Genomic DNA, 72,089 nt, shown 5'->3' with positions numbered 1-72,089 from the left:
TAACATATTGTAGAGGATTAATAATCTGCATTTCTCATGGCTCTGTCCTGTCACATCTTCCAAATATTTTATAAAAACAGAAGCAGGAACTAGTCCCGTAGAAAAAGCAATGATATGGAGCACAGTTTAGTACAGGGGTCGGCAACCTACGGCATGCGTGCCAAAGGTGGCACGTGACCCGATTTTTGATGGCATGCGGCGCGGGCTGAGCTGCTCAGCCTGCTGCCACTCTGGGGTTTCCACCGCCGGCTCCTGCCAGCCAGGGTCCCACAGCCGGTCCCACTCAGCACCCGCTGCTGGCCTGGGTGAAGGAACCCCAGGCTGGCAGTGGGCTGAGGCCCCGGCTGGCAGGAGCCAGCGGCCGAATCCCCAGAGCGGGGTGGGCTGAGCCGCTCAGTCGCTGCTCTGGGGTTCTGGCTGCTGGCCCCTTGTCAGTCGGGGTCCCCCCCCCCACCGCAGCCCCACTCACTTTGCTTCCAGTTGGAGTTCCAGCGCAGGCCCCCTGCCAGACAGGGTCCAGGCCTCTGGCCCTGCTCAGCCCTACCAGCCGCCAGCTCCACTCACCTCAGCTGCCGATCTGGGGTTCCAGCCGCTGACCTGCTGCCAGCCGGGTCGGGATCTCCAGCCTTGCTCAGATTGCTTTCCGGCCTGGAGTTCCAGCAGGCCACCCTGGGCTCTGCTCCTGGCCTTGGATCAGTGCTCTGCAGCCTCCCCGCTGTGACCCACTGTCCCCAGCCTGGGACAGTGAGGGTTGCACACAAGGCAACAGGGGGTGCAGCTCAGCACCCCCATCTTAAAATTGCTTATATCAGACCACACTGCGTTTGACCTTGTGCCTGCCTTCTATCGCCATTTTTTCCCCCACTGAGAATTGAAGAGAATATTTGACAAAATGGCTGCTCCTAAGAAAGCGAAACTAGATGTCCGATCATTTCAGCCTGCTTGGACAGACGCATTTGGATTTATTGAAGAGAAGGACCGTGCTATTTGTGCTTTCTGTTATGAAAGTGTTGTTTGTCGCACATCAAGTGTTCAACGACATTTTGAAACGAAGCACGAGAAAACCTTTCTTGATGAAGCAGACAAGACTGAATCAATCAAAAAGGCAGTAGCAGCCTATGAGAAGCAAAGCAGTGTTTTTAAAAGCTTAAGTGTAAGTAAAAATCAAGCTACAGAAGGAAGTTACAAGACTGCACAGTGCATTGCAAAAAACGGAAAGCCGTTTACAGATGGGGAATATATAAAAGAAGTTTTTCTCAGCAGTTCGGAGATTTTGTTCAATGATTTGCCAAATAAAGATACAATCATATCTAGAATAAAAGAACTGCTCATCTCTGCCAGAACAGTTGAGAGACGCATAAGTGAAATGGCAGAAAACATTAAGGAAAAGCAGACGACTGCATTGAAAGACACATCAGTGTTTAGTGTTGCAGTTGATGAGAGCATGGATATAAATGACGTTCCACGTTTGGCAGCTGTTGCAAGATATTGTGCTTCCGATGAAATCCAAGAAGAACTATGTTGCCTAAAACCCCTGCATGGCACAACAAAGGGGGAAGATATACTGGAAAGTTTTGTAAACCATTTTGAAGAATGAGGAGTTGACATCAGAAAAATATTTTGTGTGACAACAGATGGTGCTTCTGCCATGGTCGGAAAACAGAAGGGATTTGTAAAGTTACTTGAAGATCAAATTGGCCGGCTGACAGTTTCATCCATCAAGAAAACCTGTGTGCTAAAATTTCTAATTCAGAGCTTAATAATGTGATGAATACAGTGGTGCGAATTGTGAATTTCCTTGTTGCTCGATCTGCTTTGACTCACAGACAATTTCAAGCACTGCTAGAAGAGATGGACAGTGCTTATAATGACATCCCACTTCACAGCAACATTTGGTGGCTAAGTCGTGGCAAGGTTTTGGTGCGCTTTGTGAAGTGTTTTGATGCAATCAAGGCCTTTTTGTCCGAAAAAGAACAAAGCTACCCCGAACTGGATGATGACAAATGGCTGTGTAAGCTCATGTTTCTAACTGCTCACCTATACGAACTCAACCTCTGTCTCCCGGGTGCAGGGCAAACAGTTCTGAATCTTTATGAAGCCTGGAAAGCATTTGTTGTGAAACTAGCAGTTTTTTCCAGGGAAATTCAAACTTCTACTTTCCGCTACTTCCAACTCATAAAAGAGCTATCGACACGTTGCACTGTCGATGTCGATGAGATTGGAAAATACATGCAAGAACTGGAATCAGAATTTTCTGACAGATTTCAAGATTTCCAGCCATTTGGCCCAATGCTTTCTTTTCTAATTAAACCTGAAAAGTTCAATAAAAGCGACTTGGATTTGTCTGTATTTCAGTGGATGGGTGTTGAAGATTTCGAAATGCAACTCATTCAGTTAAAAAGCTCAGAATTGTGGACATCAAAGTTTGTGGATCTGCGGAGCGCACTTGAAGCTACCGAGAGAGATCATGGGGCCTCTATTCTGACCTGCTGGACGTCCCTGCCAGTGAAATTTAACTGTTTGAAGAAAATTGTGTTTGCAATGCTTTCAGCATTTGGATCCACATACCTGTGTGAACAGGTATTTTCACACATTAAATCTGTCCTCTGTCCCTCTCTGAGCCGGTTAACAAGTGATCACTCAGAAGCCCCTGTGCAGCTTAAAGTATCCAAATACATGCCAGACATTGGTAAACTCAGCAAGGAAAAGCAAGGGCAAGGATCACACTAAACTGATAAGATCTGCATTTTAATTTAATTTTAAATAAAGCTTCTGAAACATTTTGAAAACCTTGTTTACTTTACATATAACAGTAGTTTGGTTATATATTATAGACATATAGAGAGACCTTCTAAAAAATGTTAAAATGTATTACCGGCACGCGAAGCCTTAAATTAGAGTGTATAAATGAAGACTCGGCACACCACTTCTGAAAGGTTGCCAACCCTTGGTTTAGTATATGTTTACCTGTCCTATTTTGATTGAGTACCAGTAGAACAAGAGTACCTGTTTCCTTAAGGTTGCAAGCTTCAAAGTAATATTGATCAAATCATCTTCTGAGTAACAGCAACTTTTACTATATTATTAGCTACGCCTTCATTGACAGCAGTACTAGCATTTCCTAAATGGAAATATTATAAGTTCAAAATATATCTTATGCTATGGCTTCAGGACACATATCCATCATTTAATAAAAACATACCACTTTTAACCTGTTTTCCCCAAGTCTCATAAAGAAAAGGAAAAATCCCAAAAGCAGTCTCTTCCAACCCCAGCCATCACATCCTCTAGCAAACCCTTGAGAAAAGATTTGACTTGTATTATGTTTTAGAGGCCAATAGTTGCTTGCTCTATCAGAGCAGCAAAAGAAGCAAATTCCAGTCTGCTATTGAAAACACCATCCAACAGCATCCAGATGTTTTAAATTAGGGCTTGTTAACTTGGGCAACCTTGCTGATCCCAACTGCCCCTCATTTAGAGAGAGAGATGGTCTCAAGTAGTTAGGCCCCAATTCATACAGTTTTAAAAACAATCAAAGTTAACAACCTTAAACTGCACCCTGAAGGAAAGAGCAAGCCAATACTGTTAGAAATTAGAGCACTACACAATGTACTAACATTTGTTTCAATGAAGAGGGAGTGATAAGGGTTTCTTTGGGCCATTTATGTACAAGCAGGGGTGCTGGAACAATTTTTATAGTGGGGGTGCTGAGAACCACTGAACCAAACTGTAATATGCTCTATATCACAGAAAGAGCAGGAGGACCCCTATTTCCAGCCCCTATGTGCACAACACCATATTGCGGATGGGGCAGAAGTTGTCTAAATTGGAAAAGCTCTGGGAAGACTTCTTACTCTTCCAAGCCCCAAACATAGGGCAATGTCTCCATGGCACAACAGAACCCTTTATTAGTATCTGCAATCAGAACTTGTCACACTTCAAAAAATTTGCATACTTACTTTCAATGGTAAAAAACACAGGGAGGTCTAACACAGGAGGGAGCACAGGTTCTGAAATTTCAGCAGAGTCTTTCAATGGAGAGTTACTATTCTCTGGTGATAGATGTATATCGTCTGAAAAAGTATCTGACCCAGAATCCACATTGATTAAAATGCACTGGTCAACATTCAAATCAGAATGTCTAGTTTTGTTCCTTAGTGTGTCAGTTTCCATTCTCCCTGTATTGTGAAACAAAATGAACCTTATAATTATCAGATGTACCACTTGCCTAGGAATTAATAAGATAATGCAAATGAAAACAGCAGAAACCAATTAGTTTATAATTCTGTTTAAAATTAAATGATTTTAACATATCTATTTCAATTGACATACATATGTAAGGGGAGATGGGATCCCTTGTTATATATTAAATACATTTTTCCTTGAAATAAATATATTTTAAAAAATGGTATTCTTTTAACTGATCCTTATGATTTTCTTTTCAGTAAAAGTAGTTTTTTGCCTTGTCTTTTTGTTCCTTCAATACTGCTTCAAAACTAGATGACTGTAGCTGCTCTTTTATAGTAAATTACCACCCACTGTATACTTTATACTGAAACTCCAGTAACTTTATTGTGCACATTGAGTTGATCCTGCAGTCGTAATTGAGGCAAAATACCAATTTAAGAGCCCAATCCTGCAATTTGTTCTTCACAGGTGGATTCATGCATCTGCATGGAGCAAGAGGCTCCACAGAGATCCAAGCAACACAGGTGGCAGAATCAGGGTCTAAGTAAATTGGTGTTTTGTCTAAATAAGGATCACAAGATCAAACTCGCGGGTTTCAATTAAGAACAATATTGTGTCTTTTTATCTTCTGCATTTCAATTTCTCTACACATCTCTTTGAAAAATATTATAAAAACTACCATAGGACTCAAGCCTGGAAACACTAATGAGAGTAGTGCTTACTGACATGACTTGTCTCAAATGCTACTCATGGCTGTAAGGGTGGGATGCATAAAGGTTCTTAGGTGCCTAAATCCTAGATTTAGGCCTATGTCTTGAGTTTAGGTGCCTAAAACCCAGATTTGGCTCTACTGTGATCCACAAAACTCTTGCTGAACCCTGTAGGCTCCTAAACTCACTTGGTGCCTATCTTTTCAGAGTAAAAGTCTCTAGCCACTTAGGACTATGAGCACTATAGTGGAACTCAGAAGTATTCTTCTGTTGACCTAGCTGCATCTACGCTGGGGTTAAGTCAGATTAATAACTACACTGCTCCAGACTGTGAATTTTTCACACCAATGAGCACCCTATGTTGACCTAGCTTTTAAGTGTAGATCAGGCCTAAGTTTCTGCATCTGGGCATGTCCACTGCTGCCTCTCTCTAAGTGTCCTGACACCAATCTCTAACCTAAACCCCAGAGCAATGCACAGGTAAAGACAGGCATTTGTCCACTTAAGCTGTACACAGAAGCTGCCAGCTGGATTGGGCCCCATTCAGAATCTGGCCAGAGGACGAGGTGGTGGTGCTGGTTCCCACCCTATAATCTTTAGCCCAGTGGCTAGTTGCTCTGTGGCCCAAAGAGAGAAAGAAAAAGTCTGAGAATGATCCTGTAGTCCAGGTGTTAGAGCACCCACCTAGGAGGTGGGAGACCACAGGTCCAGCACCCTGCTCCAACCACTCTTTCATCGTTTATCCAGAATGCAACAGCTTCAACAGGAGGGACTGAGGGAGCCTCATATCAGAATAACCCATAGCACATATCCTGTAGCCAGGACTTAGCTGCAGGGCTGGCCTTAGGGAAAATGGCACCCTTGGCAAACTTGTATTTTGGCATCCCAGGCCTCCATGCCTCTCCCCCCTCCCCCCAGACCCTGTTATGTTTTCTTGGTTGATGTTTCCTTTTAAAAATATTTCAGTCAGGGTGGATAAAAATCAATGTTTTTTTTTTTAAAATCAGATTTTTTTTTATTTAAATCAGTTTTTATTTAAATCAGGTTTTTCCTCAAAAAGCATTTTATCAAAAAAAAAACTACCTAAAGATAGTTTTAATTAAGATACATTAAAGCTCAAAGATATCTCACCATGGAATAGGGATTATAAATTCTAATTCTATAGTATGAGACAATATATTCATGTAATGTTTAAGAAAAGTTTTGTAAATGAGTTCCAATAATTCAGGGATTAGGGACCCAATTTTATGGGGTTCCACAGGCTTCTGTATAGATTATTTAGGTTAATCTTTCTATCTACCCAATAGGACTCAGTGCTCAGTGTAGAAGATACCATCAGAGATGCCTAGTTTTGCAGTTCTCAAATTGTGGATTTGTGTCTCCAGAAATAACATGCTTGCTAATAGCAAAAATGTTTCTAAATAAATAAATAAATAAATTATAGAGGTGAGAAATAGCAGACCTCAACCCTATTGTCCCTCTGCAAATTTGTGTACCCAGAGTCAATCCCTTACTTCTCTCTAGAAGTGCAAAGTTTCAAAAAGTTCAATGAATAGAAAATTGTTAGGGGCGGAATAGATCTGGACAAGGAGAAGAAATCTGGAGATAAATTTGAGAAGGGAGGGACAGGCAGTAGACACAAAAGTGAAACTTTGAGCAGCATATTCCAGAAATCTTGAGGTCTTTCTGAGTGTAGCCTTCATTGATTTGAGATCTACCATACCATTCTCTCACCAGAAGTGAAAACCTATAATGGCAGCAGGCCGTAAAAGGGACCCAGTTTGGGAATATTTTAATGAAGTTCCTCTACCTGTGGGTAAGACAGGCATGCGTCCAAAATGCAAACAGTGCAACAAAGCAATGCAAGGCCTGGTTGCCTGAATGAAACAACATCATGAGAAGTGTTCCTTCTCAGGAGGAAGCTGCGTTGAAGATGATGAAAGGAACATGTCTGAACATGCAGGATCTTCAGGTTGGTAAACTTTTTAAATTTCATACTTCTTTCTTAAGGACTTCCTGTCTTCCTTCTGGACTATTCTTGAATTCTCATGTTTGAGCAAAAAATATAGTTGTTACTCTATGGTACTATCATCTTAGATGCAATTGTGATAAAAAATAAATAGCTGAAATAGGCAGATCTTCCTTTTACAATTTCACCTTTAAAGTAGTACTGAGTGTAAGTGAATGCAATGAGTAATACTAAATGAGCCATATGGTAATAATAATAATTAAATAACTGCATTGACTTATTTTGATTAGGAGAATCCATCCTCAGCATACAGGATTCAGAAGACTATCCACCTTCAAGATCACCATCATTTTCTATAGTTTCAGAGTTATCTGCCTATGACAGTGTTTCAGTCACATCATGTATGTCACATAGCCACAGTATATCACCTGTAACAAAAAGAAAAAAGAATCCCCATCATCCAGAAACAACCATAGATAAATTTGTGATAAGCACCAGCAGATTACAAAAAGAGGTAATTGAAAAAATTGCCCGGTTTGTTTATGCAACAAACTCTCCTTTACGTACAATTGAGAACCCACACTTCATTAACATGGTTCAGTCGTTAAGACCAGGATACAGCCCACCCAACAGAGCAGATGTCGCAGGCAAATTGCTGGATAAAGTGTATGAAATAGAAATTGAGCAGTGTGCAAAAGGTAGAGGGTGAAATTGTTAACCTGAGTCTTGATGGGTGGAGCAATGTCCAGAACGATCCTGTTGTATGTGCTCGTGTGACAACAGAAGAAGGGAATGTCTTCCTTACAGAAACAATTGATATATCAGGAAATGCACACACAACAGAATACTTACAAGAAGTAGCAGTAAGAGCTATAACAAACTGTGGGGAAAAAATCTAATGTCTAGAATGCAGCTTGGTCACAGACAATGCTGCAAATGTATCCAAGATGAGAAGAAATTTAGAAGAGAGTGAAGAGAGTCCGAAGCTAATAACATACGGTTGCAGTGCTCATTTGATGCACCTCCTAGCCAAAGACTTCAGTGTTCCAGAAATAAAGGCTAATGTTGTTGAAATTGCAAAATACTTCCGTAACAACCACTTTGCAGCAGCTGCTCTGAAAAAAGTGGGAGGAACCAAGCTAACTCTCCCACAAGACGTGCCATGGAACTCAGTAGTGGACTGTTTTGAGCACTATATCAAGAACTGGCCTAATCTGATGACAGTTTGTGAGCAAAATCATGAAAAAATAGATGGCATTGTCACAGCCAAAGTTCTCAACATTGGGTTTAAGAGAAATGTTGAACACATGCTGAGTACCCTGAACCCTATTTCTGTAGCCTTGAACAAAATGCAGGGAAATAGCTGTTTTATTGTTGATGTTGTTGAAATTTGGAAGGAACTGAGTGAGATCTTAAAAAGAGAAATATGCAATGACAGAGTTAAATTACAAGCATTAAAAAAAGAATGGGACAAGCACGATCTCCAGCTCATTTTCTTGCAAATATTCTCAATACTCGGTATCAGGGTCAAACCTTAACTGCTGAAGAAGAGGAATTGGCTATGACATGGACATCCAGCAATCATCCCTCCATAATGCCAACTATAATAAACTTCAGAGCTAAGGGTGAACCATTCAAGAAATATATGTTTGCTGATGATGTTTTAAAGAAAGTCACACCAGTGAACTGGTGGAAGTCACTTAAGCACTTGGATTCAGAGACTGTTGAAGTGATAATCTCACTTTTAACAGCAGTAGCTTCTTCTGTCGGTGTAGAAAGAATATTTTCTTCCTTTGGACTAATTCATTCCAAATTGAGAAATCGTTTGGGACCTGAAAAAGCAGGAAAGCTTGTTTTTCTTTTCCAGATTATGAACAAACAGGAAAATGAAGGTGAAGACGACTGAGTTAGCTGCAAAAGCCAATTTTTAAGTTTCTCATGTTGACCTGGCTGACATAGTTGATTTACTTTTTGGTTGTTTTTTTAAAATATTTCATTTAACTAATTTAGTTAAAAACAATTTTAACAAAAACAAACCTGATTTTAAAAAACTTGAATGTTTAACTAAATTCAAAAATTCACATGCTTGTTTTGTTAAAATATTATGTTTGCTGTTGAAGAAAAAAATCCAGAATACATAACATTGTTGTTTTAGTTATATAAAACAATTTAAATGTCTGTCTGGTGATGTTCTCCTCCTAATACAGCATGGCAAGAAAATCCTCCAAATATTAATGATTAACCTGTTGAATTGGAGATAGTTCACCTCCCAATGACTTCATAAATATCTGCTTCAATTACCTTTGGTAAATGAAATAACTAATCATTCATTTTCTGATATAGCTGTAAAACTAATCTGAAAAGTTTTCAAAATAAATCACTTAAAAAATGTATAGTGTGTACCTTCTAAAAATGAAACCTACATCTATCTCTGAGTTGTGAAAATATGTATTTAAGGTTATAACAACCAACAAGAATGCACTTTTATGTAGAAATCCATGATTAAATCCGGTCTTCCTGACTAGTGATTTAAATCATGATTAAAATCAATTTGATTTAAATCAAATCCACCCTGATTTCAGTTACATGTTCCATATACTACTTTTAATAAATGTGATAATTTCCTTGACTTGTGTGTGGACCCTCCTTCCTAAAGATGTTTTCAGATTTGGTATTGTACCATGTAACTCACAGAACATGGATTGGAATGATGTAGCTGACTAGTGCCATCATACTGCAAACACTTTTCTGTCCATCCCACACCCACAATCCCTGCCTCAGTTTAAGAAATATCCAAAATCCTAAGGATACATGGGAGGAATGGGGAAAATACATTATCCGCTCACAGAAAGCACTGGGAGTTTTAAAAGCAGCAGAATCACATCACAGAAAATGGGTAGATAAACATTTTTATAGCTTGGTTCATATACAGAACAATGAAACACAATTTAAAAAGCCATGCAGGCCTCTGCCATTACTGGCAGTGATGAGCTCCCAAAATTCTAAGAACCGGTTCCCTACCGGGTCCTTGGCGGCACTTCGGCAGCGGGGGTGTCTTCACTCGCTCCGGGTTTTCGGTGGCATTTCGGCGGCAGGTACTTCACCCGGAGCGAGTGAAGACCTCCCTCCCCCGCCACCAAAGACCTGGTAGGGAACCGCGCAGTGAGTACAAGCCCCACGTGCCTGTCTCCCCCCCCACATCTGACCCCAACCCACGTCCTGCCCCCGACTGCCCCCCTCAGAACCCGCAACCCATCAACCCCCCCGCTCCTTGTCCCCTGACCACCCAGCCCGAGACCCCCCACCCTAACTGCCCCCCAGGACCTCACCCCGTACCCAACTCACCCCACTCCCTGTCCCCTGACTGCCCCGACCCCATCCACCACCACCCCGACAGACCCCCGGAACTCTCACGCCTACCCAACCCCCCCCCATTCCCCATCCCCTGACCGCCCCGCCCGAGCCTCTGCCCCCTCCAACCGCTCCCTGCCCCATATCCAACCCCTCCTCCCAGCCCCCTTACCATGCTGCTGTGTAAGGATGCCGCGCGGCCGCTGGAGCTCGCAGCCCCACCCCCTTACCATGCCGCTTTGAGCAGGAGCTGCAGAGCTGCCCAGAGCGCTGGCACCGGCAGCGCAGCACGCTGGGGCTCTGTGAGGGGGGAGGGGAAACGGGGGAGGGGCTGGGCAGCACAGTCCCGCGGGCCGGATGTAGCCCGCGGACCGGAGTTTGCTCACCCGCCCACCCCTTTAGGAACCGGTTCTACACCGGGAAGGGAGGAAGATTATTGGCCAGGTGAAGATGTGACTGTTGTAGCCTTTTCTGAGTATTTTGTCATGGTGCCTTTGGCTAAAATCCACCTGAAATGGAAGGGATTTAAGGGCACCATGGTTGTGGGAGTAAAAGACACAATCCCTAAGGATATTATGATTGGAAATTATATTAAAGCTATGGTCAGTCAAGTTAACACAAACCAGGCACAGGAGAGGATTGATCCTAAGGTTGTGCCTATGGAGGGTTTCTCCAAAAGTTTGTCTTTGGAAAGTAGCTGTTTGGCTGTGAATGAAGTTTCTGAATGTCTATCTAATGTCTCAGAAATAAATCTGGAATTAGATCAAGCGAAGGGAGAGGAGAACAAGGAGATTTTGGATGAGCCTAGGCAGCCTTGTGAGCTGATGGCTTTATCTAGTCAGCAGTTTGGGAAGGCAAGGAGAGTGGAAGATGAATGTCCCTATCCCTTACCTGTTTCCTGTGTGAAGAATAGTGACAGTGAAGGAAATGTGCCTGTGTCTGTCAGGGGTATTGACTTGCCTATGGAGGAAGCTACCCCAGTCTCCAAGCAGTTGTCTGTGAACAGCCCTGTGTGCTGGGACAAGGGAAATGAAATCCCATACTGTATGTATAGTAAAGGAAAATGTGTCTCCAACTCTTTTTGTCTGTGGAGCAGACAGAGGGTGCCTTTCAGCCTGTGATGGTTGAGAATAGTGCAGTTGTCTCAGATTTGGTTCTGGATTCAACTAAAGCCCAGGAAGGAAATGGTCCCAAGTTTGTGTCTGCTGGGGAGAATGGCACTGTAACTAGGTTGCATCCACTTAGTGTCTTAGCAAAATCCCAGAGACCAGACAATTCTGGTGCTTGTATTTTGCCTGTTGCTCATGTGTGGTTGGAGAAGGGTGTAACAGCTCTGTCTAATCAGGGTGATACCCTAGCCAGGCCACGAGGAGAGCAGAAAGGTAATTTGGTTGTGGTACCTACGGACAGTTTAACAACTTGTAGCAAAAAGGACAAAATTCCTAAGCTTGTGTGTGGCAAAGGAAAGGAGAATGCTTCTGACCTTTCATCTAGTGAGTCTATGGGTTTGCCTGAAAGGGGATTGTGTAGAAATCTGCCTGATGGGCCAAAGGTGATCCTGAATGTAAGTAAGACCCAGACAGAGTCTGTTGTTGCTCAGGGAAGTGTTCCTTTAGAGCAAGCCCTAGGTGAAGAGGGTAAGGGCAGAATTTCTGTGAGGGGTGAATTGCTGCTTAGAAAAGCTCCTGGGGAAAGGAATCCTCATGGAAATCTGTGCAAGCAGTTCACTGCAACTGAAGGGTGTGAGAGTGATTTAATCAAGGAAGTTTCAGTTCCTAACAGCCAGAAATTGTCTGTTGTGAATGGATCCACTGACTTTCCTTTTGAAAGATCCAGTGTGGGTAGCTTTGAAAAGGTCTCAGAGGAAGTAAAAGTTGTTAAGGAATTGAGGCAGCCCTATGACCAAGTGGCTGTGTGGGGCCAACTTGTTGGGGAGACAATGTTGTTGGAACAGGAATGTCTCCATTCTGATTCTTTAAAGGAGCAGTTTGTGCTTCAGGGTCTGAGGACAGATTTGGTTACTGGTGTTTCAAAGCAGAACAGTGTTATGGCTAAATGCTTGAGGATGCAGGGGAGAGCAAGCAAACTCTCACCCTCAGACTGTTTAGATTTGTGTGGTATCTCTTTAAGACAGAGTCCAGCCTTGAAAATGATGGCAGTTACGAATATGAAAACTGGTGGACTGGTTCTGGTCTGGGCTAGTGCAAATTACTTGCCTGGCTGGGAGAGGAAGGACTTGCTAATAGCTGTTAGCACAGAGAGCCCACCCCATCAGCCAGTGAATTCTGTTAAGCAAGAGAAATCAGGGTTTGATCCTGCAGGACAAGGAGGAAAAGAAAACTGAATTTTGCAAAGGGAAGCCACAGGTTAACCCTAAAGTGCCCAAACTCCAATGGTATTGAGCCAAAGGTGGGGCATGACAAACATGATTGTAGATGGACACTTGCAATGAACTTGTTGTTAGTGCTAATGGTAAATTCTGTAATGAATGTGTTGCTATTGCCACAAACTGTAAAAATGTACAATGTGCCTAATCTTTTGGAGAATCCCTTGAACATGTTAAAAGGACTACATGAGAACACACGTTATGTTAAAAGGCCTTGTTATACTGATGTTTCACAGTTAATGCCTGTAAACAGTATTGGAACTTTTCACAAAGAAAAAGACATTCCAGACCTAATGTGCTGCGTGAAAAGGAAGACTGAGGCACACTACCATATTGCTTTCATGGCTAAATGCCAAGATTCCTGTACTATGAAGAACATTAATATCTGCAGTTATTTGATGTTAATTGGGTTCCAAACATTTGCCCGAGCTTGTATGGATAAAGTAGCTGTTTGCTTTAGCTCTTGGCAAGATCACATGAGACATACAGGAACCATGCTGCAAGAGCAGATCCAATCCACTATTGTTCTAACTAAGTTTTACCTTGAGTTTGTAAAGAGGTTCAATCATGTTGTTGAACATGACTTTGATAAACCATTTCTGTTGTACACTGGTATGGCTTCTAACCCAATACTAGCTGTAGCGAGACAGACCCAAGGATGGGGGGCTCTTGGGATGCAGTCAGTGATGTTTGTGTCATCCCTTCCTGCATCAATTTTGCATTGGGGGTGTGACGTTATTGACATAAACTGGGACCATATAGATCATTGTTGCAACCAAGGTCCTGTAGTGGCACCCAAATCTTGTATAAAGGGGGTCAAATGGGGTGTCTAAGACAAGGTTATGGTTTACTGGTTATGATTATGCTGTCTATATGTGTGTATCAGTTTTGTAGTTGAAGTTATGAATATTGGCTCTATACTGTCTGTATGGCAAACTTATGCTATGCTTCTGGGTGACATCCCAGACAAGCTGGGATTAGCTCTGCCTAGCCTGCTTGATGGCCCATTAAGGACCATCAGCTATACAATGGACCCATTGAGAGAAGGCCAATATGCCTTCAGACTCAGCAAAGTATGCAGGGACTGGCCCATGTGACTCCAGGCTCCATTTTGCTGTAATTTTCCACAGTGAGAACAAAGAGGTGTTCTTACACCTGGAAAAGACTAAGGCTGATGCCTCATCTCCATTGGGTCTTCAATCCTGCTTCATACCTCTGGAGGAACTTTGCTACAAGCTGAAGCTTTGAACAAAGGACTGAGGACCCATCCCAGCGGGGGATGTATTCCAGAGACTTGATTTGAACCTGCAGTTTATTCTATCGCTGCTGCAAGCCTGAACCAAGAACTTTGCCATTACTGTATGTAATTGATTCCATTTAACCAATTCTAACTCTCATCTCTATCTTTTTCCTTTTATGAATAAACCTTTAGATTTTAGGTTCTAAAGGATTGGCAACAGCGTGATTTGTGGGTAAGATCTGATTTGTATATTGACCTGGGTCTGGGGCTTGGTCCTTTGGGATCAGGAGAACCTTTTTCTTTTACTGGGGTCTTGGTTTTCATAACCATTTGTCCCCATAACGAGTGGCACTGGTAGTGATACTGGGAAACTGGAGCGTCTAAGGAGATTGCTTGTGAGACTTGCGGTTAGCCAGTGGGGTGAGACCGAAGTCCTCCTAGTCTGGCTGGTTTGGTTTGCCTTAGAGGTGGAAAAAACCCCAGCCTTGGGCTGTAACTGCCCTATTTGAGCAATTTGTCCTGAGTTGGCACTCTCAGTTGGGTTCTGCCAGAACCGCATCGTCACCCCCCCACACACACACCCAATTCTCTGGGATGATCACTTCACCCCTCCCCCGCACCACGTGGCTAACAGCGGGGAACATTTCTGTTCAGCAGAGCAGGAACGGGCACCTCTGAAATGTCCCCTTAATAAAATCACCCCATTTCAACCAGGTGACCGTGAATGATATCATTCTCCTGAGGATAACAAAGAGAGATAAGGAATGGATGTTGTCTGCATGCCAGCAAACACCGGGACCATACGCTGCCATGCTTTGTTATGCAATGATTCCAGACAACGTGCCACTGGCCTGGCGTGGTAAAGTGTCCTACCATGGCGGATGGGATAAGGCAGCCCTCCCCAGAAACCTTTTGCAAAGGCTTTGGGAGTACATGAAGGAGAGCTTTCTGGAGATGTCCCTGGAGGATTTCCGCTCCATCCCCATACACGTTAACAGACTTTTCCAGTAGCTGTACTGGCCGCGATTGCCAGGGCAAATTAATCATTAATCATTAAACACGCTTGCTTTTAAACCATGTGTAATATTTACAAAGGTCCCTTGTGTGCCCTCAGGGTCTGGGAGCACGCCTTGGGTGAGTTCGGGGGTTATTGGTTCCAGGTCTAGGGTGATAAACATATCCTGGCTGTTGGGGAAACCGATTTCTCCGCTTCCTTGCTGTGAGCTATCTTCATTGTCTTCATCATCATCATCATCTTCCGCGTACCCCGAACCCGCTTCCCTGTTGCGTGTTTCTCCATTGACGGAGTCAACGCACACGGTTGGGGTAGTGGTGGCTGCAACCCCTAGAATGGCATGCAGCTCCGCGTAGAAGCGGCATGTTTGCGGCTCTGCCCCAGACCTTCCGTTTGCTTCTCTGGCTTTGTGGTAGACTTGCCTTAGCTCCTTAATTTTCACGAGGCACTGCTGTGCGTCCCTGTTATGGCCTCTGTCCTTCATGGCCTTTGAGACCTTTTCTAATATTTTGCCATTTCGTTTATTGCTACGGAGTTCAGCTAGCACTGATTCGTCTCCCCACATGGCCAGCAGATCCCGTACCTCCCATTCTGTCCATGCTGGAGCTCTTTTGCAATCCTGGGACTCAATCATAGTTACCTGTGCTGATGAGCTCTGCGTGGTAACCTGTGCTCTCCACACTGGGCAAACAGGAAATGAAATTCAAAAGTTCGCGGGGCTTTTTCTGTCTACCTGGTCAGTGCATCTGAGTTGAGAGTGCTGTCCAGAGCGGTCACAATGAAGCACTGTGGGATAGCTCCCGGAGGCCAATAACGTCAAATTCCGTCCACACTACCCCAAATCCGACCTGCAAAGGCCGATATTAGCGCTAATCCCCTCGTCGGAGGGGGAGTAAAGAAACCGGTTTAAAGTGCCCTTTAAGTCGAAAGAAAGGGCTTCGTCGTGTGGACGTGTCCAGGCTTAATTCGATTTAACGCTGCTAAAGTCAACCTAAACTCGTAGTGTAGACCAGGCCTCAGACGCAGGTTAGACAGGCGAAAAAAGAGCTTTGGCTGGTTTGTCTTACGCCGCTTGCCTGAGGGAAATAAGCGATACCAGCAACGGACTTTTGTCACTACAACTGAATCGACACCAAGGGCACTTCCCGGTAGCGACATGCCCGGAAAGATACGAATTACCCCCAACCACACTAACGTTACCGCCCGGGCACAAATTTCCACCGGAGACCGGGCCTGGCACGATTTGGTGCTCAGTGGTGGCGGAGACTGACACCGTTTCCCACACGGCGGCCTGCCCCTGTCCACGGCGCCAAGCCAGTCTGCTGCCCACGATGCCGTTTCCCACCGCGGCCAGGCCCGTCGAGGGGCCAGGGGGCGACACCCCATTAGCGTGGCCTCCCCTCGAGCTGGCGCTGCTCGGCACGAGGCGGCTCGGACACGCGTGGGCTGCTCGCGAGGAAATGGCGGGCGCGCCGGGACGGGGGTTAAGGGGGGCTTCGCGGCTGGGGGAGGGGCGGTGTTTCAGTGTCACCGGGTTGGGCTGGCTGCGGCCCCGGGGCTGGGGGGCGGGGTCTCGGGGGAGGCGGGCTGAAGTTGGGCCGTTTTCGCCGGAGCCCTTCCGGGGTCAAAGGGCGTGTTTGTGACGGGGGTTGGGTGCGCGGGGCGACGGGAGCCGAGCGAGGCGGAGGCTGCCGGCCGCCCCGGAGTTCGCAGCGGCGGAGCAGCAGCACCGGCACCAGGCTGAAGCGGTCCGGCTGGGGCCAGCGCCAGCAGCACCATGTCGCGCGGCTCGATCGAGATCCCCCTCCGGGACACTGACGAGGTGAGGGGGACGCGGCGGCGGCCCCGGGCCTGGTTCCTTCCTCCTCCCGTCCCCTGGCACTGGGCGGGGGGCCCCAGGAGTGAGTGAGTGTGTGGTGGCCTCATAACTCTGACCCCCCCATACACACACCCACGGGCCTTGTGAGCCGTCCTCACTCCGCTGAACTGCCCCCCGCCCCCCCCCGGCCTGTCGCGCCCCCCTTGGGGTCCAGCGGAATTGTGCCTGGCCGGTTTTCATGGGGAGGAATAGCAGCTGTTAGGAAATGCAGCCCTGGGGCCTCGGCCGGCCGCACGTTGTGGTGGTTGTTTTCACACACGCACCACAAGGAAGAGAATGATGGCCTAGTTCCCCCAAGATAACCTTAAATAATAAAAGTGTAAGCCTCTTACAAAAACACTAAGGTGCTTAGTTCGAACTCCTTTGATGACTAGTAACTTTCATTTGCCCATGTGTTGTCCAGCTGTAGCATGGAATGGTTAAACTTTATGTTGTCTATGTACAAAGTCACACCAGCTTAGCTAAAAGTGTATTTTAAAGTCAGCTTAGTTAAATCGGTGGAAAACCTTGCGTGGACACTCCTAATTCAGTTTAAAGCTGATTTATATCAAGTTAAGTTACGGGGGTTCCTCGCCAACATAAACTAAACTGACAATAGGGATATATAGATTTAAGAGTGCCACACAGGTGTTTACACGAGTATAATTAAATCAATTTAAAACTGATATTGGTTCAAAACTTGTATGAAGATGAGTTATTAAACTGGTGAAGCAGTTATATTCTGTTACTAGATACCTCTTACACATACTTGTTTAAAAAAATCTTTCACTGCAATTAGCTGTTACTATGTTTGAAACTTCCCATCTTATCCACTGGACCAACCTTCCTTTCATATGTCTGTATTCTGGATCATAACCTCTTTGAGAGAGACTCATTTTATGTCTTCTACATTGCTGAGCACATTGTCAGTGTTGTATAAATAATAGGACAGATTTATTCTTTTCTCCCTTTCCCCATAGACTGCAAAAAAAGGATTATATTCTGCTCTCTGAAATATGTTCAGTTTCTGTTGACCGCCGTGGCCATTAGTGCTCTGAGGGCAGTATTTGCTCCCAACCCCATAGATATTTACTTTCTATGTTGTTCGGGGGTAGGGTGACCAGATGTCCCGATTTTATAGGGTCAGTCCTGATTTTTGGGTCTTTTTCTTATAGAGGCTCCTATTACCCCCCCATCCCCTGTCCCGATTTTTCACACTTGCTGTCTGGTCACCCTATTCGGATGGTGGTGGTGGGGAAAACCTCTTCAAGTGGACAATCCAGACTCTTGTAGGTTGTCTAATCTAATTTCTGGCATGCTGGAGAGAGTGAGGATTAGGGTTTCTGTTGAGTTTCTATTATAAATATTGTAAATATAGACTTTAAATGGAACTTTAAAAGAGTAGATAACATGAGTTAACACTTAACATGAATATTATTGTTGCTTTTAGGTCATTGAGCTTGACTTCGATCAGTTACCGGAGGGGGATGAAGTTATAAGTATCCTGAAACAGGAACATACTCAGCTGCACATATGGATTGCTTTAGCGGTCAGTATTTATGCAAATAAATTAATTTCTACTATATTGCATTTGTTAGCAGAAGAAATTAAATTCTTCTTCTAGGTCACTAATTCTGGGCTTGATATTTCTTACATCAATTTTGATATTGCAGATATCATTAGAGGTTCTACAACTTGAGGTTTGTAATTAAATGATACCATTTTTGGCTGCTTCTATTACTATATTTAAAAATTGCACACTTCATTCATTTTGTTTTAACTTCGGTATTTCAAAATAAAAAACATTGTCCTGATAAAAGGGTGTTCAAATATAGTGGGAAAAATACATTGGTGACTTGAGAAAAATAAAATTGTCTCTTCGATTGTGCTTATTAAAAAATCCCTCTCAATTTAGTAACACAGAAGTTACTACCTAGGTTATGCATCATAATGAGACAAGATCAGTGCTAGCAATATTCACGTAACTACCATATCAAGTTTATGCTGTCCGGAAGGGAGATCTGAACAGTTCCCAGGGAAGTGCTTTGATAAATAAGAAAAGAGTGAATGGAGGGCAAAATGGCCATAAAAGACTATGAATGTGAAAAGAATCAACAACATAGAATTTTAGGATTGAATGGTCTGAACTCTTTCCTTGTAAAGTTCAACTTCTGTATGCTTTGGCTAAATTTCCAAAGGTGTTTTCCAAAAGTATGTAGTGTGTTTTAGAACACTGTAAATGTCAGATGTTATATCGCATCTGGCAATCCAGTTTAGATATAGCTTTTTCCATGGTTGCATAACCAAATATGTCTCTATTCCATTTTAATAGAAGAAACCTTATTGCTTCCTAGAATAATTATTTCACTTCCTTCTCATAAATAAAATTAACCCTCCCCTTTTATGTGCTATTTCAATTTTGAATGTGTAAAACTCTTGTCTGATGTTTATACTGTCTTGGTGTACTGATATTTAGCAGTGTAAGTATAGTTGAAATTTGGTATCCTGGACATTTTCTGTGTAAACTAAAATTCCATTTTGATTAAAAGACCTTACTTGCTGTAACTGACATGAATGTTTGGTTACTGTATTCTTCCTAATGTATAACCTGTTTGAGAGAGAGAGAGAGAGAATGAGAGAATGAATGACTGAAATTGGAATGATTACAACCTGACTGGTAGGATGCTCACTTCTGTACCAGAAGGTTGTGGGGTTGAAGTCCTACATGACTTCACCCTCTTCTGACTACTATACACTACTAGTAGGTTCTGTAGTCTCAGACGTGTTGCATTGCAGGCAGGCTTCAAACTGACTTTTTTTGTTTTGCTTAGTCTCTGGTTGTCCAGTTGAACACTTAAGGATCCCAGAGCTATTTTGGACAGGAGTAGCAGATCACTTGTGTACTGTCCAACAATTTCATCCTTGAATCATTTTTCATGTGTGTGTCTGAATGAATGAATGAATTATTGTGGGCAGCAGAGCACCTGCTCTAACAACCGCGGTACTTGTGTGTGTAATTAATCAGTGGAAAGATTTTGTACTAAGAAAAAGTACTCAAGGAGCTATATTGAAACATGTTACATTAGTACACCTCTACCTCGATATAATGCTGTCCTCGGGAGCCAAAAAATCTTACCGCATTATAGGTGAAACTGCGCTATATTGAACTTGCTTTGATCCACTGGAGTGCGCAGCCCTGACCCCCCGGAGCACTGCTTTACCGCATTATATCAGAATTCGTGTTATATCGGGTCGCGTTATATTGGGGTAGAGGTGTATGTAAGTGAATATCTGCAGTTTAACTGGAAAAAAATATCATGGTGGAATAGCTATAAATGTAGTATTTAAAATGTTGTTTGCTTTTATAGTTGGAATATTACAAACAAGGAAAAACAGAAGATTTTGTGAAACTGTTGGAAGCTGCACGAATAGATGGTAACTTGGATTATAGAGACCATGAAAAAGATCAGATGACATGCTTGGATACTCTGGCAGCATACTATGTACAGCAGGCACGGAAGGAAAAGAATAAAGACAACAAGAAGGAGCTTATTACGCAAGCTACCCTGCTGTATACTATGGCTGACAAAATTATCATGTATGATCAGGTAAAAAAGATTGTGTCCATTTATACAAAGAATCATCGCTATAAACTGTGTCATTAAACTTAGTTTGTAACTTTGTTATTGTATCCATATTCCAACTCTGGATTCAAAGTACATTTTTTGAAAGGAAGCAGATACTTAATTATTGTACCCTAAAGGGAAGGTAGCCACTGATGGGCAAGCCCTTACAACCTCATTAGTATGTGTTACACTACTGATTTCACAAACGTTTGGATTAAATTGGCACTTGTGTAGCACTGCCTAGAATAAAAGTGGTTCTAGCTCAAGCGTCTTGATGTAACTATGCCTGTGTGTTCCTTTTTTGTTGTTGGCCTAAACATTTTGCTCAATATACCTTCCTACTTTGGTGGTATGTGATTTGTAGAAATTAATTGTGGGAACCTATAGTCTCACCATTGGTATTTCCACAGGCCTTGATGCATGAGAATCAAATTCATCATAAAATACCAAAATGAGGTTTAAAGTAGTACATTAGCAGTCTTTCCTTTAGTTTAATTTTTATAACTTTTTAAAGAAAGACCCAAATACAAAATCGTAGTATTTGTATAAAAATGCAAAGAATAATATCTTAGAAATCTGTTTCTCATCTAGAATCACTTGTTGGGAAGAGCCTGCTTCTGTCTGCTGGAGGGTGATAAAATGGACCAGGCTGACGCCCAGTTTCATTTTGTGCTCAACCAGTCTCCAAATAATATTCCAGCCCTCCTTGGTAAGAATTTTGTGAATATCTCTGCAAAAACCCAGTCTCTCCATCTCCGTTTAGGACTTGTAGAAAATGCATGTTCTCAGTCTGTCCCAATTCTCGTAAGTAGAGACATATGTGGGCCTTGCAATAAAGAAGGGAGATCTCTGTCTTGGGGTAATACACATTTAAGATTCTGAGATGGATTCAGGAAGTGCCTGCAGAAAGGAAAGCTGTGGTGGTGGGGGCATTATCAACAACTGTATGCTAATGCCTGTGTGGTTATGTACATGTCCACCCTTGTTGTATGGCTTGATTCTGCAGATGTGCTACCTCTTCTTCCCCCTTTGTCTGGCTCTTATATGAAGCAACTCCCAGGTCAAAATATTTTAAATTGAGATTCCTCTGTGAGGGGTCATGTATGTTGAATATGTCTCTTATAGTGTATCAATTTAGTTTTTATCCCCTGAAATCAAGTCCTTGTTCCCCTTGATTCAGGGTTCCTACAGCCCTCCTTCTAGGCTTCTGTATGAGTGTCCCCATAAGCTACCCCTCCATACGTCAGGAGTCTCACAGCCCTCCTAGGGTCTGTGCTGATAATTCAGGCTGGCTGCACCACTCAGCTTTTGAGCTGGCCTCTTTAATCCTGTCCTTTCTCCCAGTGCTGTGAAAGGTCAGTAGGCTGAAGGGCCAACAGGCAGGTGCACAGTTCTACTTTCACTAGGCAAGTATGCCTCCTTCAAGTTGTCTGCTCACTCTCTCCTCCTTTGGCTCTCTGGAGGCTTCTCTTTTATTCCTAGGCCTGTGACTGATTTAGACTGATGTCACATGACCTACCCGATTTAGTCACATTTTGGGGAGGAGAGCTGAGTGAGGCACAGGTGGGGCAGACCTTTTACTCTAAAAGGGGCCAGTCACCTGGGACAGTCCACCTTACTTACTAGTCTTTTCTTGCTGACACTAGCGGTGCTGTGTACTCTTATTGTGGTCAGAACACTTTCAGTAGTGAAGAGTCAGCAAGTAGTAACCCCTTCAGTCAGTATTCTAGAATGAAGCTTAGGGCAATTTTCATCTAAACTTCCTAACCAAGAAAGGAAAATGAAAGTTTATTTAAAAATTATTTTAAAACCTTACTTTTGTTTCCTGTTGCCCTTTATTAATTTTATTTTCTGAGATACTTGACACTTGTAGGCTCGGCATCAAGACCCACAAAGTAGTTATAATCAAATGAATGTTCCTGACCGCATCCAAGCCTTCACTAATTCCATTTATTCTGGCACTAACTAAAAAGGTCAAAATAGCAAACCTCTAGCAACTTCTGTAACTTGTTTGTTATAACAGGTAAAGCATGCATTTCGTTCAACAAGAAAGATTATAGAGGAGCCCTTGCCTACTACAAGAAAGCACTGCGAACCAACCCAGGTTGTCCAGGTAAGGCATAGAAAATCTTTGCTACTGAAGCGATCTTACTAAGTTGTTTAAACCTAAAACTGGTCCTTATAATTCCTGCAGTTAGAAAATGGGCTTTATTATAATTCCTTTTCTCCAATCCACGCTGTCACAAATTAAATTCTTATTCTTGTAGGACAGATCTGCTTTCTGCTGGCTCTGTAATAGCTGCTAACTGAGTAAATGACTAAGAGTATGTCTGCCGTATTGTTGTAGCCATGTTGGTCCCAGGATATTAGAGAGACAAGGTGGGTCAGTGGTAATTTTGTTTTATTGGACAAGCTTTTGAGTTACACAGAGCTCTTCTTCAGGTCTGGAAAAGGTACTCAGTGTTACAGCTAAATATAATGCAGAACAGATTGTTTAGCATAGGTAGTTAACACATTATTGGGGCATTTAGTGCACTGGATGAGGTACGCACGTGGTGATGGGCATGTGTCTGAGTCATCTATCTGCCGCCCCGACCGGGAAAACCAAGAGGTCTGCTGCTTGCCAGGAGCTAGGATACACGATGTGACGGAGAGACTGCCGAGACTCATCAAGCCCTCGGATCACTACCCCTTCCTGCTTCTCCACGTGGGCACCAATGATACTGCCAAGAATGACCTTGAGCGGATCACTGCAGACTACGTGGCTCTGGGAAGAAGGATAAAGGAGTTTGAGGCACAAGTGGTGTTCTCGTCCATCCTCCCTGTGCAAGGAAAAGGCCTGGGTAGAGACCGTCGAATCGTGGAAGTCAACGAATGGCTACGCAGGTGGTGTCGGAGAGAAGGCTTTGGATTCTTCGACCATGGGATGGTGTTCCAAGAAGGAGGAGTGCTGGGCAGGGACGGGCTCCACCTAACGAAGAGAGGGAAGAGCATCTTCGCCAGCAGGCTGGCTAACCTAGTGAGGAGGGCTTTAAACTAGGTTCACCGGGGGAAGGAGACCAAAGCCCTGAGGTAAGTGGGGAAATGGGATCCTGGGAGGAAGCACAAGCAGGAGAGCGCAAGAGGGGAGGACTCCTGTCTCATACTGAGAAAGAGGGACGATCAGTGAGTTATCTTAAGTGCCTATACACAAATGCAAGAAGCCTGGGAAACAAGCAGGGAGAACTGGAAGTCCTGGCACAGTCAGGGAACTATGATGCGATTGGAATAACAGAGACTTGGTGGGATAACTCACATGACTGGAGTACTATCATGGATGGATATAAACTGTTCAGGAAGGACAGGCAGGGCAGAAAAGGTGGGGGAGTTGCGTTGTATGTAAGAGAGGAGTATGACTGCTCAGAGCTCCAGTATGAAACTGCAGAAAAACCTGAGTGTCTCTGGATGAAGTTGAGAAGTGTGAGCAACAAGGGTGATGTTGTGGTCGGAGTCTGCTATAGACCACCAGACCAGGGGGATGAGGTGGACGAGGCTTTCTTCTGGCAACTAGCAGACGTTGCTAGATCGCAGGCCCTGGTTCTCATGGGAGACTTTAATCACCCTGATATCTGCTGGGAGAGCAATACAGCGGTGCACAGACAATCCGGGAAGTTTTTGGAAAGTGTAGGGGACAATTTCCTGGTGCAAGTGCTGGAGGAACCAACTAGGGGCAGAGCTTTTCTTGACCTGCTGCTCACAAACAGGGAAGAATTAGTAGGGGAAGCAAAAGTGGATGGGAACCTGGGAGGCAGTGACCATGAGATGGTCGAGTTCAGGATCCTGACACAAGGAAGAAAGGAGAGCAGCAGAATACGGACCCTGGACTTCAGAAAAGCAGACTTTGACTCCCTCAGGGAACAGATGGGCAGGATCCCCTGGGAGAATAACATGAAGGGCAAAGGGGTCCAGGAGAGCTGGCTGTATTTTAAAGAATCCTTATTGCGGTTGCAGGAACAAACCATCCCGATGTGTAGAAAGAATAGTAAATATGGCAGGCGACCAGCTTGGCTAAACAGTGAAATCCTTGCTGATCTTAAACGCAAAGAAGAAGCTTACAAGAAGTGGAAGATTGGACAAATGACCAGGGAGGAGTATAAAAATATTGCTCAGGCATGCAGGAGTGAAATCAGGAAGGCCAAATCACACTTGGAGTTGCAGCTAGCAAGAGATGTTAAGAGTAACAAGAAGGGTTTCTTCAGGTATGTTAGCAACAAGAAGAAAGTCAAGGAAAGTGTGGGCCCCTTACTGAATGAGGGAGGCAACCTAGTGACCGAGGATGTGGAAAAAGCTAATGTACTCAATGATTTTTTTGCCTCTGTCTTCACAAACAAGGTCAGCTCCCAGACTGCTGCACTGGGCAGCACAATATGGGGAGAAGGTGACCAGCCCTCTGTGGAGAAAGAAGTGGTTCGGGACTATTTAGAAAAACTGGACGTGCACAAGTCCATGGGGCTGGGTGCACTGCATCCGAGGGTGCTAAAGGAGTTGGCGGATGAGATTGCAGAGCCATTAGCCATTATTTTTGAAAACTCATGGCGATCGGGGGAGGTCCCGGATGACTGGAAAAAGGCTAATGTAGTGCCCATCTTTAAAAAAGGGAAGAAGGAGGATCCGGGGAACTACAGGCCAGTCAGCCTCACCTCAGTCCCTGGAAAAATCATGGAGCAGGTCCTCAAGGAATCAATTATGAAACACTTAAAGGAGAGGAAAGTGATCAGGAACAGTCAGCATGGATTCACCAAGGGGAAGTCGTGCCTGACTAACCTAATTGCCTTCTATGAGGAGATAACTGGCTCTGTGGATGAGGGGAAAGCAGTGGATGTGTTATTCCTTGACTTTAGCAAAGCTTTTGATACGGTCTCCCACAGTATTCTTGCTGCCAAGTTAAAGAAGTATGGGCTGGATGAATGGACTGTAAGGTGGATAGTAAGCTGGCTAGATCGTCGGGCTCAACGGGTAGTGATCAATGGCTCCATGTCTAGTTGGCAGCCAGTTTCAAGCGGAGTGCCCCAAGGGTCGGTCCTGGGGCCGGTTTTGTTTAATATCTTTATTAATGATCTGGAGGATGGTGTGGACTGCACTCTCAGCAAGTTTGCCGATGACACTAAACTAGGAGGCGTGGTAGATACACTAGAGGGTAGGGATCGGATACAGAGGGACCTAGACAAATTAGAGGATTGGGCCAAAAGAAACCTGATGAGGTTCAACAAGGACAAGTGCAGAGTCCTGCACTTAGGATGGAAGAATCCCATGCTCAGCTACAGACTAGGGACCGAATGGCTAGGTAGCAGTTCTGCAGAAAAGGACCTAGGGGTCACAGTGGACGAGAAGCTGGATATGAGTCAACAGTGTGCTCTTGTTTCCAAGAAGGCTAACGGCATTTGGGGCTGTATAAGTAGGGGCATTGCCAGCAGATCGAGGGACGTGATCGTTCCCCTTTATTCGACATTGGTGAGGCCTCATCTGGAGTACTGTGTCCAGTTTTGGGCCCCACACTACAAGAAGGATGTGGAAAAATTGGAAAGAGTCCAGCGGAGGGCAACAAAAATGATTAGGGGTCTGGAGCGCATGACTTATGAGGAGAGGCTGAGGGAACTGGGATTGTTTAGTCTGCAGAAGAGAAGAATGAGGGGGGATTTGATAGCAGCCTTCAACTACCTGAAGGGGGATTCAAAGAGGATGGAACTCGGCTGTTCTCAATGGTGGCAGATGACAGAACAAGGAGCAGTGGTCTCAAGTTGCAATGGGGGAGGTCTAGATTGGATATTAGGAAACACTATTTCACTAGGAGGGTGGTGAAGCACTGGAATGCGTTACCTAGGGAGGTGGTGGAGTCTCCTTCCTTGGAGGTTTTTAAGGCCCGGCTTGACAAAGCCCTGGCTGGGATGATTTAGTTGGGAATTGGTCCTGCTTTGAGCAGGGGGTTGGACTAGATGATCTCCTGAGGTCCCTTCCAACCCTGATATTCTATGATTCTATGTGTAGGATCCATGTATCTTGAAAGGTGTGGGGGTGGATATTGGTCATCATAGCAGTGTAAATATGTGTTTTGCATCTGTTGGTGTGGTTTTGGTCTGTGAGGAGCTTGCTTCTGATAGTGAGGGTTAGTGGGTTGTTTGAAGGCCAGAAGAGGTAGTTTGGGAAAGATTTTTTTCAGGATGTGGTCCCCATTGAGTTTGGGTTGTGATTGTTTTATGATACCTCATGGGGGTTCCAGTGTGGAGTAGAAGGTGACAAATAGAGGTGTGAAGTTGGAGGATTTTTTTCCTGTATTGAAACAGGTTCTCTTGGGGTATTTGGGTAGCCTGTTCCATGGTGCGATGTACTTCTCTGGTGGAGTGTCCTTGTTTGATGAAGGCAGTCTTAAATGTGTTAGTTTATATCCCAGACTTACCACAGAATATGCTCAGAGGAGACTCCGAGTGCCTGTCTGTAGATAGCAGATTTCTTGGTGTGTTTGGGGTGGTTACTGGCTCTGTGAAGATAAGTGCGATCTGTGGGTTTATTGTGTATAGTTGTCTGTAGGATGGATGGATGGGGATGGTTGAAGTTGTGGTGGAAATTTGAGGAAGTCTAGGTCCTCTGTCCTGAAGATGAAAATATCATCGATGTATCTCTAGTATATCATTGGTTTCATGGTGCATTTGTCCAGAAATTCTTCTGCTTGGTGTCCTATGAAGAGGCTGGCATGTTGAGGAGCCATCCTACTACCAGTGGCTGTTCCCATGGTTTGGTTGAAGTGTGTGTTTGTTGAATGTAAAATTGGTTTGGGTGAGGATCAAATGAATAAGTTTGGGGTAGATATCTGAGTATTGGCCATACTCTCGCTGGCTATGATTTGAGCTAGTGCGCACATCAAAAAGAGCATAACTATGCCAGTGGGAGGGGCCAGCCACCTTGAGTATGTGCCTAGCATCTCAGACAAGTATGTACTCGGGGTGACTAGTGACTCTCACCAAAGTGGCTACACCCCATTTCTAGTGTGCTAGCTCAAGGAGAGCCGGTGCAGGTATATTTCCTTGAGCTGAGATTTATGCTTCCAGTTCAAAGAGTAGACATACCTTAAGGAGACCAAGTTCAGAATAGTGTTTCATGCATTTCTGACCAATAGATTTTTAAAAAGCCATTAAAGAAGTGCAGAAAGTACAAAAGGGATGTCCGAATAAAGACTATTGTTCAAAAAGGATTACAGAAACTAGCTCTAAGCTTTTTGAATATGCAGTTAGACAGAGGTAAATGGAGACCTCACAGAACTCTGAACAAAACAAATGATGTACGAGTCAAATTTATCTAAGATGTATCAAATGATACAAAAATATCTGATGAGCTGATCGTTCATTGTATAGTATGGGATTTTTATTACTAAAATTCTGCAGAAACTACCAGAGGCAGCAGAAGTTATATATGCAGTGTTTAGAAGTTAAGGAAGTACTTGAAGAGGGTGTCACACATTTCTTTAAGAGAGGAATAAGTGTTATAAAACACTGAAAGATGGGGTACACCTACATGAGCTACTTGGCCATTTTCTGACCTAAACATGAGTTATAACTAGGGCAGTGGTTCTCAAACTATTGTACTGGTGACCCCTTTCACATAGCAAGCCTCTGAGTGTGACCCCCCCCTTCTGAATTAAAAACACTTGTTTATATATTTAACACCATTATAAATGCTGGAGGCAAAGCGGGGTTTGGGGTGGAGGCTGACAGCTCGCAACCCCCCATGTAATAATCTCACAACCCCTTGAGGGGTCCAGACCCCCAGTTTGAGAACCCCTGAATTAGGGCCACATGTAATCTTTGATTCTATAGCTATGGATTAGCTGCAGAATCCACTCCTTGCTGCAGAGTTGTACTCAGAAATTGAAGTGCCTTTTTTGTTTTTTAAGAAAAAAAGTTTCTATTGCTTACAAGGAAAACTTCTAAATGTGAAATGACTGTAAACAAATGTGGCTGTTTATTCCTGAGTCTGCAGGCAGCCTGAAACAATGTCTGTAGTGTGAACTGCTCCCTTTATGTTGAACTGTGTAAGAACTTTGATACCAATGGATGATGATTTAAGCAGCCTTTGTTAACCCTTTCACTTCTAATCATTTTAGAAGAAACACCTTGCTTAATTGCTTATCCCACAATCCCAAACCATCTCATACCCTTGCCGAGGTACCAAAACTGTCCCCTTTCTAGCTGATCAAACCTCCAGCTTTCCTGCTTGACAATTCTGTAATACTGTTCTTTCTAAATGTCATTCTGCAGCACAATGAAAAATTATTAGGAATAGATTAAAAGTGATATTAAATAAGCATAAATGTTACACTGACTGCACTAATCTTTCATATTTCATTTAATGAAAAAAATTATCTGAAACTACTTCAGAAGTAGAAGCCTGCTCCACTGGAATAGAGTAGAAACCAGGGGCCTTACCACACTATTAATATCAGCTTTTCCACTGAGCACGGGGCCTTGTTTATAACCATCTCTAAATACAGTGTGACTCAAGTAATAAAGATATCAATCCTGTATCAGCTCACTGTTTAGAGTAAAAAACATACACATAAAAAGTTTTGATTTTTGACATTCTGAATGACTTGCTTTTGTTTCCTAGCTGAGGTTCGATTAGGCATGGGCCATTGCTTCGTGAAACTGAACAAGTTGGAAAAAGCTCGTCTGGCATTCAGCAGGGCTCTGGAGCTCAATTCGAAATGTGTAGGGGCTTTGGTTGGATTGGCTGTTCTAGAGCTCAATAACAAAGAGGTGGGTGTGAGCTGGGATGGGGAGAATGTGAAGTGCTGTATTGGGTTTCTAGTTAAACAGTGAGCCTCACAACAGTCTGAAAATCATTTGTTTTTTTAATTTTATATATATTTAATAATCAATCACTGAATCACTTATTCTTATTCACTGAATCATGGGCAATTCTGAATAGTTATGAAGAGTGCAAATTAAATAATGCTAATCTCTCGTGCGCTTATTAAATACAAGCGGCTCTAAGAAGTGATATGAATTCAAAACTATAGTGGTGTGTTTAATATATATGTGTATGTGTGTATTTATTTATTTAACATCAAATAATAAACTGTGCCCATGTACGCAGTCTGAGTACATTGCTAATGGTTTGAAATTTGTCCTTAATTGTGGAACTTTAATCAATTCACCACCTTCAATAAGCAGCCCCTCTAAATACAAATAACTCTGCAACACATTGGCCAGTGTTGCATTCTTCCCTTACCCTCTTTAAAGGCCAGACATTAAAAACAAGTCATTTACCATCCTCTGAAAGTCTGCATATCTCAAGTAAAATTGGTCTGGTATAGAAGGACACTTTAGGGAGAATGCTATACGAGTAGCCCCCTCACCATTGTATCAAGGAGTAATCTACTGTCTGTGTCTCCACTGATTGCAGTTGTAGCAGAGTGTCTTGGTAAGAAAGGCAGTCTCTCAGGTGGCCTGATCCCAGGCTATTCAGACTTCATAAGTCCAAACCAACACCTTAACATCTGTCTGAAGTTTGCATGTAACTAGTGTAGATTCAGGAGTACAGGTGTCACATGGAACTTGTCCACAGTAAAAGGTTTGCCACTTTAACCATATTGGCAAAACCCTCCTGTGTTGATAAAAGAACAGGAGTACTTGTGGCACCTTAGAGACTAACAAATTTATTTGAGCATAAGCTTTCGTGGGCTACAGCCCACTTCTTCGGATTCATAGAATGGAACATATATATCCTCAATATATGTTCCATTCTATGAATCCGAAGAAGTGGGCTGTAGCCCACGAAAGCTTATGCTCAAATAAATTTGTTAGTCTCTAAGGTGCCACAAGTACTCCTGTTCTTTTATCAACACAGGAGGGTTTTTATCTATCTATACACACACACACACACACACACACACACACACACACACACACACACACACACACACACACACACACACACACACACACACACACACACACACACCCCCCCCCATGAAAAGGTGGGAGTTGTCTTACCAACTCTGAGAGGCCAATTAAGTAAGAGAAAAAACTTTTGAAACCTGTGTTGATACACTTTTACACTGGTAGAACTGCATGTACTAATTATTCCATTTTGGCAAAGCAAAACGAGCTAAAGTGGTATACGTGCATCTACACAAGGGCTTTTACCCAAATAACAGCATCAGTAAAAATTACACTCTTTGCCAACATAGTTATGCCAATAGAACTTTTTGAGTGTAGACCAGGCCTTGCTCTCTATTGGACACCCTACTTACTAAACAGGTGACCACCTTCTGCATTGTTTCTAGCTTTCATATAAATTTAAGATGTAGCCTCATGTAGAGTGCATTGAAAATACAAATAGTAATTCTATTTCTGTATGGTTTTTCCTTTTGCATCCTTTCAAACCTGCATTTGCACATTTAACTTTATGTACAGTATAAATAAACATATATGGAAATGAGAGAATTTACATTGCTAAAATTATAGAACCAAACCAAAAAGTTCTAAAACCTGAGATCATAAATGATTCATTAAACTAAGTTCACAGGGATATTACTATGATAGCTTTGGAAAAGCCCTATATATTTTTGGACTGTAAAACACTTTCACTTCTATTGCACCTTCCATCTGATCGTTGGAAAGCATTTCATGAATATTAATCCTTTCAGTTAGGTATTTTACCCTTTTTATGATGGCTAAACTGAGATGTAGATGCTAAATGAGTTGCCAGAAATTACACATTGAGTCAATGACAGAGCAGAAAATAGAATTAGAGATAAGATTTCTTCCCTGTGACAATTTCACATTTGTGCCAGCTTGCAAGTTACTGTACTTGTCATGGGTTCTGACTTGCAGTAAAGTTTGGGTTTGTATTCAGGAAAACTAAATTATTGCAAATTAAGAGATCCCTTTGGAAGGGAATGATGTTTATTTTTTAAAAGGCAGACTATAAAAAGCAAATGCTTATCTAATATTTTATAGTGTAGTAGTGCTCAAAGTCCCTAGTTGAGATTGGAGCTCCAGTGTGCTAGTTGCTGTACAAAGGCGTAGGAACACATGGCCAGAGCTTGCGCATTAGAGAGAAAAACCTATAGTGTGGGAAAAGGGGTACAACATATTAACAAAATAATCAAGATGAGGATGAGCATACATGGTGTTTCTTCTTTTAGTAATTGTGGCCAGAGTGGGGATGAAAGGGAATGTTGGGGGTGGGTGGGGGAGTAAATAGGAACAAGGTAGTTGAGTGTGAGGAAAGGTACCATAGTGGGCAGAGGAAGTCCAGCCATGAGAGGATCTGTGAGGAGGTAGGGGGAAACCTCCACCTCAGGGAGTCCTGTTCCCCTTTCTCCCACCCATGAAAGGGCTCATTACTCTCTGTTGTGAATCTGGGGGGAGTAAAGAGGTTCTGGCTAGAGCTCTGTCTGTCCTGATGCTGCTTCTGGCCATCAGTGGGAAGGCCCTTCTGAGCCACAGTTCCTGGGACTTGTGAGAAGAATAGCTCTGAAGATGTTATATTGAGGAAATACGTTGAAATATAGTGCTAATATCTATCAATATTTCATCTAGGCTGATTCTATCAAAAATGGTGTTCAACTCCTTTCTAGAGCTTACACAATTGATCCCAGTAACCCAATGGTGCTGAACCACTTGGCTAATCACTTCTTCTTCAAAAAGGTAAGAAAATACATGAATGTAAAATTCCATAACCTTCTGAACAGTAACAGTGTCAAACTCATTACTGCTTCTGCCTTCCAAAAATCATTTTAAATCCTGCATTTTGAAAGGTATTAAAGTACAGCTGTTAAAAGAATAAGTTTTACCCATCGTGTGACTTTCATAAGGCCAAAGGGTAAGAATAATTTTTTTATTATAGGCAGACAAGTGTAAAGTTTCAATTTTTAAATCCCTTATTACTTTTTTTCTCAAGACTGCCAAGAAAGCGCACACACTTTTTTCTTAATTTAAACCTACCTATGTTTCCTGAAGACATTTATTTTCTGCTACTTTTAAAACTGGGGTATAGAGAAAAGAACAGTAACTTGTAAAACTAAATCTACTGATGTTAATTTAACAAATTCTACTGCTTATGTTTGTCTGCATTAATCAGTCCAGGCCTGATGTTTAAGAAATGTATAAACTTCACCATAAATGGGTTGGGATTTTTCAAACTGAGTTTTATTTTCATCATTCAGGATTATGGTAAAGTCCAGCACTTGGCTCTCCATGCTTTCCATAATACAGAAGTTGAAGCTATGCAGGCAGAGAGTTGCTACCAGCTGGCCCGGTCTTTTCACGTACAGGTAGAATTAATTTTAAAAAATCCTCTTCTAGATTACATTTAGAACATTGTAATATTCAAATGTGTTCAAGATTTTAAAAAAAACAATCCATCTGCTTTTTTTTCTCCTTGTTTTTTTTTTAAATTAGGAAGATTATGACCAAGCTTTCCAATACTACTACCAAGCCACACAGTTTGCCTCATCCTCTTTTGTATTACCATTTTTTGGATTGGGTCAAATGTACATTTATCGGGGGGACAAGGAGAATGCATCACAATGCTTTGAAAAAGTTTTGAAAGCCTACCCTAACAATTATGAGACTATGAAAATCCTTGGATCTCTTTATGCTGCTTCAGAAGACCAAGACAAACGAGATATTGCAAAAGTATGTTCAAATATTTATTTGCTGAACTTTGGATCTCAGTGTTACCTGTTTGATGACCTTGAATGTATGTCACTCCAGCTGATGCCTCATTCATGCATCCAAGGGAAAAATTTGTCCCTGAAAATCTGAGTTATGGTATCACTAAAAATCAGGTTTACTTTGCTGTGAAAATAGAACTGGGTGTGTGATAGTTTTAGTAGGTCAATCACTTTTCCGAATGGCAGATGTTATTAACTGCAGAGGAGGTAATGTCATCTGAACAGAAGTGGGACCACACTAGGAGACCTGTTAACCAAAGCTAACAAAACCATTCTGTTTTCTGTTGCATATGGAAAAACACTTGTTTTCCTCTGCACAAAAAAGGTGATTTGCCTGTAAATGACAACTTGATGATCACATTTCTGGGAATATTCTTGTCCTCCCAGTTTAACATTCTAAAAGGACATTGTCACATACTAATACAACATTTTTTTAAAAATTTAAGTCTGTTTACTATTTCTGATGCTTAGATCTTTTCCTACTGATTTTCTTTGCATTTAGTCAGCACTGCTTTTCCCTCAAGTTTTGAATGGCAGTGTGTTAACATGGTTTGGTTTACTGATCAGTAATTTAACAGTATAGAATGCCTCTCTATCATGACATACTATCTTTTTGGTAGGGAACACAGACATTTCCCAGAGCTGAGCTTTAATGAAAACAGACAAGCATAACATTGGGACTGAACTGAAAATAAGTTTCATGGCAAATCAGTCTGCTAATTTCTCAGTTATTTGAATGTGGTAGTTTTGAAGAAGTTTGTATTCCTCCTGAATATTTAGAACCCTAAGGGCTTTCCCCATATCTTACTAAATGCGGGGGGCGGAATACATGGTGTTGAGTTAAGTGATGATGAACTAGGTTGGCTTTGTTGCCTAACATGCTCAGTCATATGCATACATTTGAGGTTTTATATCTTTACAGAAGAGAAATGTACTGCTTTAAAGCATAAACACGTTGAAAAACCAACTCTGGTGCCTTTTTTGACAGTTTATATTAATCTTTTGAGTGCATAAGTAATGTTTGGTTTTTCTCAGGGTCACTTGAAGAAAGTCACAGAACAGTATCCAGATGATGTAGAAGCGTGGATTGAACTAGCGCAAATCCTTGAGCAGACTGACATACAGGTATTAATGCTGTAAAATGGAGACATTGTATAACGTATACACTTGGTTTAAGTTACAAAGTGATGCATAGAACTCATCCTGCTACTTTCTTCCCACCTCTTCAATCTTACAATTGCACAGGGTGCCCTCTCAGCCTATGGAACAGCAACACGCATCCTTCAGGAGAAAGTGCAGGCTGATGTCCCACCAGAGATTTTGAATAATGTGGGTGCTCTCCATTTTAGGCTTGGAAACCTAGGTGAAGCAAAGGTACTAAACCACATTACTACTTTTTAAATAACCTAATTTTAAGAAATTATCCAGACTCTGAGTTTAAATTATTTAATCATCCAAGCATTTTGTTCTTCTCTTTTTATTTTGTCCTTAGAAATACTTTTTGGCATCTCTGGATCGTGCTAAGGCAGAAGCTGAACATGATGAGCATTACTACAATGCTATCTCAGTAACAACGTCCTATAATCTTGCCAGATTATATGAGGCAATGTGTGAATTCCATGAAGCAGAAAAGCTATATAAAAACATTTTAAGAGAACATCCTAACTATGTTGACTGTAAGAAATTCTTCTATTTTGGTTCAACAATCCTCTTCAAACTGAAAGATTTTTGTAGTGAGGCCCTCATCTGCCCCTTTGTATTGTTTGAGATTTTTGTTTTATAACAGACTTCAGGAAGCTGAGCGATTGTCTTGTGTAACCGATGTATCCTTCTTTCTTTTGAAATTTTCTTTCTTCTATTCGGTGCATAGCTCATAAGTCAAATCAGAGTGTTTTCAAATTTTAACTATTTTTATTAACACTTACACAAGATATAGTCAGAGATAGAATAAGCTTTCCAACTCAAAAGATATTCTCCAGCATTTAAATAAAAATCATATGTAATGTGTGTCCATATATAGAAATAAAAATATAGAATATATTTAATTGCTTGATAACCTAAACGTATCAGGAAAAAAACAGTTTGGGAAATCCATGCCTGACCTAATTTATTCTATTTGAGCTGATTATGTAAAATCATTTTCTGTTTTTAGGCTATTTGCGCTTAGGAGCTATGGCTAGAGATAAAGGCAATTTTTATGAGGCTTCTGATTGGTTTAAAGAAGCACTTCAAATAAATCAGGTTAGTGAGACTCTTAAATATTTAATTTAGAACTAAAATTTCAAATTGGATTCACTGGATTACCGTCTTTCTCTTTTTTTATGAATATATGCAAGTTATCCAAAGTAGTCCTTTCTTCTAGTTAACTTCCTCTGCTCTGTTTTCTGTATATAAAAATGTACTTTATTTCCATATAATACACGTGTAATAATACAATGATTAAGGCTTGTATTTAGATGTCTAACACAGATAAGTGAAAGCAGTCCTTAAGTTACTTACAATGGAGTTTGTTTCAGGACCATCCAGATGCTTGGTCTTTAATTGGTAATCTTCACTTGGCTAAACAAGAGTGGGGTCCAGGACAGAAGAAATTTGAAAGGATATTGAAACAACCATCCACACAAAATGACACTTACTCCATGCTGGCTCTTGGTAATGTCTGGTTGCAAACTTTGCATCAGCCCACCAGGGATAGAGAGAAGGTAAATTTCACATCTGTTGAAGTGCATTGGTATGCCATTAACCTTTGACCTCCCTGGCGCAAGTATTTTATGTTGTATGGCAAGTTCATCAGTTGTAAAACATTAGGTGCACTGTGTCACCAAACAGATGAATGATTGATTAATCTTTTTCTTACTCACGTTTGTAGGAAAAGCGCCATCAAGATCGTGCACTAGCAATCTACAAGCAAGTACTTAGAAATGATCCAAAGAATTTGTATGCTGCTAATGGCATAGGTGATTATTACACTTAAATTCCCTTTAGTAGTTTACTAGTGGTGGTTCTTGGATTTAGCTCTTTTTAGTATATAATCTGTAGAGCATTTCAAGCATTTTTGGTTTTTTGCAGGGACTATACATTACTGATCTCTGGAGGAATGTCTTGCTATATCATGCAGTTAATTGTCTCCATTTTCTGTTAACATTCTGGTAACTTTTATAGTATTTAGACCTGGAAGCTTACACTGTACATTTAACTTTCCCTTTAGGAGCTGTATTGGCACACAAAGGATATTTCCGTGAGGCTCGTGATGTTTTTGCCCAAGTGAGAGAGGCAACAGCAGATATCAGTGATGTGTGGCTGAATTTGGCACACATCTACGTAGAACAGAAGCAGTACATCAGTGCTGTGCAGATGGTAACCTCTATAAGTTGAACCATTTAAAATATTGGAATGAGGTAGCAAAGGAATAGCTAGAGGTCGTTGCTAGCAGCGTCAGCTATTCTGAATAATATTCTGTTTTAACAAATTATGGTCCTATTCAAAATAAAATAGAAGTCCTTTTAGCTGCCACGTTATGTCTAGATTTAGAAGTGAACTGCCAGCTGTGGACAAGAGTAACAAAGGATCTGTCAACTTGTACATTTATCTTTTCTATGCTGTCCTAAGTAGAGTTAAGATATAAATAGATTAGAGTTTTGGTCTACTAGGAGGCATTTTTGATTGTGTGTAGTTCAGTCAACACAGTCACTTTGTCATTTATAAGAGAACCTTACTGAAGTAGATAAGTACAATTTGCTGTCTTTCCTTCATGGCAAAGTTTTGTAATCATGGCCCAGAGTGACTACTTACGTGTATATAACACACTTTCAAAACTACCAAGAAAACGTTTATAACTTCATCATCGCCCTTTCAACACACACATAGTTGATCCTACCAACTATTTTGGCCGAATCCACAAACTCAAGAGTCATACTAAATAATTGAGAGAGAAAATGCCTTTTGTATACTGGGATCTGGTAAGCTATGGCCTAAACAAAATTGTTTCCAAAGAAACATCCATCCGCTAGAAAACTGCTACTGTAAAACGTGTGCCCTACAAGTCAAACTTAAAATAACAAAAACAAACAAAACTCAACTGAATGATATTTTGGAGACAAGCTCAGAACAAACAAAAAAACATTATTAGAGACATGGAAATAGAACCCTCCTTCAATTGTGTGTACCTGGGCCTTAGAATAAACACACCCAGGAGCTTCAGAATGGCTATAAAAGCATTACAAGAAACAGCGATGCCATATGGTTTCATAGTTAATATGCCATAAAAAACCTACTAGATACACTCCTCCATTGAAACTACTGATAAAACTATTTGATAGCAATAGGAGTCAAATTATACTATATGAAAGTGAAGTCGCAAGTCTATTGTAACAGCCAATTGCATTGTTTGGGACAAAAATCTTAATAGAAACCTTACTTCAACATTTTTGCAGGTATTCTATGAGTACTAGAACTCCAGGGACAAACTGGGGGGGGGGGGGGGTCACTTACCCGTATCCTTCTGACATGCAGAAAAGAACTCAAAACTTAAGAGCAGCACAGCAAAGAGTTCCTCCACTGCAAAGCACAGGGAGATCAAAAGATCGTATCCAAATAGAAGTGCATTATCGCTCTGTGGGCTTGCCAACGTAAACAATTCCACCCAGAACTAAAAATGCACAACATGTTAAGAGAGCACCAGTATTGGCGTCTATGGAAGAACAAATCAAATATAACAACTTCGCCTACTACAGCCACAAAATTATTGCAGTAGCTGACTCTACAGAAAATATGCAAAGCCGAGGTAGCTTCCTCACCAAATATAGAATCCTTGGCCATAAACTACAAGTGGAAATTGAGAGACAAAGCACAGTCCAACCCCAGAGGGTAGTGCTTCCTCCCAATTTAATAGAGATTGAGACAATTTCTACTCCAATATTCAAAATGTGAGGAAGTTCAAATCAAATAATTTCCCCACAAATGATCAGAAATGATGCAAGGCTTTTCAATAAAAAAAAGCAAGGAGAAACTGCATAATTTTTGGGTGCAGGGAAAAAGAGAAATGGCATGTTACGTGACAGCCTGCCACTGGATCAAGAAAGGGTGGTAATGACCAGTGGAAACTGAGAATAAAACCCTAAATGCAGCATGAAGCCCAGTTGTAGGCTGATTGTACCTGCATTACACTTCAGCAACACTTAGATAAGTTACTGTGCCAAAGAATATTGAGTTAGCTGGATAGAACTAGCTTGATAGGCATTTATTAAAACTGACTGTTCTTTTTCCTCAGAAATTATAGTGAAGGGGTGGGGGTGGGGGTGTAAAAGAGGTACATCAAGTATTTCAGGTTATGGTAGCAATACATATACATGAATAGAGAGAGAGAAAATGGGAATTTCAAATTTCATAACTTAAATGAACATGCTTATTACAACAATTCTTTTTCTTGCACAATTTGTACCCCTACCCTGATTACTGTAAATCAGTGATTCTCAACCTTTCCAGATTACTGTACCCTTTCAGGATTCTGATTTGTCTTGCCTACCCTAACTTTCACCTCACTTAAAAAACTACTTGCTTACAAAATCAGACATAAAAATACAAAAGTGTCACAGCACACTATTACTGCAAAATTGCTTACTTTTTCATTTTTACCATATAATAAAATTATTGGAATATAAATACTGTACTTACATTTCAGCATGAAGGGTGAAAACATTATCTACTATAGAGGATTATAAAACAAGTCACTGTATGAAATTTTAAGTTAGTACTGACTTCGCTAGTGCTTTTTATGTAGCCTGTTGTAAAACCAGGCAAATATCTATATGAGTTGATGTACTCCCGGAAGACCTCAGTGTGCCCCCAGACAACCAACCACTGCTGTAAATGAACGGTACGTGCTTACAATGTTGTCTGTTCCAAAATGCGTAGGATCCTATTGTATTAAGCTAAGGACTTGCAGGAGTCCTGAGGGACCTACAAGTTTTTACAATAACTGGGAACTCAGAATGGTATACAGTAAACAAAGTGGAAGAGAGCCACGCAATATGATGTAATTATTTAAAACAAAAATAATAATCATGAAATATTCTATTTCATGAATAGAACCCAAGTTACTTGGAATTGTCTGCAATACAAAACCGTTACACGAGTTCTTTAAAACTCCACTATCTCTTTTTTTTAGTAATTTGATCTCTCCATTTCAGTATGAAAACTGCCTCAGAAAGTTCTATAAGCATCAGAATACTGAAGTATTGTTGTACTTGGCCCGAGCACTCTTCAAATGTGGCAAATTACAGGAATGCAAACAGACTTTGCTGAAGGTAAAAATATGTATGTATATTGCGGTTATTAATGTACATTTAATTGCTTACCATCCATATGTCATTGATAACTTTCTGCGATTTAAAAGATGTGCATTTCATTCACAGGCTAGACATGTAGCACCCAGTGATACAGTCCTTATGTTTAATGTGGCTCTAGTGCTACAGAGGCTAGCCACCTCTGTCCTGAAAGATGAAAAAAGTAACCTGAAGGAAGTACTAAATGCTGTGAAAGAACTGGAGTTAGCCCACAGGTAACAATATGCAGTAAAAAAAGAAGTGTTTGCCTTTTTTTTTTTTTAATTGCTATAGTATGTTTTACCTAGTTATGTTGTTAAAGAAAATACTTTCTTCTAGAAAATACTCAGTGTGTATCTTAAATTCCAATTTTGATACGAGTGAAAGTGTCTTCTGTAAAAATCTTGTGTGTTTTTAAAAAAAAAAAAGTTACATCTCTTTCAACATTCCTGGTTGAAAAACATCAGATGTAGAGAGCTTAAATAAGCTTGAAGAAATGGAGCCCTGCCAATCTTTGCTCCAAATCCAATTTTGATGTCATATGTCCTGATAAGCTAATAATCTCCAAAGAAGTTCTGTTTTTTGTTTTATGTCTCCACCTTATGTAGTTCATTCTGGTGGGAGAAGATCACAATTGAAGGGGGCGGGGAAATCTATCACAAACTGCTATTCACTAACGGAAAATAATAATTTTGGTTAAAATTTTCAACCAAAGCAGAAATTGTGAAAATAAAAAACAAAACTACAGCTTTGGAGCCATTTCATGAGCTTGTTCAAGGTCTCTTAATTAATCAGACTTCATGAGTTATCTTACAAACTGTACATTTTTAATAAAGAGAACTAAGTGTAATTAGATTAATCAAACTGTCAGCACTTGTGAGCATAATCAGTTGAACATGCCATAGAAATTAAGGCTTAATTCAGTCCCTTGGTAACTAATGCTGGCCTTCCACAGCTTTCTTTTCTTCCTGCCCACTTTCCTGATGCAGACTCTGGTTGTAAAATCTTGGATGAAGTCATTTGTTTTATATCCTGGTTACCTGCCAACCTACTCCAGTCACAGATCTCAAGGAGTAGTTTACCTTAAATTCCAAAACACTGTGTGGCAGGCAAACTTTGTTACTTTTTTGTTTGCTTGAACAAACCGCAGTGTGATTCTTCACTTTTGAGCTGTATACCTATCAAAGTGACTTGTTCAGTTACAGAAGTGAGAAGTTTATGTAGATAGCGATTTGGTTACAGGTATCAACCAATGTTACAAACTGAGCACTTTTTACTAGTCCTGGCTTCGCTTTGCCACTGGACATCTCTAATTCTGATCTCATTCATAGTTACTAATCAATTGCCATTGAGTTTGCTCAGTCAGACCAACTAGAGGAAGGTCAGCCAGTCATATCGGCATGAGGGATTCTGATATACTTCCAAACAGTTTGTGCATCCAGGCTGATATTGCTGTCACTTGCTTTATATACTTAAGCATAATTCTGAAATGCGAAGCAAAGTTGCCTAGTAGATGTTCCTTTTCAAACTTCTATTATAGCAGGAATTTACTTCGTCTGAGCCCTTTTGCCTTATTTCCTCATTCATGCCCAGAAATATCTTGCTCCTAGTATTGACCAAAACACTTCCTCAGGATAAAGGCTGCTAATTATTTTGCTCACAAATAAAAAATAAAAAAACCCCTTTTATTTATACAAGCAATCACTTCAAAATTGTATTGCATCTGTAATACAAAAATCCAGTCAAACAAATTTCCATTTAGAAATCCTGTAAGAGAAGTCTGTAATCTCTTGAGGAAAATGGCTTGCATTACATAACTGAATTTGTCAGAATTGGTGTGGAATTTAAATTATCCTGCTTGGCTGTACTCACTAAAGTATTATGGTCCTTCTAGGATTACCCATAAATTAGCCAGATTTTTTTTAAGTGGAGTTGATGCCCCAATCTGGGGGAATTCAGACTTCCAATACATTTCATTTTTGCTGCTGAATGTCTGTCAGGATAAACTTGAGGGTGGAATCTGAATCTTGTATCTCATATGAAAAAAATGTGGTGGTTTTTTTTTCCTTTGCAGTAGAATGCTAGGTCAGTCTAGCACAGAAAAAAAGTTCTACTATAGAAATCCTCTCAATCATAGAAAGGTAGGGCTGGAAGGGACCTCCCAAGTCATGAAGCCCAGCCCTCTGTGCTGAGGCAGAACCAAGTAAACCTAGACAACTTCTCAATCTGCAAGCAAGGATTTATCTTTTGAGGGGGTTGGGAAGTCTTTCTCTATTGCATGCCTTCCAGAAGCTATACCTATGGACCTCAAAACCTCTAAAGGTCTCTAGATCTATCCTCACTCACTTGTGTTCCTGCATCTTCTGAGATCTGTGCTTTGTTGAGAATATGTAAATTGGGTCAGGGTAGAGTTCTAGCAGGAAAAAAATATTTTTTTTCTATTTCCTCCCTTTCTCACTGCAATTTCAATGGTCATCCCCAGTCCAAAGTAGAATGGAAAACAGATAAGTGTGACTAGTCCCAAAAACATAGTTAGTCAGGAGCCAGTGGAGCAGGGTTTTAAAGACTCCCTCCTGTTGATGTCATCAGCAGAGGCTACGGATGGCAGGGTAGCAGGACTGGGTTATGCAGGTGCAGCAGAAGCAGATACTGAGATTCCTGGGAAAGCTAAGGCAAGACTGATCTGTAAGGGGGGGGGAGAGATTATTTTCAAGGCTGTCTCCAACAGAGCTCTCTATTTCTGAGACTTCAGTTTCTTTCTGTGTGAGAATTACAATACACAGGAATTACCTGACACATCTGTGTCTAGAAACTAGGCCTGTCTCCAGTATAGAAGCAAATAGAGAATTTGTATTTGACCCTCTATTAATGGGAGTTCTAAGCATAAATTTTTAAATTAAAAAGATCTAAGACTTGATTGTTAGATGTGGTTCTGTTTGAGTACTTTAAAATAGAATCGAACCAAGCCAACTGTGCTGAAAAGATGCTATCTCATTTTGTTGTTGTTGTTGCAATTGTTAGGGTGTTCACCTGAGTTATCACAGCCAAATTTCTATTTACCTACATTTTCCCAGTGGTTTCAGTTGGCTGAAGTTTTTTTTTCATACTTCTTGTAAACAGTTTGATAGTGTCAGCAGCATTAGAAGACTGCCATGTTCCACTTTAAACATTTCTACACGCTGAGTGAATCAGTCCTTACACAAAGCCTGTACAGTGTTTTATGATCTTTTTGGATTAAAGGTGGAAAAGAGCAATAATAATTGTAGTGATCATTTTAAGAATGTTTATTTTAGGGATATCAGACTTAAATTTTAATGGAGTGTTTAAGTAAAACAAAACAGGGAATATAAGATGACATATGAAATGTTACTATTTCAATCTGCTTTTGTTTTTCATTTTCCCTCCAGATACTTCAGTTATTTAAGTAAAGTAGGAGATAAAATGAGATTTGATTTGGCTCTTGCTGCTACTGAAGCCAGGTAAAAATTATTCCTTTTTTTTCTGATTAAAACAGAGTATTTTCCAGAACTAAACTCAGTTGTCGGTTTGTTATCCTGGGGGGAATAGTGATAACTATAGATAAGGCTGTGTGAGCATTTCCATTAGAATTTCATTTTTTCAGTTGCTCATAATTTTCCAAAATTTACTGCTGAGAGGTTAGAACTCGCCAGGCCTGGTGTCTGCTCTCTGGTGGAATATTTGTTTGTAAGCTTGAGCAAAACGTTGTGAAAATGAGTTGTGGGTTTTTTTAATGGCAAACATTTTTCCCTTAAAAATAATTTCTTTGACTTTTTTTTTTTTTTTTTTAAAGGGTGCTTGGGATCAGAAAGGTGAAATCTGGCAGCTAACTACCTTTCACTGAGAAGTGATTTTGAGTGCTCTGGTGAAACCAGTTATTTGAAGAGTTGTTAGGACTTCAAAATGAGTTCATGCAATCACAGTACTTTGGATGCAGCTTCTTAGCTGTTTTTACCAGTGCTCCAAGTTAAATAATATAGTACTGTGCATATGAGCCCATCTAGCTTAGGTGTGCAGTGAACAGATAGCTGTAAGATGCACATTGAATGAAAAAACTCGGCTTTATTCATTGCACATCTTACAAATTCAGGCTTTTCACAGATTGTCATGTGCAGACCACAGTACCAATAGAAGTTATAGGTATGTCTGAAATTGTGGGCAGAAAAATATTTTGCATTGTATTTGAGAAACTATTTGTGAACATATTAAAGGTCACGTCACAATGAACACTACTTTACAAGGGGGTTGAACTGAGAGCACTTACTACTTTTCCTGATGTTTGAGCACTTAAGCCCAGATTTTTAGACAGGACTGCACTCAGTGTTGCCATGTCTGATTTAGTTAAGAGCCTAAATCTCATTTTCAAACATGATTTAGGGCACTTGAGAGCCTAAATCCCATTGATAGTCGATGGAATTTAGGCTCTAATGTGCCTAAATCACTTTGAGATTTAGTCCTAAATCAGTTTAAAAAATCTGAGTCCTGAACATACAATCTTAACTTCTGAATATATTTTTGGATTAGGTTCATTAATTACAGCTGTTTAAATACAAGGTGCTTTTGTAAGGGGTATTTGTGGAGCTGCACGGCTGAGTTCAAGACTCTTCCTCTTTATATTAAGGATTTTTTCTTACTGAAGTAGCTAAACCTTTTAACAAACAAGGCAGCTTTGAGTAGCATTCTGTGTGAAAACATGTTCCTCAGGCTTAAATTTAAAAAGCTAGCTAGAAAATCCATGTCTCAGAAGATGAATAATAAACTGAAGTAAAAGTCATACCACTGTAATGGATTTTAAAAGGAAAAATCTATGTTGTGTATAGAATTATTTAAACACTTCAGTTGTTACGTTACTTTAGATGGCTTGTATTTTGTTCAGTGGTATGGACAAATTTAGTATTGTGATGTAGGTTCTTTTTAGAACTGTGTCTCTTTCTAGCATGTAGGATGTGCCTAGAAACTTACTTTCCTTTAATTGAAAACATTGACTGTTCTAGGCAATGCTCTGATTTACTGAGTCAAGCTCAGTATCATGTGGCTCGTGCACGCAAGCAGGATGAAGAAGAGAGAGAACTGCGTGCCAAGCAAGAACAAGAAAAGGAGTTGCTCCGCCAAAAACTGCTTAAAGAACAGGTTTATATTCCCTGTAGTACTCTGTGTTTTAAATGGGTGTGCTTGCCACCATAGCTCTGTGTTGATACCTAGAAACTGTTCAGGGAGTAATATTCAAGATGAATTTTTTAATGTAAGCACTTAAAGAGGGGGTTGAAAATTTAGGGATATGTAAAAAGGGGTGAAATTGTTTCCTCTATGGAGCCTGTTCATTCAGGCTTTGGGGAAGGAAAGGTGAAAGTGATATTTGGGTGAACAGAATTCACTCACACACACACACCCCTCCCCCCCAAGCCATCCATAGTCACTGTGATCTATAAACTACACTAGCAGTAGCTGCTTCTCCATGCCTCCAGTGCAGGGTCCTGATAATGGTCAGTTTGTTCTGATTCTTTCAGGAAGAAAAACGCCTCCGAGAGAAAGAAGAACAGAAGAAACTTCTGGAACAAAGAGCCCAATATGTGGAGAAGACCAAGAATATTTTGATGTTCACTGGAGAAGTAGAAGGATCGAAGGAGAAGAAACGTGGTGGCGGAAGGGTACAGAATGGAGTTTTTTCCACACTTTTCTATAATTTAGAGTTACTCTGTGACCAGAGTTAAGACAGGCATTAATCAGCACCTGACATTTAGTGGGGCATTACAGAGTGCTCATCAATGACATGCAGACACTTTTGGGATGGAAGGTAAATTTAATATATTGCTCCAAGAGTACAGTACCGAAAATAAATATTTTATCCAACAAATAGCAGCAGCGAGTGGAATTATATATTCTAATATTCATCTTAAGAACCAGCTTCTTAGTGCTGAGTCTGTACAGATAATGGGACAGTTGGGGCATTACGGTGAAAAGTTTTATAGTCTCCATATGTTGACTGATTTTCAGATTACAAATAATCTGGTATGGCGTGGGTTTTTAATTTATTGCAGCGTTCCAGAAAAGGAGGAGAATTTGATGAGTTTGTCAATGATGAGAGTGACGAAGATCTGCCTGTGTCCAGAAAGAAAAAGAGGAGGAAAGGCAGTGGTAGTGAACAAGATGGTGAAGAAGAAGATGGAGAGAGGAAGAAGAAAAAGAGGAGGAGGTAACTAAGGGCACGTATTCACTACCCGCCGGATCGGCGGGTAGCAATCGGTCTATCGGGGATCGACTTATCGCGTCTAGTGAAGACGTGATAAAATCGATCCCTGATCGCTCTGCCGTCGACTCCGGAAATCCACCGCGGGAAGAGGCGGCAGCGGAGTCGACGGCGGCAGCGGAGTCGTCGTCGGCGCAGCAGCGGTCAACTTGCCGCCGTCCTCACAGCCAGGTAAGTCGACCTAAAATACGCCACTTCAGCTACGCTATTCACGTAGGTGAAGTTGCGTATCTTAGGTCGACCCCCCGCTGTAGTGTAGACCTAGCCTAAGTTTAAACCTTTTTGATTCTTTTTGTAACACTGTAGTATCGGTTTAGAGTATACCTTACACAAGAGCCTGTAAATGATGCTAGAATAAGACCAAGTAGATTTGCTTTTTTCCCCCAGACAACTTTCTTTAAAAAAGAAAGTTCCCCGTTGTAAATGGCCATACACATCAGTTATAAAACGTAAATTTTAGCAAAATGCTAACTGTTCATATTCCTATAATACAAGAAATGTCAGGTTAACACATTGATAGATTGACACTGTTGGAAATAATACACTGTTTATGCAGGAATTAAATATTAATTCTGACTTGATTTTTGTGTTTAAGACCCCAGAAAGGAGATGATGGAACTGATGATGAAGAAAATGAAAATGGCCCAAGACCTAAAAAACGACGTCCACCCAAAGCAGAGAGGAAAAAGGCTGTAAGTTTAAAAGTGTAATGTCTTGATAGTTCCTGTTTACATTTGGAAGATTACAGTGCGACTGCATTCAGTAAAGTGACATTTGCTGTAGGGGGAAGTATGGAAAATACTTCCTGCAGCAAACATGCATCATACTTTCCCCTTCTTTTATGTCTCCTAATATAGCAGTAGCTACAGGGATGCTTCTGAAGCTCTCCACTTCCATTTTGAAATCAGAACATAAATTCCAACCAGATGATTTATAAATGGATGCAGAAAACTAGACTTATTTCTAACAGCTATCTGTTATGTTAGAACAGCTGTACTTTAAGCTCTCAGTTATTGATATCAGTTTTACTCCAGTGAACAAGCAATATTACTTCGCATTTTTTCCCATACAGGCCAAGCCAGAACGTCTGCCTCCTTCAATGAAGGGAAAGATCAAATCAAAAGCCATAATTTCATCTAGTGAAGATTCTTCTGATGAGGATAAACTCAAAATTGCTGATGATGGGTATGAATCTTTATTGATTTTTGTACATTTTGAAAGTCAAATGCTGACTTTTACCTGATGGAAAAAGCTCTGAGATTGGCTTTCAACCTTTGCCATATTGGGACAACCCTTCCTAGTTAACTGACACCGTTCTCTAAATGAGCAATATGTAAAGGGCAGGTCATGACCCTTTGACATCCAGTCCCTCAGGTTGCAAACCCATGCTTGAAGATGATGATTAAAATAAAACTAAGTATATATTAGTCCCAAATCTAAATTGACATAACTGTAGGGTTGACACTCCTCAAATTAACAAACTAATTATTGTTAAACGGCCAAGAATTCAACAGTCATTACTTTGAAATACTGTGCCCAGAAAGTGTGTACTTTTGAGGTCTAAAAAACATTCTCAGTCAAAGCATATACTCATGTCTCCTTTGGTATTTCTGCTTCAGTCATGTCAGAGAAGTGGGGGGTTCCAATCTCAGCAAGTCAGGACTATCATGTTAGTCTAAATTGGTTCTTTGTGTTTCACCTTTCATTCTCTACTGTATTTCCTTGGTGATCCACACAGATTTTCCAAATGCCCTTTTTCATAGCCAAACTAGGAACCACTGCACTTGGGAAGATAGTGAGTACTGCACTATGATACAAGATACCATCTTCCTCTCTGAATTATTTGAGTGTCCTTTTCTTCTCTTCCTTCTCAGTGGGAGTGTCAACATCTCTGTGAAATCCAGGATTCTCGCTTGATCATAGTAAGCCAATGCTTGCAGCTTTAATAATTGATTATACTGCTTTTTTTTTTAAAAAAAAACAGAAATGCCAGGAACAGCAACAGTGATTCTGATGACGCTGAACAGCAGCGCAATAAACGCATCATGTCGGACAGCGATTCAGATAACAGAAACAAGTCTGGTAGTGAGGTAGGTAGTCCACGGAGGTCCAGTGCTCATCCATCTGATGAGGATTCTGACAGTGACAGGTCAGCCGGAAAGAAGAGACGGTCAGATTCAGAACAGTCTGACAATGAGTCTGTGCAATCTGGGAGAAGCCACTCTGTACAGTCGGGAAGAAGTCACTCTGGTGGCTCAGAGAATGAATCTCGTCCAGCTTCTCGCAGTGGTGATTCAGACAGAGATTCTAATAGAGGATCTGACAACGAGGGCTCTGGCAGAGAGTCTGGCAATGAATCTGAACCAGAGGCATCCAACATTGAGGGGTCTGAACATGGATCAGAAGGTGGATCAGATGATAGCGATTAGATTTAAATTACAGCCATTTTTTTAAAATTGTTTTTTAAATATACTTCAGTTATGAGGAGGAAAATCCAATTTTTATATTTGAAAACTGATTTAAAGAAAGCTTAATGTTTTAGTAAAACTGTTGTGAAACTTGCTTCATATGATTTTTTTTTTTTTTTTTTCTATCAAGCTGTACATTACTAGGCATTAATGGATATTTCTCTGTGTTGCTGTATATGGTGTATTTTTACACTGAAGCTAACATAGCTGAAGATCACAGATGCTGTACAGTGAGTGGTAACAAACTCACACAATGAGGGCGGGGTGTATGTAAATGCTGCAGAACAAAAACACCAAGTTCAAAGAATTGGTTAAAACTCTGGTGTATTTGTTCCATGTTTCTACATGCAAAAAAGGTACAGGCCAGTCTTCATGAGATCTTATTGAATGGTACAAAGAACTTTGGGTATTTATTTCTTTGTGTCATTCTGAATAGAGATCAATGCTGACGTTTTTTACTTTCTGTTAGAGGATAAGTTTATTGTGACGCAACTCCTAAGTTTTGAAAAGTTTTCCTTCTTGTGCCTGCTTGTTTTCCTGATATACCAATTTAAAAAAATAAATAAAAAGCAACAAAGATGCAGGTTTAAACAAAAGTTTATGAAATAACATTACAGGTATGTAGATAATATGCAAATATATTAAGTTGACAGGTGAAAAATAAAGATGTAGAAAACTTTCCGTATTCTTATATGGTAGAGTGAAAAGATCTGCCATTGTTGCAATAATAAAAAGTAGTTACTACCATCTGTTTTGGAGTGATTTATTTTACTTCATCCTTTTTTAAAAAATGCCTATCCCCCGAACCCATCAGTAACAAAACAAACAAACTGCAATCTATTATGATGGTGGCAGCAGAAAATCTTGAAGTTCAGATGTCATTAAGAAAATTAAGTTTGCCAGCAATCAGACATTTAAGTTCATTTTTAATTTCTAATAGAGGGCTCCACGTTCAAGAGTTTTAAAAACCCTCAATCTAGTACCGGCTGTACCATGTAACAAACCAAATTTGTATGTAGACACTAAAACCAGACTTTTCAATCTGCTACCCTAGTTGTTGTGGCAATGTTTCCCAAACTTCAGAGCTGAGCTATCATTTGGGAAAGGAAACCAATTTGATTCCCTAACGTCACCATGTATTAAAGGCCTACCCAAAATGAGCATTCACTCAAAGTATATTGTATAGAACTTCATAATATGAGACAATATCACCTGAGAGAGTTGCCGGGTCTAGGGTAATGTACTAAAATGGTTTCAGTCCTTTCTGGATGGATGTTCCAAACAAGTAGTGATGGGGAAACTGCACCTCCACACTAGACTCCTCGTTTACGTTGTTCCACAATGATCAGTTCTCTGTTCCTTTTCAACATCTACATGCAGTCACTAGGTGAACTGGTCATATGACACTGACTCAAGTGCCAGCAATTTGCAGATAATACACTGCAGTACCTATCCTTCACCACATATAACAATACCACTACCACCAAGATGGCCCAGTGCTTGGATGAGAGCAGTTCTTGGATGAAAACCAGCTGGCAGAAGCAGAACTTGAGCAAGACATAGGTGACGCTGGTGGGCAGAGGATGGTATCTGGAAGAGGTTGCAGACACGGTGCACTCTTGGTTGAAAATGGACACTCACGATTGGTCAATTTGGTCCATAGTGTTGGAGTACGCATGCATTCTTCACTGACGCTGAGCTCTCACATAGCAGCATCACCAAGTAACATTCTACCATCTTAGTCTGGTGGACTAAGACCCTGGTCTCAGTTATTCATGCCTTCATCATCTCTCACCTGGATTACAGCAATGCAGTATACCAGGATATAAAGTCTTCAGCACTTGGGGAAACTCCATCTAATACAGAATGCTGCAGCATGGTTCCTCAGAAACACAGGTTACTGCAAACACATCAGACCTGTCCTTTACACTCTATACTGGCTTCCCATAGAATCTCAAATCCAAGTTTAAGGTCTTGGCTCCTATGTTCAGAGCTCTCCAGGGCTTGAGCCTAGGATATCTAAAAGCTCTGAAGACTGTGATAGGCAGTTATGCTCCTCTGGCACAATGGCACTCTCAACAATAAGAGTAAAGCTCGTCAGTGCTGGAGACAGCATTTTCTCAGGGGGCTGTCGGAGACTGTGAAATGAACTCCAAGAACTAAAGGCCATCACAGACCTTACCCCATTCTGCTCCAAGTTCAAAGCACCTTTCTTTGATTTTTTGCCTTCTCTAACATAAATATTTAGCTGTGTGTGTGTATATTTTAAAAAGAAAAACCACCCAAACAAGATAATCTACTGCACATTCTTCCTTTGGGGAGGATGAGAGAACAAACAACAAGTGAACCATCTGTAGTGACTTTGCTTAATGCACTGCTGGAAGGCTCTCAGATACAACGGTGATGTGTGGTATAAAAACCTGTATAGAATATAAGTACTCCCTTTCATGCTTTGAACTACTTTAAATGCCACTATTAATATAATTGTTGGCATCTGAGTTAGCACCCATTGTAATAAATGGGGCAGTCCTTACCTCTCAAGGCTGTTGTTTCAGGTTCTTTGCAAACTGCAGCACATATCTTCAAGCAGATGCAGCTGTATATTCCGCTTACCTGTGTGTGCGCCCAACTCACAGGAGCCAGAGAATTTTGCCCAGTAGTACCTGTGGGAGGTGGTATACTTAATTCGTGTTTTGAATGTTTTGTGTGCAGCCATATCAAACTTAAAATTACAGCTGAGACTCTCTGGAAAATATTTGAGGCCTGTGTAGCCCTTCATGCCCCACATGTCAGGAAATGCTGTCTCATGCCTAGATTTTCAGAAACGTGTAAACTTCAGCTCCTAAACCCATATTTAGGCACCTAAGTAACCTGCTTTCGATTAATGCTGAGCACGCAGCAGCTCCTATTGACTGCTAGATGCTCAGCAGTCTCTAAAACCAGGCCACACTTTTCGGTGCCTAAATGTGGACTTAAACTTTATTCAGCTTTTGTCTTTAAAAATCTTTGCCTAAATGTGTATCTCTGCATCATGTATTGTATAGCGCTACCTCTGTGTTTTATAAAAGTGATAAGCATTCTTAACATGAAAAGCATACAAATATTAATGTACATGTTTAGTGCTGCATACAAATGTTACTGTGTAAAATTAAGCTGTATTTTAGTCATGAGTGGCCCAAAAAAAAGCCTAAATTACTATTTTCTGTTGGCTGCATCCTTCTAAAAGGGTCTTCAGAACTAAACTTGTGAGGGGAGAGAATGTGCGAATATTCAGCTTAGAGAAGAAGAGGTAGATGCTATGGGTGTTCATACGTAACTTTGATGTGGATGGGGAGCAGGGGCGGTTAATGCAGAGACAGCAGCTAAATTCCTACCAACAGTTATGGGTTTGAGAATCCTCATGACTCCTTTTTTCTATCATTTCTGTGATATGCAAATTGTCTTCCTTCATTTGAAGGAATTTATCAGCACTCCAATTACAAGTAGCTTCTGCATCCAGTGGATGATATGGTACCTAAGCCCCTGACTTAGTACTAACATACCTGAGGCTAGTAGGTCTAGTTCAAGAAGAAAACGCACCTTCTGCCCTGAGCCTTGGCTTTGAGTCTCTCTGGCTTCGGATACATTCAGCAATACCATGTTCCATGGAGTCGAAGACTGTCACAGGGGATAGCTGCACATACTGCTTCATGTGGAAGTGTGCTCAGACCATACTGGGGAAAAGAGACCCCTCTGATTTCAAGTGACGCTGCCCTGCACTTCCTGCTGCAGGTTCCTTGCCTCATGTGACCTACAGCAAGGGATCTGCCTGGTCTTCCCTGAGGTGGCATTGCCCTGGTGCTGTGGAACCTGTGCTGATCAAATTTGTAGATGGCAGTAGCAAACACATGGAAAACCAGTACTAAACTCCAAAGTTGCCTGGAAAGAGTACTGGAGCTGTATTCAGCAAGAAAAAAATTGATATGAACATGTAAGGTCCTCCAACATGCGAGAGAAGAAATAAAAACCATGGATCCAAAATAGAGGGAACATACTCAAATAGTCACAGTCCTCACATCGAGTCTCCCCTATCACTTTCCTAATATTTTATTATGATATATCAGAAGACAATAGTTGCTGCAGGGAAGGTGTTGATTTGGAATGGGCACAGTGGCTGAGAAATAGAAGTCCCAGAGAAGATCTCTGTTTTGAGAAATGGTGCACAGGATGAAAAAGTTTGAGAAGTAGCAGTTTAAGGCAAATATACTTAAAATCTTAAATATTTTTGGCGGAGGGCCTAGGAGTGGAGGAGATTGGGGCGGGCAGAGGTTGGAATGAAAGAGAAAGCAGCTACCTGCATGTTAAGAACTTAGCAGTCATAAACTGAAAGGAAAGGAAATGCAGAAAATGTTTACTTATTTGTAATATTAATGAGGTTTAAAAAAATAAATCCCGTGTTTCAACCTTTCTCAACTCCTTCCTTTGGGCTTCTCTTCACAAGGCAATTAGGTTACATTAGATGCAACCCTGAGGAGTTGTTGCAACCCAGTGTTAAATGCAACTTAGCACTCTGTGTAGGTAGCAAAGAGTCCTGTGGCACCTTATAGACTAACACGTATAGGACCATGAGCTTTCGTGGGTGAATACCCACTTCTTTGGATGCATGTAGTGGAAATTTCCAGAGGCAGGTAGTCTGTGTAGGTAGTCCGTTATATTTAACATGTCAGGAACCATAACTCGGTCATATTCTAACGCAATATAATTTCTCAGGCTAGACAAGACCTCTGACTAGCTAGTCCCTTAAGTAACTACTTCAGACTTACCAACATGCAACTGGGCTTGGCAGAATTAAATTTTTATTATAATATTGACAGGTAATATCAATGTTTCTATTTAAGCATTTTTTCCATTTTTATTGAATTAAATTTTCAGTTGCACAAAATTATGGGTTTTAAGCTTTTCCAATTTTTATAAATTTTAAATTTTCACCCTTGTGGGAAATTATAGGGGAGGCAGATAATCATTTAAGAACAGTAGATGTTGAGATTCAAGAAGTTAGCTTTCTAACCATTAAAACACTAATTTTCAACATCACATTCCAAAATGTACAAAGTGAATATCCTTAAATCAAACTAAGTTCTCAAGCAGCATTTGTCTTTCTTTCTCTGTGTAAACTTAGGTTATTAGTATTTAAAATAATTGTGTGTGTGTGTTGAAATTGTTGTTTACTTATAAAAATCTAATCCTTCCATGCCCACATACAGTCCACCCTTCTTTTGAGGAGAGTGCTGTATAGTTATGGAGCCAAATTCACTGCTGGCTCAGCTTTGTGGGCACCCATGTGGATGAGCTTGTGTACATCAGAGCTAGGATACATTTGTACTAGGGTTGTTGATTAATCGCAATAAACTCACAAGTAACTAAAAAAAAATTAATTGCAATTAATCTCACTGTTAATAGAATACCAATTGAAATGTATTCAATATTTTTAATTTTCTACATTTTCAAATATATTGATTTCAATTATAACACACAATACTAAGTGCTCACTTTATATTTTTATTACAAAGATTTGCACTGTAACAATGATAAACTATTTTTCAATTCACCTCATACAAGTGCTGTAGTGCAATCTCTTTATTGTGAAAGTGCAATTTACAAATGTTGATTTTTTTTTTTTGGTTACATAACTGCACTCAAAAACAAAACAATGCAAAGAAATTTTAGAGCCTACAAGTCCACTCCGTCCTACTTCTTGTTCAGCCAATTGCTAGGAGAAACAAGTTTGTTTACGGGAGATAATGCCCACTAATTTACAATGTCACCAGAAAGTGAGAACAGGTGTTTGCATGAGACTTTTGTAGCCAGCATTGCAAGGTATCTACATGCCAGATATGCTAAACATTTGTATGTCCCTTCATGCTTTGGCCACCATTCCAGAGGACATGCTTCCATGCTGATGATGCTCATTTAAAAAAATAATGCGTTAATAACATTAGTGACTGAACTCCTTGGGGGAGAATTGCATGTCCCCGGCTCTATTTTACCTACATTCTGCCATATATTTCATGTTATAGCAGTCTCAAATGATGACTCAGCACATTTTTCATTTTAAGAACACTTTCAATGCAGATTTAACAAAACACGAAGAAGGTACCAATGTGAGATTTCTAAAGATAGTTACAGCACTCAACCCAAAGTTTAAGAATCTGAAGTGCCGTCCAAAATCTCAGAGGATGAGGTATGGAGCAAGCTTTCAGAAGTCTTAAAAGAGCAACACGTCGATGCGGAAACTACAGAACCTGAACCACCAAAAAAGAAAATCAACCTTCTACTAGTAGCATTTGACTCAGATGAAACAACTCTTTTCAGGAGATTTCTGCCCTATGCAAACCAGAAAATAGGTTAATTTCAGGTTGGGATCTGAGCATGTAGGTCAGGGAGAGTTACCTCCCGAACTTCAAATATAAATCCTCACATCCCTGAGGTTCAGATTTTAGGTTCCTGATTTGGCACAGCTCTAATCCAAGGGAGAGAAGGGGTAAAACAAACAAACAGATTTCAACAGAGGAAACAAATGCAACAGTCTAGGTGGAAGATGCTAACACAAGTTATGTTGCAACCCAGGATTTTGTTATAAAGAATTACACCCTAAATGCTAAGGGTTACCTAGCTTTACTGTTGAGCTGGACTCCAATTTTAGGTTTCACCATAGAATAAATATTGATTGCTGTAAAATTCAGAATCATCTTTTTCAGAGGCAAAGAAAGGGAACTTCTTTCTTGTGTTTTTAAAAAAATACACCCACCTTCTCTGATTACATAGAGGTCCCCACTGTGAACTTTAGTGATTAATATTATATGACTAGTGATGTTGGGAAGGATCGAATTCAACATTTTGGCAGCATGCTCTCCTTCAGGACTGCTGCCTATCTTGGGCAGAAAAGGTGTAGGGAGAATCAAGGGAAAATAATATAGGAAGGTTATTTTAAAAGCCTGTGGATAAACAATTATTAGACAAATGCACGTTTGCCATGACCAGATATAGGGCTGAATAGGCAAGAATTTGAAAGGGTACATAATTTGTTTAAAAAACCAAGTAGTTTTATCTGATATGCTGTGTAATTATGTGTGACCATGTATGCTGGAGGCCTCAAATAAATTAACAAACAAAAGAAACTGAAATATTGTGCAGATGAAGAACTAAGTTCTGTAACCCTTACTCTGCTGAGTAATATTTACTCACACTGGTACCCTGATTGTGAGCAGTGGGACTACCCCATGGATAACTACTGCTCAACATGAGTAAGGGTGCATAGTCAGGACTTAGATTAATAATCATAATTATATTTATTAATATTTACATTGCCCCAACCAAAGCAGTATGCCATTGTGAGAGGCACTATATCCACACACAGTAAATGTCAGTCCCTGCCCCAAAGAACTTGTTGCCTAAAAAAGACAAGATATAACACGTGAATGAACCAAACCAAAGCATGGGGGTGAAATTACAAAAATAACAGGATGTTTTAGCACAGGCTAGCATTGTGCACAATTCTTAGCCGATCAGCAGCAGTAATCCCTACAATCCTGATCCGCTACTAGACATTACAGGAGTTACAAGAGATGTCTGCATATATGTAAGTATTTAATAGATAAGGTGCTAGTAGGTAATGCCCAAGAATATACAGCATAGTTCTTGGGTTTTGTAGGAGCAATACAATTTTTTGAAGTGCACTCTGCAAATGGCTTCCGTTCTGCAAATCTTTACATTAACTCTTAACAGCAGGATCAAGGCCTAACTGACACATCAGTGAGAAGGGAAGTGATGAGGAGGTAATAATAATTCATTTAAATTCAAATCCTCGTAGTTTATTTGAAATAAAAAAAATCACTCACCTTTCGGAAAAATAAATGGTACTTTTTTAATAAGCCTCAAATTCATTTCCAGATGTGCTGGGTTTTTTTAATTTAGTGAATTAAACATGTGTTGCTTGTCTTCAGGGTTTATTTCAGCACCAAGCCCTCTCATCAATTAGTTAATCCCTTTTCCTTTTGAAAGGCATGTTTTCCAAACTTGAAAGCAGCTTTGAAATAAAATCAGCATGGCAACAAGTCTCCCCTGCACGCGAGGGCTGCATATGCCATCCTCAGGGTCCAAACAACCTAGTTAATGCTTTGCCATCTTGCCACAGGCATAGCAGAGATATTATCTTACAAGAAAAAGAAAAGGTGGTTTTAGTCATTTCCCTGAGCCAACTTCTTCACCTACAAACCACTGACATAGGCACAGGAAATGCACAGAGGTTCCTGGAGCAAATGAACTCTCTCACGTTGTCTGTCTCCACTAGTACAAATATCAGGCTTGTTTTGCAGTTCGTTCGCTTTTAGTGGGTTGTAATTTGGGATTTGATTGAAAACATAAGGGTCTGGAGACTCTCTCCCACCGGTCCGACTCCGGTGTGTGAATGCAAAGGGATAAGATATTGGCTGTATCTGGCCAGCAGAGAATTTTCCCTGACAGTGTGGAGGAGCTTTCAATTGCTGTAAAGCCAGCATAGTCAGCTCCTAAGCCACCTCTTTCCAGTCCTGATACAGGGGGTTGGAGGACGTGGGGCCAGAGTGATGAGTTACTCTAAATGGTTCCTTGAGGATCTCTGCCAGCTGATGTAGATTACAGCGGTGCTTAGACTGCTCTAATACGTGCTGTGGTTGGAGTTGAACAGGGCAGAGAATCAAAGAACTGTATAGCTGGCCTCTTTACAGGCTGTCCACCTCTCCAGTGCTAAGTATACCTCGGCACAGGAGAGAATCTGACCCAAGATTATTTTTTAAATTAAAGCACTTGGAATATGTTCTAGGCACTTACATACTCCTCTTCTCTGATAGGCAAGAGCTAGAAGAGTTTCCAGGCTAGGAGAAGGAGAAGGCTAGTGTTCATCCTATTTGCTTGGAAAAACCTGGTAATATGGTGGTTGTTATAGTGTCCTCCTTTGGATACATTTCTGAAGAGGCAGCTTGTGATTTCTAGATGGAGATGGTCTAAAAAAAATTCTGGGAAAATCCAATGTGACAATATGCATAAATGTAGCAAATAAAAGGGTGGTTTTTCACAACAGATTGTGGCCAGTCTCTCTTCAATGCTCCATTGAACAGTCAAATTGGAGCTGAATATGAGAATGAAAAATACAGTAATCTCATATGATTCATAGCTGCACATTTTGGGAAATTGATTACATCCTGTATATTTCCACTGTAGCTCTGTGGAGATCAACAATTCACCTCAGTGCAAAACCAGCCCTTGTCAGAAGAACCAGGGGGTAATAAACTGACACCCATTTCAGGATATTTCTGGAATTCTACTGAAGCAAATTTGCACAGTGATTTGCATTAGGATCCCAGATACTAAGACCAACCAAACCAGCTTTGCAACATTGTCCTGAAAAGATAACAATGCAGACATATACAATAAATCTAATATATTTACCTACTTGCTGTGTTTCTAAGGTATCTAGTTTCCTAAGCATGCACACTTTAACTTGATGATTATAATGAGAAAAATATATTTTACTGGTCCTAAAATGATTGTAATTTGCCCAGGTAAGTGACTGCGTGAGAAATTTATAAGACTGCCATAAACAATAAAAGTATATTGCTTCCTTCTTTGAAGCTCTGCAGACCTGACACTTCCTTTTGAAGCACTGCAAAGAGAATTAGTGCAAAGGATTCTGGGTTGTATCTGTGGAATGCCAGTTGCAAAGTGGCTGAATGTGGGGCATGCATGGCATGAAAACCCGTTGCAGCCGAATCTTTCAGTTGAGATGCTTCCTTTGGAGTTCCCTTCAAAAGGCACCTCGCTCAAACAATTGTCTCTGGGATGTTTTCTCTTCAGGTTTTTCAGTTGTTTCTGAGTCCTGGTTGTAGAACTGTTCATATCACCTTTGGGATCCCTTGCAGCTGAAGCAGAAATTACATGCTTCTCAGCAGAAGGCAACTCTGTTCCTGACTCACTGAGGAGGCTTTGCTGACCCAAGCGGAGGCAGAGAAATACCTTGCAGAAGTTCAAGCCCAGGAGCAGCAATGTCGAGTGCAAAAGGAGGTGAGAATGATATTTAAAAGATGAAACGCTGCAGCTGAAGAGAAGGGTACAAGTCTTACCTCAAGGATACTTTGTTTCAGAGAATAGTGGATGCTGACAGCAGCTGACCTATTACACAGGTTATCAGGGAAACCTACTATCCCAGGATCATGTGTTAATGGTTGAATGAGAACCACAATAGATTGGTTTGGACAAGCCCCTGTTATATCCATACATGCTACCACTGCTCAGCAGTAGGTAGCTGGAGCCCGCTCACGCCCACGCTGTGCCCACAGCGAGAGGCGATGGGAGAAGTAAGTGGGGAAGGAGCTGTGAGAGGAGAGGGGGCAAGGTGGTGCTGGCTTGGAGCGGGTTTGGGAGGCATAGGGAGCATGGGAAAGGGCCCAGAGGTGACGCGTGGGGTGGCCATGTGCACCCCCAGAAGCTTTAAATTGTGTCTCTCCCCCCCCCTTCCTCCCCCCATCAAGAGTTACATGTTGCCTCTGATAAATAGCAGCATTCCCCAAGGATCTGTACTGGGACCTGCACTGTTCAACAGATTCATAAATGATCTGGAAGAGGGGATGAACAGTGAGGTGGCAAAATTTGCAGATGATACAAAATTACTCAAGATAGTTAAGTGCAAAGCTGACTACAAAGAGATCTCACAAAACTGGGTGACTGGGCAACAAAATTAGAGAGACCAGGTGGGTGCAGTAATATCTTTTATTGAACCGACTTCTGTTGGTGAGAGAGAGAAGCTTTTGAGCTACGCAGAGTTCTTCAGGTCTGGGAAAGGTGTTAAGGGTGAGCCACAAAATGGCACATGAAATTCAGTGTTGATCAGTGCAAAGTGATGCACACTGAAAAAATAATCCATTATACGTAGAAAATGATGGGGGTCTAAATTAGCCGTTACTGCTCAAGAAAGAGATCTTGGAGTCATTGTGGATAGTTCTCTGAAAACATCCACTCAATGTACAGCAGCAGCCAAAACAGTTAAGTGTTAGGAACCATTAGGAAAGGGATAGATAAAAAGATAATATCATAATGAAACCATATAAATCCATGGTATGCCCACACCTTGAATACCACATGCAATTCTGGTTGCCCCATTTAAAAAAGGATGTATTAGAATTGGAAAAGGTACAGAGAAGGGTAACTAAAATGTTTAGGGATATGGACCATCTTCCATATGGAGGAGAGATTTAAAAGACTGGAACGGTTCAATTTAGAAAAGAGACAGCTAAGGGGGAATATGATTGAAGTCTATAAAATCATGAACGGTGTGGAGAAAAAGTGTTATTTGCCCCTTCACATAACACGAGAATTAGGGGTCACCTGATGAAATTAATAGGCAGCAGGTTTAAAACAAACACAAGGAAATATTTCTTCATGCAACACAGTGTCAACCTGTAGAACTCATTGCCATGGGATGTTGTGAAGGCCAAACATATAACTGGGTTGAAAAAAGAATTAGATAAGTTCCTGGAGGACAGGTCCATCAATGGCTATTTGCCATGGTAGTCAGGGACACAACCCCATGCTCTGAGTGTCCCTAAACCTCTGACTGCCAGAAGCTGCGACTGGATGACAGGGATGACTGGATCACTCAAAATTGCCTTGTTCTGTTCATTCCCTCTGAAGCATCTGGATTTGGCCACTGTCCAAAGACAGGATACTGGGCTAGACGGACTATTAGTCTGACCCAGTATGGCCGTTCTTATGACACTTAAAGGGTTTTTCTTTGTTTTGTTTTAGTTTTTATTATTTGTAAAAAAAAATTTAACAGCACTTGTGACTGACAACTAAATTTCTTCTCCATAACCTGCCATCAACCCCCCATCTGGAATTTTAGAGATGCCAAAAGGGAGCTTTCTTTGCCATTGTAGTTAAAAGCAATGCAACTGCTCTTAGCACAAGTGGAAAAGAATTACTTTGAAAGCAAGATGAGGGTAGACAGAATAACTATGGTGAGAGAAATCATCATAGAAGAAAATAGACATCTGAAGCATGAAAGGAATTAAATGAAGCACCAGCTGAAAGAAGGAATGAAGGAAAGTTCTAAATTTAAAGAAAAGTGAGTTTTTCTTTCTTACATCCAATACAAAGGTAAAAGGTATATCTTGTGATTTATCTTAAAGGCTGAGGACCTGATTCTCCTCCCATTTATACCAGTGTAACTTTGTTTACTTCACTGGAGTTACTCCTAGTTTACACTATTGTACATGAGAGAAGAACCATGACTCAAATTTCATGGCTTGAGTGTTGCCAGCTCTTGTGATTTTATTGTGAGTCTAAAGGTATTTGGTGTTTTTCCCTAAAGCCCCAGCTGCCGGAATCAAGGGTTTGCGTGAGAATCTCAGCTTTCATTTGTTTAAAAAGTAAGCGTCTAGCCCTTGTGGTTCCAGAGAGAAGTTGGAAAATGTGAGGAGAGGACACCCTAGAGGCTCTGAAAGAAGGCAAATAAAAAGAAGCCAAAATTTATTACTTTTTTTAAATGTCAAGATTTTTCAGCCAGTCTCCTGGGTTTTTTGGGCCTGACACATCATTTTTGAAAGCTTGGGGTTGGCAATACTGTAGTCTCTGAAAATATGAGGGAGAGTAAAAAAATATAGCAATTTTACAGGATAGTGCATTGGGAGAGTACTGGTTATTTTATAGCACAGATACGCCTTTATGGTTATTCTGAAAATGACTATATTGTTTGTTTCCTTTTGGTTTTCCAGAGAAGTATCTCAAAGATGCAGAGAGGCAGCAGCTGAAGAGGCTTTAGAGAAAGCTACCATGCCTAAGTATGAGGCCAAAAGGGGGAATGCTTACTGGAATGTGACAGAAAAGAAGAGGAGAGAATGTGAGTTATGGATGAACACATATAATGTCCCTGAGGTCCCAAGAGGAGAAAACAAACAGATAAAATAAATTAGTATATCATGGGTATACAATATACAATCAATTAAATACCATGGGTCTTGGCAAAAGATTTTTTTAAAATATTCTTTTCTGTGTCCTCAAAGGATGTTTTAGAAACCTTTAGCAGCATTAGGCAGAAGGTCACACTAGATGGTCATAATGCTCCCTTCTGGTCTTAAAATGACGAATCTCTGGAAGCAAAGACAGGAAGTGCTTGGCAGACAAGAAGTTGGGGAGTGTTCCAAGATCACATGAAAGCTGGGAGGAGGAGGAAATGAAGGGAGCAAGAACGAGAAAAGATGGGAGGCACATAAGGGGTGGTAGGAAAGATTATGGAGTTCTCAACAGTGAGAGAGTGGCAGGGCCGGCCCACAACATTTTGGCATCTGAGGCGGGAAGCTCAAATGATGCCCCCATGTCCCCTCACTTGGGTTATGTATGTTTCTGGTCATTCCATTTCCCTCTGCCACTGTTCTCCCACGAACAGTTCCTGTCATAGCATTATCCTCCATAATGACATCTATGGCATCCTCTATCTTCCCAATTTGGTGTTTGATAGGCTTTATTGCCTCCACTCGACTTTCCCATCGTGTGGCACTCAGTGGTTTCAGTGTCAGAGAGGATGTTCCCAGATGTCGCTTCAAAATTTGCCATCAATGAGTCGATGCAGAGAAAAATACATAGATGCTTTGAATTACATTAAAAAATTCAGCAGCCTCACTAGAAGCTGATGCTGCATCACTGACCACCAAGTTCAATGAATGAGAGCTGCATGGGACAAAAAAAGCTCGAGAGTTTAACTATCAGATCCGTGTCTACATTCCTCTGTTCTTTCCTCTCATGTTGGCACCATTATCGTAGCCCTGACCTCTCATGTCAGCTATCACAATTCCCGTATCTTCCAGATTTTTAAGAAGCACATTTGTCATATCAGCTCCTGTAGTATCATCAATGTCAATACATTCTAGAAAATGCTCTCTGACAGTCACCATTGCAGGGACATTTTCACTAGGTTCTGTTGTTGTTACAAAATGCACCATTAAAGTCATTTGTTCCATATGGCTGATGTCAGGTGTGCAGTCCAGAATAACAGAATAATATCTTGCTGACTTCAGATCTGCCACAATCTTCTGTTTGACTTTTGTTGCCAGTTACTGTATGATCTCATTTTGAATTGTTTTTCCAAGGTAGTGGTGGGTGTACATTTCTTGGGTGGTGACTCTGCTTAGATGCTCCTGGAGTACAGAATCAAACTCAGCCAACAGCTCCCAATTTTAAGGAAGTTTCCATTGTTTGGCACATACAGCTGATCTGAAGTGACACACAGTGCTAGGTTTTGGGTAGCCAGCATTCTCACAATGGCAATGAGCCTTTTCAGAACATTTTGCCAGTAAAGAGACTCTGATGCAAGCTTCTCTTGATGTTGATCATCTATGGTGATCTTTAACCTTAGTCTCTCTCAAGCTCTTTCCACCTATGGAATGCTCTCTGGTGATTTGCTGCCTTCTCATGGCAAGCCAGATTTCTAGCCAGATTTTTCCAGTTCCTGTAGAACCCAATGTGGCTTGAACATTAGACTGGAAGAGTTTGCAACAAAAACAGTATGCAGTATTCTGAGTACATAAGCCATGGCCTCTCCACTTTGTCACCATTGGGGATTTCACACCAGTAATGTGTTGGATGGAAAATTCTATTTTCATTGTCTTTGGGGAACATGAAGTTTTTCACTTGCTGTGGCCCATGCAGTACAAGGAAGTCCCTCAGGCTACTGCTCAAGTGGGTCCACAGTCCTATCATCTAGACGTAAGAAACTAAACTCAGCAGCAGCTGTTTCTTGCGCCTCCACCACACTCTTCTCTGATCTACACTTTTCTTCAGGAATGTGCATGGTTACATCCATTTGAGATGGAGATATGGATGCTGCAGTAGCTGCCAGGTCACCTGCACTCTGACTAACTGCAAGATCAAGCATCTTCTCACCACTCACATCCTCACTGAGGCCGGAAGACTCATGTGAACATTTGTGTCTATGTATCTCAGGAGAGCTCCTTCCTGCTTAGATAGAAAAGCTTCCTTTGCTTGCTTTCTTTTTCTGAATGCTGCCCCAGAGGGGCATTTTCATCTTTCGCTCATGACTGCTGTTCTGTGCCAGCTATAGTGGCTCTCAACACTCAATTGAAGGGGACAAATAAGCAGGCTGGTAGCAGGGTCTGAGTGAGGGAAGATATCAGCGTCTTAAGGGCCTAACTGGCTCCTACTACTTCAGTTGACTGCCTGTTCTCCTCAAGTGGGTTCAGGGAAGCAGCAGGAAACAGGAAGCTCCCTGAGAAGCTGGTGTTAATCAGTCCAGGCTCCTGGGGGTGGTAGAGAGATACATAAGAGGCTCCTCCTCCTCTCTCTCCCTGCAGCTCCTGCTGCTTTCTGTTATTTCCTCTCACCTTTTCCCCTGCCTGCCTATGTCTCTTGTGCCCTCCTTCCTCCAGCACAGCACTCCACTCCACCATCTCTGTGCATCTAGAGCAGAGAGAATATATATGCACCAGCAGCAGACCCAATTTTCTACACTCTGAGTCCTAGTGGCGCCCCCCCCCCCCCCCCAGTCTGGCACCTGAGGCGGCCGCCTCAGTTCGCCTCATGGTAAGGCCAGCCCTGGAGAGTGGATAGGTGGAGGAAGTGGGATTATGAAGCAACTCAGTTATAGAGAGAGATTTTTAAGGGGGATATCCAAGAAGAGATGCACGAATGGTCAGAAGGGGTTGCAGGAGAAGGAGAGAAGTAGAGTTGGGTTCTTTGCTATGAAGATGATAGATGAGCGTAAATGAGGTATAGAGAGCATGAATGGAGAACACAAAAGAGAAAAAGGAAGAGGAAGAGAATCACTCAATGAGATGCTGAAGGAAAGGTCAGTTGGGCTGGCTAATGTAGAAATCAGGGTAGGGCACGGTCCCTTAATGGTTTAAACTTAGACCAGAGTTTAAAGCTTGGCTAGAATACTGGTTATAAAACTGATGATAACTAACCCATCCAGACTGGCCGACTAAATTAGGTTTAGACTGTTCAACCTGGAACTATGCTTAAAACAAGTTTTTTAAACTGATTAATTAAACCTAGTTTGAAACTGAGTGTAGCATGTTTCCTTAGCATGAAAAATAGTGTTTGCAGTCTCTATGAACTATCTCATATGCACTTAGAATTATAGGAGCATCTATGTTATAACTATGGTGGGAAGTGTAATAGGCAGTATAATATTGTTTCTCAACATAGTTGTACTCCTATGTTTTTCCATCCACCTTAGCAATAAATAAAGTGTTAAACCATGGATATCCCTAACTGTGGCAGACAGCTGTGCTAGCACACAATTCTGTCTGTAGTGCAGTTGTGCCCTGTGTGTGCTAGCTGGCTCCATAACAGATTTTTACTTCAGTGCCACAAACCTAACCATTACAGTAGCTCGGACATTACTGTGACATTATACTCCATATTCTTTATGAAAATATGCTTGTGGCAGGAATATGACACAACTAAGATATACTTACCTTACAAGAGTTATCTTGCATTATCATTGGAAAGGTTATAATTTACTGAATATGATTATCCTATTTGTATGCATGTAGCATTTCTGTATCTGAAATTAGGAATATTGACTATGTATCTGTATTTCAACTATGCTACTTTGGGTGACGCCTACTGCTGACACTTAAAGTACAAGGGTGAAAAAGCCTGACAGTGCTGATGGCCCATCAGCAAGAGACAATGGACTGTAAAAAAGCTTCGTCTTCCTGTGAACCTGCGGGTCAGCCTGTGAAGAATGGCTACAGGGGCCCTACAGAGGCATGTGACCATGTCACCTGATACTGGAACCCATCTTGAATTCTGTACTTTTCCACAAGAAGCTAGTGGGGGTCAAACTAGGAAACAAAGGACTCCCGCCTTATGCAAATCCTATTTAAGGGTTGGGAGTGAGGTAATCCAGGTCGTCAGGTCTCCCCTGCTTCCCCACCCAAGATGACTACTGAAAACAACTAAGACTGAACTGGGACTGGAGAAAGAACTGGAACCAGACTGGAAGGGCATCTGGCCTGTGAAGAAGATTATTAGAACCACATTTAGGGTGAGAACTTGCATGTAACCAGTTTCTTTAGTGTATTAAGCTTAGTTTGCGTGCTCTGTTTTATTTTCTTAGTAATCTGCCTTGTTCTGTCTGCTACCTCAATTACTTAAAATGCACCTGTTATAGTTAATACATTTATTTCTGGTTTATAATATAACCCAGTTTATGAGCTTTCTAACTGGGAGGGGGGGCAAGAAGTTGTGTACACCCTCCTCCACACTGAGGAAGACTATAGCTACACTACAGAGCTTATAGCAGTGCAGCTGCACCACTGTAGTGCTGCTAGCACAGACACGCTACGCTGATGGGAGTGAGCTCTCCCGTCGACTTAATTATTCCAGCTATGTAGGCGGGAGAAGCTCTTCCGCTGACATAGCTCTGTCCACACTGGCACTTAAGTCAGCATAATTTACGTTGTTGAGGGGGGTGGCTTATTCACACCCCGAGCGACATAACTTACACCGGCATAAGCTGTAGTGTGTATATAGCCAAAGCCTTTGGTGGAGCAGGGAATTGAACTCAGGTCCCAGGATAGTGCCCTAACCACTGCACCATCCTTCCTCTCCAGATCTAGCACTTTTGCTGGCTAACCATCGAACATCCATCTATTGAGGTCTTTACTAACTTTGGGGATGGGGAGAAAGTTAAAGTGAAGTAGTTCCCTTGGTATTTGATGATGCTTCTGTCAGTCTGTACTTCTCCAAAAGTGACTTCTGTTACTCCTTGACTACTTAGAGGCTCTATTTTAAATTTTTTTTAAAATGACATTAGTTACTAGGCAGTCTTGAGCTTTGAATCAGTTCTTCACTGCACCAATATCTTCACATTGAAGGATGAAATGAATATCTTCTGTTGTTTTGCTGATGGATATGTAAATGTTGGGGAGGAATTGGTTCTTTTCATAGTGATCTGAAATGCTAAGTCAGAAGGCACAGTGCACATTTAAAATAATGAGTGATCAGATGACATTTGTCTGGTCGATTTGCTAGGAGAAAGAGTAAAATCAAGAAATATCTTGAAAGAGTAAAAATAAGGCATTGAGCGCTTCCCCCTTTTTGTGCTGCTAGGTTAGAAAGAACACATGGCTGGTCTATCCAGCTTGCTAGCTCTGTTTACTCCTCTGGGGATTTCAACTCCTTTTCTAAAAAGGCAGCTGTGAATTAATTTACCAGACACACATGTGTATGATGTCATGTTATAACTGAATCATAATGGCAGTTTAACACATTGATAATCTGTGAAGTTAATTTATTCAGAATGTAAATGCCCAGATCAAACTAACCAGAGTTAGAATTGAGTTAGCAGCATATTTTCCCATATATTAGTCAAATCATATGTAATAGGGTTAAATTATGTGTATTTTCAAATCTCCCAGAAGGGCTCTAATTACATCCTGTATGACTCCTCTGGGTACCTGATCTATTGTAGATACCATATTGTCATGGGATACAGTGAGACGAAAGAGCTTCATTTGCATGGGCAGGGTACTCCCCCATGTGGATATTTTTAGCTTGCCTAAGGAAATTTGCCAGCAGTGTGATTGGCAATAATTCTCATCTAATCTTCATCTGCTGTTAGTCATTACAGTGCTTTGTGCATGAAAACTGGAAAATTAAAAATTGAGTATAAAATATTGATTTAAACAGCATACACATCAATGGAAGACTAGATTTTGGCAAGAAAAAACAGAAGCACAATTGCAGAGCTGGCCTGACTTTCTAATCTTACACTTGTTTCAGGAAGGAGAGCAATCCTGTTGTTCAATCCCTTCTGCAGAAAATGAATGAAAAGCAAGGAGTGCTGACAGGTAGCATATGAAGTCTACATGGATGTGTTGTCATTTGGAAACGTACAAAAAATGAAGTCAGTGCAGTGTCTAAAACTATGACTGCATTCTTGTGCAATGGATTTATGCTAGTGGGTGAAAAACAGTAAAGACAGTGTGATCTTAGGGTTATCCTGTGACTTTCTTGTCTTTATTCTTCTAATGAATGATCAGAGGGAAAGATGGCTACTGTTGGACAGAAGGCAGCATTTAGCTGTTCCTCATTCACAGCTCAAGCCATCTAGATTCATCATTCCCAAACTCTAGAACTGATCCTGCAGGATGCTGAGTGCTCTCAGTTTCCATTGATTTCAGGAAGCTCTAAGCACCTGAGTCTCTCAAGACCTCATCCTCCAATTTGTATGAGGCAGAAATGGTGTGGGGAAGAAAACTAAGGGCCAGATCCTGATCTGTGGCCAAGGAGTACTCACGCAGCTCAGCAATGGTGGAGGAGGGCAGTGTTACAAGAGTGCTGCATGTGTAACCCATTTTTCAACTGGCTGGGTACTGGGCCCTACCCGGCATGCATTACAGCAGTGGTGCTGGAACCCTTTTAATAGTGGGGTGCTGAAAGCCAGCCCCCTTACCCCTGTCTGTGCCCTCCCCCCCCCAGCTGGGACCAGCAGCCAGGATCCGAGCCTGGGTGCAGGGCTGGGGAGTGGAGTCCTGGGCATGGGGGCCCAGGAGCGGGGTCCCGGCATGGAGCCCCAGGCCCAGCAGCTAGGGAGCAGGGCCGGCGGTCGGGACCCAAGCCCCAGACTGGGGCAGCACCCCCCGCATCCCTAGTTCCCACGCCTATGGATTAGAGTTGTCTGAAGGCTGCACTGATGACCAATGTTACTCAGGGCTGTAACAACAGTCAGTCAGTTGCCAGGATGTCCCAACTAGTCACCTTTCTCCAACCATACATTGGTAACAGGGAGAAAGGGTGGCATAGAAATCACTGTTGTGGCTCCATGCTATCTGAAAATTTCCTTATACTGGGAGAGTAGAGAGATCTTCTGGTAATCAGCTAAACTGGCTTTGTGCCACAGGATCTGGTCCAGAGTAATTGTGTCTTAATAAAGGGAGTTTGGCCTGGCTAATGAGTAGGTGAAAGGGGTGAGATTTTAAAAACAATAGTCAATAGAATCAATGGCTTCAGAGATCTTGCTGAAGACTGAAGATAGGAGTCACAGAATGACTAAACTGGTTTGTTAAACCGTCCAGAGAAATTCTGCCTCCTTGGCCCCAACAAGTTCAGTACCAAATTATCCTATTACTAAATTGTATCCTCACAGACTTTAACTTACCAAAGATTTTTACTGACACACTTGAAAGTTTGTGTCCCTCCAACTCTGATCTGAGATAAAACTAGAACTAGCATTGACACCCTTTAAGCTTTGTCTACACTATTACCCATTGCTAACAGTGGGCGTCAGCCACGGGCAAAGTGAACTGGTGCTCAACTCAGCTGCAGGAGTAATTGCGTTTAACCACAGGTTCTGAAAGGGTGCTAAAGCCCATCGGGTTAGCCTCTGTGAAAGACTGCTGATCTTCCAGTGCTACCAGTACCACACCCCCAAACAGATCCATGCTGGGATATTGCTAGCAAACCCAAAAGAGCAAGGGAACTTCAGAGACTAAATAGAATTTCTGAGAAGGTTAATCTACATTATTTATGTGCCAAATGCCTTCCTCCCCACCTAACCACCCACTTACCTGACCTGGTTAGTGGGGACATCTAGCTGTTACCTCTGGAGTAGCCTCAATGTTGATTTTAGTTCTGCAGTTCATCTTTAAGATAAGCTGGTAATTGCCATGGTAACACAAATCAAACCCTAAAGTGTATTTCAGATTTAACTCCATACACTCTTGAGCCTCTTCCTTATGTCTCATTTGAGAGTTACATAATTCAAAAAAAGACAGCAGGGCAGGCTTCAAACTCTGCAGCTGGTTCAATGCCCTCATTTCTAGAGTGCCTCTTTAGAGCTACCAAAAGGTAACAAACAACTATTTTCAATTTGAACTGCATTCTTTAAAGGCACGCTCCATCCACATACTGAATCTAAATAGTTCCTTTTATTTTTAGATTTAGTGCTTTGGACAGCTGGTCAGGTACGAATAAAACCCTGAGAATGCTTCACAATGCAAATACTTTAGCTATCTCGCTGCCAACATAAATAAAAGCTAAATATAGGTAGTCAAAATACTACATTTTGTTTCAGTTATAAACTTTAAAATGTTCAAAGATCAAAATCACTGTCAAATAGTCAATTGCTTTCCCCACTTCCACCCTATATTTATGTCAAATGTAATTTTGTTGTCATGGTTGCCTAGTCAACTGATTAAAAATAACATTTCACTAATCTCAGAATATCAGATTTATAGAATTTATTAAAGCCAAAGCACATTCATCATGCTTCGTAAAAATAATCAGGAATGAAGAATCTACATCACTAGCCACACTCAAGGTTGGACTAGACACTCGTCTCTTAGGGATGATTTTGAAATGGTGAAATCAATTCTTCCACAATGTAGGGGACAGACTACATGACTCACTAGGGATCCCTTCTAACCCAGTGATTCTGAGTCAGCCACAGCACCACACAGTCTGAGGCCTGTTTTGTTAGAGTATTCCTAGTGATATACTAACGAGGCTAATATTTTTTCCTATATTAGTTGGGTCCCATCCAAAGCACTAAGTAATAAATTATATGTTAAAAATAATCTGTATAAGCAACATGTAATATGAATCTGAACTCAGGGAAGAACTACAGTTTGCTAATAACATGCTCACTAGATATTAAAAGACCTCCTCAGTTGCCTTAGCAAAAGTGCACTTTCCTTTGCCTTCCCTTGTGGGCAGAAAAAAAAATTGCATACAAGTCTCAAATCCATAATAAGATATTTTCTTTTAAATCCCTGGCATTCGATCCATTTAAAACTTAAGCCTCTACCAGTAAGATTCATCAAGGGCCTGATCCAGGTGCCATTAAAGTCAATGTATTGACTTCAATGGATTTTGCCTCTGGCCCCAAGTTAAGTATATACTAATATTTTTCTTTTGCTTTCTAGGATATTGTATAAAATTGCTGCACCAAGCTCAAGCCCTGGACAAGAGCAGCTGAGTGCACTTTGCCCCATTGACCTATAAGAGAGAGTGCCTGCCAGAAAAAGAAAGAAATTTGTTGAATATTTCTGAATTCCTGCTGAAGATTAAGAGAAGAGATGGTTACAAGCAAATATAGCATTTTACACAAGATGGGAAAAGACCCAAGTGTGACCTTAAGAGCTTCTCAATGCCAACTGGCGAAGGGTTCACTGTTCTGTCAGCAACTCCTATCAGGTGCAGGGCCGGCTCCAGGCACCAGCTTGCCAAGCAGGTGCTTGGGGCGGCCACTCTGGAGAGGGGCGGCACGTCCAGCTATTCGGCAGCAATTCGGCGGACGGTCCCTCACTCCCGCTCGGAGCAAAGGACCTCCCACCGAATTGTTGCCGCAGATCGCGATCGCGGCTTTTTTTTGTTTTTTTTGTTTTTTTTTTTGTTGTTGGTTTTTTTTGCCGCTTGGGGCGGCAAAAACCCTGGAGCCGGCCCTGATCAGGTGTGATCAGCTCACTACACCTAACATATTGCTTTTATAGTATTTCCAAAAAGCATCTTGTGAGGTATCAAATGAAAGTCAGTGACGCATTGATGATTTATATTATTGTGTAATGTTTGTATTAACACTATGTGAGGAATTATGTATATCTACTAATACTAAGTTTTAAAGTCGGTAACCAAAGGAAGAAACAAGTTTTCTTCCAGAAAGGAGGGAAGGTAGTTATCTCTCTGTCAAATGTAAATGTAATATTTTCATCCTCTGGACAGATGATCTAATCTCCCTCATAGATTTCTACTACAATTTCAACAATCAACACCCATCCATCAAACTCTCTTTAGAACACCCATGGACCAGGATCAACTTCCTGGACACCATGCTTCAACAGTGGAACCCTGCAGACAATTATATACAAAAAACCCACAGATCACAATATCTACTTTTACAGTCCAAGTAACCACCCCAAACATACCAAGAAATCTGTTATCTACAGCCAGGCATTCAGATACCACAGAATATGGTCTGAGGAGTAAGTCCAGGATACACACCTTAACATACTTCAAACTACCTTCAAACAAAGCCATTCCACCAGAGAAGTAGATTGCATCATGTAACCCAAAAACCCCAAGAGAACCTGCTTCAATACAGGAAAAACAAAATCCCTCTGACCACACACACCTACCCAACCCCACTAGTACCTATACGGGATCTCATTGAACAATTACAACCCATATTCAATGGGGACCACATCCTGAAAGAAAACCACACACTCTTTTTCTGGTCTACAAACAACCGCACAACCTCATCAAGTTCATCACCACAGACCAGGACACACCAAATCAGAGGCACCAGACAGACACTATCGTAACAGATGCAAAACCTGCAGGTATATCTCAACTATTATGATGACCAATACCCCCCACAACACACCTGTCAAGATCCATGGGTTCTACACATGCCTATCTCCACATGTGGTGTACCACTGTACCTCATCCATGCACTAAATGTTCCAGTAACAACTATGTGGGTAAACCAGACAATCACTATACTTTTGAATGAACTCAGACAGAAAAATGATAAAGGATAAAAACACCGTATGCCTCATGGATTTCTCACAAAACCATCAGTCCATGTCTGACCTCTCAGTCCTCATCTTCAAAGGAAACTTGCACAACAATTTCTAATTGCTAGATGCTAAAAAAAACCCAACACATGATCCTAATAAAGACATTGTATTTATGACTTATTATAACAATCTGTAACCCACTAAGCCCCCTTCTTTGTCTTATGCAGAGGGGTTAACTGGCCACTTCACCTTGAACGGTGTCTCAGAATGTGTGTTAGCTACTTATGCTGAATAATTTGTTCCACCTTGTATTTAGCTGTGACACTCTAAGTACGTTTCCCAGATCTGAAGAAGGGCTCTATATAGCATGGAAGCGTGTCTCTTTCACGACAGAAATTGGTCCAATAAAAGAAGTTCTCA

At 41.2% G+C, this 72,089-nt stretch overlaps 1 protein-coding gene across 1 annotated transcript; it reads left to right on the top strand.

Annotated features, from left to right (window-relative positions):
- The first annotated feature begins 16,527 nt into the window (after positions 1-16,527).
- CTR9 (CTR9 homolog, Paf1/RNA polymerase II complex component) lies at positions 16,528-48,854 on the top strand. Its single transcript, XM_065403500.1, has 25 exons — positions 16,528-16,681; positions 18,168-18,266; positions 20,086-20,325; positions 20,935-21,052; positions 22,367-22,456; positions 28,981-29,129; positions 31,923-32,030; positions 32,549-32,656; positions 32,784-33,020; positions 34,094-34,183; positions 34,304-34,432; positions 34,551-34,734; positions 35,211-35,299; positions 35,575-35,760; positions 35,928-36,015; positions 36,267-36,415; positions 39,247-39,363; positions 39,472-39,617; positions 42,789-42,860; positions 44,394-44,529; positions 44,907-45,047; positions 45,438-45,592; positions 46,242-46,338; positions 46,719-46,831; positions 47,631-48,854. The coding sequence occupies exons 1-25, from the start codon at positions 16,637-16,639 to the stop codon at positions 48,073-48,075; spliced, it is 3,531 nt and encodes a 1,176-aa protein (XP_065259572.1). The 5' UTR covers positions 16,528-16,636; the 3' UTR covers positions 48,076-48,854.
- Positions 48,855-72,089: the final 23,235 nt, after the last annotated feature.

This window comes from Emys orbicularis, chromosome 4 (assembly GCF_028017835.1).
Source record: "Emys orbicularis isolate rEmyOrb1 chromosome 4, rEmyOrb1.hap1, whole genome shotgun sequence".
In the NCBI taxonomy this organism is placed as follows: domain Eukaryota; kingdom Metazoa; phylum Chordata; order Testudines; family Emydidae; genus Emys; species Emys orbicularis.
The sequence above is the reverse complement of the archived record's forward strand: the minus strand, read 5'-3'. Positions and strand labels throughout refer to the sequence as shown.

What these genes read in the sequence shown, in the direction of transcription:
- CTR9 (XM_065403500.1), top strand. Translation starts at nt 16,637, where the DNA reads ATGTCGCGCGGCTCGATCGAGATCCCCCTCCGGGACACTGACGAG. An exon ending in CCCGGTCTTTTCACGTACAG is followed by an intron (nt 32,657 to 32,783) that starts GTAGAATTAATT and finishes TTTTTAAATTAG; the next exon opens with GAAGATTATGACCAAGCTTT. An exon ending in AAGAAGAAAAAGAGGAGGAG is followed by an intron (nt 45,593 to 46,241) that starts GTAACTAAGGGC and finishes TTTGTGTTTAAG; the next exon opens with ACCCCAGAAAGGAGATGATG.